Source organism: Lotus japonicus, chromosome 4, assembly GCF_012489685.1.
Source record: "Lotus japonicus ecotype B-129 chromosome 4, LjGifu_v1.2".
Classification (NCBI taxonomy): domain Eukaryota; kingdom Viridiplantae; phylum Streptophyta; class Magnoliopsida; order Fabales; family Fabaceae; genus Lotus; species Lotus japonicus.
The window spans coordinates 74986495-75045579 of NC_080044.1; the positions used below are offsets into that span (position 1 = coordinate 74986495).

Here is a 59085-nt window from a genome sequence, read left to right on the forward strand (position 1 = left end):
ACTTTTGGAAAACAATAAAGCAAAAGGTGAGACTCAAAGGTGAGAAAGATAAAAGCAATACTTTACTATCAGCTCATGTAAAGTACGAAAAAAAAAAAAACAGTTTCGCAAGTTAACCCCCGAATCCCTTGAGAATGTAGATGTTCAAGGCTTAAATAATTGTACCATGTGCATGACACAGTACAGTAGTGTTAGATAAAAAAAAATTGAGAAAAAGAAAAAGGTCCAATAAACGTGGGATGATGGGTTTGGTACTACATTAGTGGGACTACATTATGACCAAAAGCATTTCAAGAAATCAGCATTGATAGCTACAGTACAATTTGACAAATAAAATGATTATAGATGTATATAGAATCAATCAAACCTTGATTGTTTTCCTCTTGTAAAAAAAATAAATCACAACTTGATTGTGTAAGATTCTGATTCTGATTCTGATAGCTGATTTTGACCCCTCAAGTAAAAGTAGTATACTAAGAAAAGTGCACTTGACATAAAAATTACTTTTGCTTGCTTTTCATTTGATTGGCCATTAAAAATAAAAGTGCACTTGACAAAAGAAAAGGACACTTAACTTCTCAGGTCTCTCATTTTCAAAAAGATACATTATGCACATACTGAGAGTACAGAAGCCTTATAAAATGGGAGAATTTGTACCAACTTTGTGTGTTTTTAAGAATTTGGGAAGCCACTGAATCTTTCCTCTGATTAGATAATGGATAACAATTCAAGAAACTGGAGATGTGCAGAAAAGGGCCAATTGCTTGCTATTTGTGCTCTTCTTTTACTGCAAAACTTTCTGGTCTTCTCTCAGAAATTTGCAGAAACAACAAGCTCAGTGAGTGTAACTTAGTTTGTGGTTCAGCTTTAATATACATGTCTATTCATGTGAATAATATTTGTCATTTGAGCACAGTCAAATATTAAAAGAATGCTTCCAGGTGCATATTGTATACATGGGAGATAAGATGTACCATAATCCAGAAAGTACTAAAAAGTATCACCACCAAATGTTATCTTCACTCCTAGGAAGGTATGCTTTCCAATCATATTGATTTTGCAATAGAGCTGATATTGTAAGAACCAAGGAAATAACAATAGATGTGAATGTCTTCTTTTGTTCTAAAGCAAAGAAGCTGCAAAGAGTTCCATTCTTTATAGCTATAAGCATGGATTTTCAGGGTTTGCTGCAAGATTGACAAAATCTCAAGCAGAGGAAATAGAAAGTATGATCCTTGCTTTAATTAAGCTTGTTATTCTACCCTTTTCAGCACCTTTTAAAACCTATCTACAATGTGACAGAGTGTCCCGGGGTTGTTTCTGTGATTCCAAACCGCATTCACCGACTCCATACAACCAGAAGCTGGGACTTCATAGGGATTCATCATTCCTCCTCAAAAACTGTTTTCACTGGAAGCAACTTAGGTGAAGGAACCATCATAGGTGTTATAGACACAGGTAACAATTATCCTCTTACAAATATACAAGCAAACTTCGCCTATGTTTCCATAGTTGGTTCTAAGCCCGGATAAAGGGAAAAGGTTGTGTTAGGCTTTCAGCAGCCAACGTAAAATTGGTCGATATTTTTAATATGTGGATCAAACACGACAGGTGTGTAGTAATCCACAAGTCAATCTAACTTAGTAGGATAAGGCTGCTTGTTGTTGTTTTTAGTTTCTTACAAATATCCAAGCTAGTACTTGAAAATGGCAATGTAGCCTATGATAAACATGATTCTTGAAGGGATATGGCCAGAGTCTTCAAGTTTCAATGATGAAGCAATGGGAGAAATCCCATCAAGGTGGAAAGGAGCTTGTCAAGTGGGAGAGAACTTCAACTCCACCAACTGCAACAAGAAGATAATAGGTGCCAGATGGTTCTTGAAAGGAATGCATGATCATACTAAGAAGCTCATCCATGGAAATGGCACTAGTGAATATCTTTCAGCTCGCGATGCTATTGGCCATGGAACACATACAGCTTCAACAGCCGCAGGGTATTTTGTAGGGGATGCAAATTACAGAGGACTTGCATCTGGTTTAGCCAGAGGAGGAGCACCTTTGGCTCACTTAGCTATCTACAAGGTTTGTTGGGACATTTCTGTTGGATCTTGCAGTGATGCTGATATCCTGAAAGCATTTGACATGGCTATACATGATGGGGTGGATGTCTTAACTGTTTCTCTTGGGGTTGGCATTCCTGTGTTTTCCTATGTTGATCAAAGAGACACAATAGCAATTGGTTCCTTCCATGCAACTGCAAAAGGAATCACAGTTGTCTGTTCAGCTGGGAATTCTGGCCCCATGTCTCAGACCGTTACAAACACTGCACCTTGGATCCTTGCAGTTGCAGCTACCACAATAGACAGGGTCTTCACAGCAGCCATTACACTTGGAAATAACCTAACTGTGTGGGTATGCTACAACTATTTTCATATCAAGTATAGGAGAATCTTGGTATAGGAGAAACTAATTTCTCTAGTGGGATTAGTAAATATGTATGATATGTAATTTTGATATTATATCTCTGCAACTAAAGATAATATTAACAAAATTGGAATATAGGGAAACTTCGACAAATTTCCATATATTTCATAATATCAGATATATGGATTTGGCTCCTCTAAAGTGAGGTAGTTATAGAGGAAAGGAAGTCATCACATTGTGTTATACATATGCAAATATATGATCATAGTCACAACCGTTGATTTCCTAATCAATGTCTGTGATGACTTACTTTACCCTCTAAAGTGAATTTCTAACTTTATAGGAGCCAAATCCCATATATATTTTCAATTTCAAGCTTGTGAAAAATGCTATCAGCTCAGCTAACACAAGATGTAAATATTAATATAATGTAGGGACAATCCATTGATGCTGTAAAACATAACCTTGGAACTGTTGGCCTAACATACTCCGAAAGAGTTGCTCTTGACCCATCTGATTATTTAGCGTGAGTCCTCTTTTCCGTCTTCAATCTCAATTTTCCCAATTATGTTCATACAAATTTTGCACATTTTATATCAACTGGCCATGTCTTCCTTTTAAGCAAGGATTGTCAGTCTGGAAGTCTGAATGAAACATTGGCAGCAGGCAAAATTGTTCTATGCTTTTCAGTATCAAATCAACAGGATATTGTTTCGGCATCACTTGCTGTGAAGGAAGCTGGAGGAGTTGGACTCATCTATGCACAATATCATGATGATGGACTCAATCAATGTGGTTTGATTCCATGTATCAAGGTAGATTATGAAGTGGGGACACAATTATTAACTTATATTAGAAGATCAAGGTGAGGAAACATGCATAGATTGAAAACATTGGCTTTTGGAAGTTCATTTTGAGTTAAAATTAGTAATAATCTTAAGCTCATGTAGCAGGTTTCCAACTGCAAGTCTAAGTTTTCCAAAGACTGTGATTGGAAAATGGGTATCTCCGCGAGTTGCATCTTTCTCATCTAGAGGACCTAGTAGCATGTCCCCGACGGTGCTTAAGGTATAGCCTAACCTTATAATGCACATTGCTTTTACTCGGTTTTCAAATATATGATTTAATCATTTACTTGTACTCTGTGGATGATTAATGGAGGCAGCCTGACATAGCTGCACCAGGTGTGGACATTTTGGCTGCATTTCCACCAGAGGGCACTTCAAAGAGCAGTGGATTTGCATTCTTATCTGGAACTTCAATGTCTTGTCCCCATGTAGCAGGAATAGCAGCTCTCATCAAATCCAAACACCCAACTTGGTCACCTGCTGCCATAAGATCAGCTTTGGTAACAACAGGTGAGTGCATTTTGGTGAACCATGTGATTCTAAAACCAGAATCGATTCCGGGGAGAAACTCGATACCAGAATTGATTCGTTGAAAAATAAGTTGATTCAAACATGTTAATCTTTATGTTGTATTTATTGAAAGTAACTAGTTTGTATGCATATCATTGAAAAATGCAGCCTCCCAAACTGGAACTGATGGAGGCTTAATATCTGAAGAGGGTTCCACACCGAAGTCAGCAGATCCATTTGATATTGGGGGAGGGCATGTGAATCCCAACAAAGCAATGGATCCAGGACTCATATATAATATCACCACTGAGGATTATATCCAATTCCTATGTTCCATGGGTCACAATAGTGCATCCATTAGCAAAGTGACCAAGACCACCACAAGTTGTAAGAAAGAAGAACACCAAGCACTGAACCTTAACATTCCTTCCATATCAGTTCCAAACCTGAAGAGGGCTACAACAGTGATGAGAACAGTGACAAACGTGGGAAACATAACTGCATTGTACAAAGCTCTAGTGAAGGCTCCTTATGGCATAAAAGTGAGAGTTGAACCTCAAATTTTGTGTTTCAATTCAGAAATCAGAGTGCTTACCTTCAATGTCAGTTTCAATTCAACTCAAAAATTGCATAGTGGTTACAGATTTGGGAGCCTAACATGGACAGATGGCAAGCATTTTGTGAGGACCCCAATAGTTGTGAGGACATTACAATTTGAATTATAAGTGGATGTCAACTAACTACAAAAGTTCTTGCATGAACTAAATATATATTCTTTTAGGAAAGATGACAACCTATTCAAGGCATGAAACATTTACAAGGTTTCGAGATTGAAAATGTTTCTTGAGATTGAAACGAGCAATTTATTTAATTTAGCTTTTCAATAAAATGGTTGCTTGACACTAATTACATATCGTAATGTAAGAATAAAAAATAAAAGATCATTAATGCACACAATTGCATACACAATGACTCAAATCCTGACGACTATGTTTAAGCTAGAAACCCGTGTTAGCTGATCTATACAGTGCTCATATGCTTTAGCGTCTTCTCTATCTTGCTTCATATATGACACCAAATTTGAGATTCATGCACTTAGGATAGTCTAATTTAATGCAACTGGTGGAGTGTCACACCGTGCATTCACTAGTGAGCTTTAACGGAATTTTTAGACAAATTTTCGTAGGCAATCTTTAAAAAAGAAAATTATGTTCTGGTTAATTTAAGATTCAATTTGAGGGTTTTTATTTATTTTTTTCCTCTGTAGAAGGTTTGCTTTTGTGAAATATTATGGCAGCAACAAGATTATTAAATGTCTATTTGACAATGACAAGATTTCAACATTCCGTTCATTCCCTTATTAATCTTCCAAATAAAAGGTAAGGGAATCCTACCAAGCAAATCAAGAGAGCAAACTTTGCTTATCAAAAAAAAAAAAAAAAAGAGAGAGCAAACTTTAGATAATACAAAATTTATGAATGCTTGCAGCATAAGACACCTATGATGGCGCACCAAGATATGAGGCAAGTCGTAAAATGTCACTAAATATTCCACCAGCTGTGACTTGAGCACCGGCTCCAGGACCACGAACTATCAGAGGCTGATCCTTGTACCTTCTTGTAGTAAATGCAATAATGTTATCTGATCCAGACAATTGAGCAAATGGATGATCTTTCTTGTATCTTCGCAGCTCTACAACTCCCTTTTTACTGGTCACGTCCACCACTCCGACGTATCTCAACACCTTCCAAGTTCAAACATAACAAGCTCAAAGTTGTGTATAAGAAATTAAAAGGAGAGGGAAGACAGAGAAAGAAGCCATCATGAAATATACAACAATTAACAGTATTATTGTAGTGTACATAGCAAAAGATACAGACAAGAGCAGCCAATCGCTACCCTTTTTACTTTAATCATGGTCTATGGATAGGAGAGTGTGTTAAAAAGAGTGTGTTTAAAAGAGTGTGTTGATAGACACATACTAAGCCATGCTACTTTGTCTACCAAATATTTTCCCCCAACTCTCCTTTAGAGCACTCTAAGGCAAAGGTTCAACCTTATTTTCCTTGGCTTGTAAGTTGTAGCCTTAAATTTTGAATTCAATAAAAGAATGTGTATCACATGGTATGATGAAATTTATAACTATCAATCATAATGTGAATGAATCATATGCATGGATGAAGTCGTTAATGCAAATTTTCTTTTAGTTACTTTAACAGGGAATAAAAACTGTCTTAAAGAGTTACTCACTTCCCCAGCGTTCTCAGCTTCTTCTAGTTTCTTTGCAAACATCTGGTCGAATTCCGGTAGCCGTTGCATAAATTCCTGAGCTGATGCACAAGCCTGCACAAAATCACCAAACATCCATGTCAAGTAAAATGCTACACACTAAAACTAAGAACTGCATAGTTAAAAAAAATCGTTCTTACTTGTAGTGGTTCGGGCACTAGGCTTTCAACAGGTATATTAGATAGTTCTAGCTTTAAACCAGATTCCCTAGCAAGAATTATCACCTGCAGAACCACAGAGCTTCAGGATGTTGAGGATTACATGAAGCATAAAAATGCTATCATGAACCAAAATAGACACAGTGATTAAAGCCTACACATTCCAACTATCTATCATGAAATTATGCAACATGCCTACTGCCTTACCATACTATTTCCCCAGTCAAATATTCTCTTGCTCACTATTCCTATTTATTGTCTAGGGATTGACTACTATGATTAAAGCAATAGCAGAAACACTCTTATTCACTTTAGAAACAAGCTCAGTTTGGAGAACTCTCGTCCATAACTATTTGTTTGACTTTACAAGGTTAGTGTGCAAGTTCAAGGTTTAATATGTTTTAAATCTTTTAATGGTATTAGTATTTCAAAATTTTAAAAATATCATATTTGAGCTTGAATTCAGATACTCGATAGGTTGATATGTAGATGCAGATCATATTTAATTTCAAGCCAGCAACTAATTTCAAGCTTCAAAGTGTTTAGCCAAGTGAATGTCAAAGAGCCAAATACTTTGATCTTTTAAATTACAGTCCTAATCACAAACCCGTTACAAAATTTAAACTCAGAAATCCCCAAAGTACAACTACAACATTAGACAATAAAATGTTCAGTACTGTATATTGTACCTTTCTAGCAACATCTGTTCCAGATAGATCATCCCTTGGATCCGGCTCAGTATAACCCGCTTCCTTTGCTTCCTGAACTACCTCACTAAAAGCCCGGCCATCTTTGAAGTTATTAAAGATGTAACTCAAAGTCCCACTGCAGAGCCACAGGAAACACCTTATGGTAACAGACATAGATAATTCTTGAAATGTTTTAAAAACAATTCTATTCAAAATGGATAATTTGCTAGAGCAGACAATGACATTGAGTGCGCAAGAGGATCTGGGGCAAGCCATTGGATTAAGACAAAGAAAGAGAAATAAGAATTCAAAGCAAACCTGAAGATGCCTTCAATTTGCAATATTCTGTCTCCAGTTTCAAGGAGGCCACGTAAAGTGCTGACAATGGGCAGACCAGCTCCAACAGTTGCTTCATAAAAGTAGTGCGTATAGGATTGCCTCTGAAGAGCTCTTAACTTCAAATACTGGATTTAGAAAGGCAAGTTGAGACAAAGCCTCAAATTAGTAGTGACTACAAATCAACAACAATTGCTAGCAGCAGCTGCCAGAGATTAAAGAAAGGAAGCACTGGCAAAGTAGCAAATGATCATCAGCTCAATTGCTAGTGCTATTCACTGTTCCAGTTTACGTTAACAATATACTTTGAAGGCAGACTCTAGTAGGATCTAAGTAAATCAATGAAACATCACTCAGCATAACTGTAACAATAACAATTTCCAAAATGCCAAAATATAATGAAAGATGCATAGGAGAACATGTTGAAGACAAGTTGACATCCAAATTTAAGTGAGACAAGTTATAAGCGTAAATACTCGCTTTTACTCTCAAATTAATTATTTGAAGTCCTAATTTCTCAGCGTGAGACCCTGATAGAACACTTGTGCCACTAACCCATATGATTGATGCAAAAACAGCGCAACATAGGATAAGTCCTCATTCCACTAGCCCCTAGGATAAGTTTTTTCCTTTTATTTTGTGACAAAGACAGACAATGGATGGGGGGTACAAATGATGAATAAAAGAGTAAAAGTTGCCTGTCCAGATTACCTTTCTTTGATAATGTAATGATGGGGTTTATCTTTTCAAGCAAAATTAAAATCAAATTTTTTTTCTTTCCTTTAACTGATTTGTTTTTCAAATAAAAACACAGAAAACCTAAAGTTAATGAATGGGAATTTCCATTTACCAGCAGATTATATGATGAAAAATAGGTTTGGGATTTCAAAAACCTACAGCACTAGTTACAGGAGTAAAGTAAAAAACAACCAAAAACATTATATCCAACAAAAAGACAAATATGGATTGCATTACCTGATCAAGTGGTCCTGAATTTGCCTTTTTATTGGGGGTAACTACATGTATTCCTTTGCGCAACCAATCATAGTAATGGCCAGCAATGACCGAATCAGCTGTGCAGTCCACTATTGCTGTGTTAGGTATAAAATGATTTCCATGCACATGTTGAACAAATTTTTCCAAATTAGCAACTTCTCCGCTTTCATCTCGAAGTTCTCTCCATCTAGCTAAGTCAATGCCCCTGCATAGAGCAACTGGAGTATATAATAAATGAACAAGAACCAACTTTCTAAAGACTGTGGAATGTGGATAGCCAATGTCATAACTAACAAATCACACGATGCATTCTATGGGTGTAGCTCCATGATCATGTATTGGCCAAAGGATTACTCTTGTCAATAGATGAATTTCATAATTCTTAGTGAGAGAGCCATCAAACCAAAGTAAAAGTCCTGAAATCATCGATACCAAGAACCATGGCTCCCCAAAAGTAATTAGGTAAAAGAATAATCAGGTTTCTATGGCCAACTAAAAGAAAGAAGAAATGGGTCCACCTCAACAATGGATAAAACCTCTTCAAGAAGAATAAAAAGAAAACTGGATAATAGAAACATGTGTGTAGCATTTCACATCTTCATTTTTTGTCAAACTACGCTTATCCATAAGGCTTGGAGAATAAAATGTCAATTAAGTTCACAGGATCTAGCAGGTAAAATGTTATGGCTATTTTCCTTATATGCTCTATGGTGTCTTTTTCTTTTTTTCCAGAAAAAAGAACGATTAGATATTTTAAAGGGGAAACATTCCAATCAACTTACGTCGGGCAAGAATTGTACTCATTCTATCTCTTTAGTTCTTTTCATGGTTTCAGTTTCTTTTAGGAATTTTCCTCATTCGACGAGTGAAAGGATTGAAAAGATATTTGTTGTTGATTTTTTTTGTTTTCTTTTGCCATCATTTGATTTTCTTTCAGGAAATTCGCTTCTACCTTGTTGTTCCTTATAATATTATTCTTTTATCTAACTAAAATAAATGATAATATAATAAGCAATAGTACTTCTCAAAAAGAAAAAAAGAGAGTAAAGTTAAAATAGTTCAGAGTTATTTGACTTACCAATCACTAAGAAGCATTGACTTTGAACCAAGTATGCCCATTACACGTAAATCAATGTTAAATTCTTCTTTCAGAATTGAGGCCTGCATTGAAAGAGTTGTTGCATGAACTTGCCACATATTTCACTATGCTTAGCATGCCATTGCCAGCAGCAGATTTAAGCATGGGACTGTAAAATGCTCATCATTGATCCCGTGTGTGTGTGTATAGGGGCATATCAAGTGAGATAACTTATAATGAGAGGTGAGAACATTAAATTTTGACCGTATGGATAGTCCAGATTAAAAGTTATTTAATGGTAACATGGCTTTATGTTTAATCTTGACTATTCATAGTTCGATTTAATGGTGAATACTTACTCCTCTCATCTCTCACAATAAATTCTCTCACTAGATATGTAAAGTGAGAATTGAAGATACTTGTGAGTGCCAAAGTTAAACATCTAAACATCTCAAGGATAATACCAGTGGAAGTAAGAATGAAACAGTATAATATGTATAACAAGGAAAATAAGAGAAAAAAATAAGCAGCAGCTTGTGGAAGCTGACTCCCTGCCCAAGCCCTAGGCCAATTCCCATTGTTCCAGTTTTTTTCTCTCTCCATTCCCCAAACCCCTCTTCAAAACCAACTCCATTCTCCACATTCCTCACGGCCCCACTTAATTTCAACATTCCTCATGTCCCTCTTTTCCTCCTTGTAGACTATACCTTTCCGTATCTTGGGGCCATTACTTAAATGCTCTAACATTGGACCCTTGACTTCAACCACTGTCTGGTATGGGGCTATAGGGTGGTCTCATCATACAACTTCAGAACTTGCATTTCAAAAACAATTTCGAGAAGGATTTAACTGTGATTCACTAATTGTAAAAAATTTCACATTAGCAGTGAACAATGTGGTGCCAACTATTTAAAAATCAGTTAAAAGCTTTTACTGGAAGTGAAAACCCTCATTTCCTACAATGATGTGCACCTTCTTTTGCTATGGTAGTAGAAATAAGGTTTGAACTTATGACCATTTAATATAAGCAATCCATGGCTGGAGCCCCTCACAACTAGCAAAATCCTAGTAATTTGCACGTAGTCAAACATTTTTCACTTGCCTTTTCAAAAAAACTGTATTTTTAGTTGTAAAACAGAAAGTTGCAACTACTGCAATGCAATTTCAAAAATAAAGAAAATCATCTGTTATTAAAAATTGTACATTAGAAAAACATGTAATTAATTTCACAAAAAGGACAGTAAAAGGAACAACAAAATATAAGTACAGGATATAACCAAAAGAAGCAAAATTATCTATGGAAACTGTACCTGATCTCTTAGCTGGTCAAGTAGTGTGCTCCCAATTAAACCAGGTCCAATAATGCCCATTGCTATGGTGGTTCTTGAGAGATAAAATCTGGAATGCACAGCCCGTAAAGCTTTTACACAATCCTCTCGTTTAAGAACAACAGTAATATTGTACTCAGAACAACCTTGCGCTATAGCACGGACATTTATATTGGCCTGTTTATAATAACAAGTTTGATCATAAACAAGTGAAAAGAAATAACAAAATATGCCAAAAACTCTAACAAACTCAGTATCTTGTCATAACTCATAACAATATGATAAGCATAATTTTCTAACCTTGGCCAATGCATTGAAAAGGGTGGCACTCACTCCAGGAGTGCTAGCCATTTTCTGACCAACAGCAGCCAGAATGCTACAATTTGGGATAATCGCAACCTGAGAGGCACCACATAATTTAGAATGTTATAAAGGTAACAAAAAATATATATTAAGCTTAAAATTTCAATTGCATATACTAATTTAGACAGAAGAAATGAAATGATTCAGTTAAGTCTTAACAATAAAACTGAAACTTGCATTCGATTGAAGTAGAATTGGATTTAGCACCTGAGAAAGACGACCGTTATCCAAAGCATGACGAAATCTAGATTGCAATGCCTCAGCAACAGCTTTTACTTCCTTCTCAGGCACAGCAAAGCATATAGAATGCTCACTACTAGCCTGCATAAATGCTGTTAATGATGACTACAATTTCTTATATATCTATGTGGACAACTAGAAAAGGTGGAGATTATAAGTGCACCTGAGATATCATTATAACATTAGCTCCAACATCTTTTACAGCACCAAAAATAGCACTGGCTGTACCTGGAACACCAGCCATTCCAGTTCTGCACAAAGAAAACAGCAAGAAAGAAAAGTGCATTGGCATCTATAATTTGAATGATTAACGTAGGTTAGAGAATATCTTAAATTAAATTGAAACCATCAAGCAGCAAGAATGTGAACTATTCTTCGTCTAAAGTGACTGCAAGCTATGACTCACCCCTCAACATTGATGAGAGCCAAGTTATCAATAGTTGCAAATCCTTTGACAAAATTTTTCACGTTCATCATATCTTCATTATCATTAACAGAAGGATGGCAGATCTTTGTTCCAGGAGCAGAGAGGTTGAAGATATTCCTTATTAAGATTGGTATGCCATATTGCATCACAGGAATTATTGTGCGAGGATGTAAAACATTTGCACCAAAATAAGACTGCACAAGAGGAAGTTTCAAAGTTAATCTCCTTAATTTTTGTGAGCACAAGGGGCGTAGAGGCTTTCCAGAGTCCAACTCACCATTTCCCATGCCTCTTGATAAGACAACGTCTTCAAAATCACAGCCTCACTAACTGCAAAAGATATCATTGTTGGTACTGAATCAATACTTCATGTTAAGCAATTAAAATACACAACAAAAGGAGCAGAGGTAGATCTTCATCTTGGTTGTATAAAAAAAATTCTCATAATCCACTCGCTGTTTAACTAACACATAAATAATGAGCGGCACAAACCTTTTCTAGGATCTGCACTATACACACCATCAACGTCTGTCCAAATTGTGACCTGACGAGCCCTAAATAGAGCACCCATAATTGCAGCTGAGAAGTCACTTCCATCTCTCTTCAGCGTAGTTGGAATTTTTTGAGGTGTGCTTGCAATGAATCCAGTGGCAATGATGACCTTGCATGGATTCAAAGAGAACCATGTTTCAAGTCTTTTCTCAGATTCCAAATAGTCAGGATCAACTTGATTAGAACTAGTAGGATTCACAATGAGGACATCCCTAGTATCCATCCACTTGCAATCAGCCCCATTCTACAGAATCAAAAGAGAAGCATGATGCAATCAGCTCAATACAGATAAATAAAGGGAGAAGAGCAGATCTTTTTAAGTAAAACAACAGACCTTCCTAATAACTAGAGATAACATCTGGGCAGACCATAATTCCCCGTGTCCTACGACAAAATCTGTAAAGGACTCTGTTGCATGACCAGCTGCAAGATATTAAGAATGTTAGTCTGGCTGAAGGCGTTATTTCTTAACGAATAAATTCATTTTAGGAAACAATGTAGGCACCATTTTCAAAATGTACGGCTTTTACTTTAGATAATATAACAACTGTTTTAATCAAGACTCGGTGATAGCTAGAAGGAGTTAGTTTTAATTCAGATATAAAAGTAAGACAAACAGTCAAGGAATCAGCTGCATCTGCACAACTAATAGCCAGAGTATTGGATAAAAATATGACTATTCATTTTGAATGCTTCTGGCTTAACTATGAGAAGTAGTACCTCCATATTTTTATAGGACAACTATTATTGTATGTCATTCAGGTTAAAGTAAAAGGGCAAAGCTCTCGAGTAATCTAACATATAAACTACTATCTCTAATTATAAATTAAGATATAAATAATACCCACATCATATCGCTTCAAGTTTAGTCCAATGACACTCACCCCCTTCATTATAAAAAATAAAAAAAACACTAACCTCCCTACTATGGAACTTTGTTGTACTTTTGTGATTTGGCTAAAGTCTTTATGATTTACTTTTACTGCATAAGCTTACAATGCTAGTTTGAATTTCTCATATAGTGTTAGATTTAAGTTACATCATGAACTTATAATGACGCTATCAATTTAAAGTCAGATACAATTCACATACAAGCTCATATTTGGAGTTACTGCTTATTTTTTATTTCCTTCAGGGAAATTATGAGATTCTATTTATTGATATATAAAAAGCACAACATTGTGGGATAGAAGGGAAGTTAATGCTTTTAAGATAATATAGGGAGTGCAAGTGTCATTGGAGTAAACTTTAGGGCAACAATACAACTAGTTAGTTCACCACCACAAGCAGGATGAAAGCACCAAGGTGCTAATGTAAGACAGGTTTATCTTCAACCCTAGTACTTCATCGAAGACCACCTCCTATCTTCCCAAATCACAAACTCGTGTCCTAAGAAGCAGTTGTACAAAATGGTTCCCAGTAAACAACATGCTCAGCAAATGTAACTTCACTACTTCTGCTCCTTCTCTCCCTTGTATATCTCTATATCTCGGTCACCAACATAATGAAAATAAAAGCATTTGGACATCAACATTTTGACTGAGGATTCATAATCAACTAATTCTTTGATATGAGCATCATGGACCAAAATGATACGTTATTACACAATGGTGACCAAAACATAAGCTAATGATTTGCACTATAAAAAACTTACTAAGAGTATTTAAAAATACAATATAAAACCATCATGTGTCTTCATCCAATGTGATAGTTGATCAATGAATAATGACAAAATATGATATTTCACAGAGATTACTGAGAATACAAAGGACTGAAAGGAGAGAGAGAGAGAGAGAGATGCTTTTCTTATTGATGATTGAATCACAAACAAAGAACAACAGAAAGAATTCGCCATTTTTACAGTAGAACAAATGCTCTGTTCCCAAATGATGACAAATCAGAACACCCCTTTTTCCTAAATAATAATAATTTAACCATCCAAGCATAGTATTCTCTAGCTAACTGCTTTCAGCCCTATTATAATGAAATATACATATACACCAACACAATTACAATGTGCATAAGACACCAAAAAGTGAAAACCATCCATGCCAACTTAATAAGAAACAAGGACAACATGAAAATAACATCCAAGATACTAACGAGGATATCTAAAAGATATAGAAATAACTTCAATAAGAAAATAAGATAAACAAATACAAAAAAACAAAAGATTTAGGATCCAAAATTTAATAAAAAAAGGAACAGAGTATTGAATGCGGATAAAAAGCTGATGTAACTATAACCTATATATATTGCGCGAAGCATCGCCTTCAGGTTACTGATGTCATGATGCAATTGAGACAAGAAAGTAGCAAGTCCATCCCCATCAAGTAAGTCATGTGCAGTCAAACTATGCTTCTCCAAAACCGCGTCCAACGAAGATACATAAGACTCGTCACGCGATTGCGCCTTGTTGATAAGCTCATACATCATATCAGTCACCTTAGACATTGCAGAGACAACCACCAACTTCCTCTCCGAATCATCCTCAAGAACTATGTCCCCAACATTCTTTATTCTCTGGGAGCTTCCCATACATGTCCCACCAAACTTGTGAACAGACCAAGTTTCTCCCTTTTGGAGCTGCTGCTCCTCCACCAACACACTCGGTGAAACATCTGCCATTGCATAAAATTGCATAAAACCAAAAACGAAAATTTCACTACATACAAAAAAAATAATGAAATTAAATAAAATAAAAAAACAAAATTTCTCGCATGGTTATAATCTGATTGGTTAACCGTCGGTGCATAGAAATTAAACTCATTTGCCTTCTTCAAAATACCAAGCATAAAACTAAGTAGCAAGTAAGTAACCTGTTAATGAAGCAGATATCTTGGTGCTTGGTGATTGATTTCCCCTTGGTAATAAAGAAAGAGCCTTTCTGAGAACGCAGAAGAAAAATTAAAAATTGCGACCGACCCAGTTGAGTTTATGGAGAGAGCATAGCTATGTTGACTGCAAAAACCTAAATTGATGGGAAAAAAAAAAAGAAGGAAATGGAACGTACCGGAGTGAATGGGAGCGGTGAGAGGGGAGGAAAGGGAGGCATTGAGATTGAGAGATCTTGGTAATGTCGGGAGTGTTGTTGGAAGGTGAAATGGTAGAGAAGTGATAGAGTGATGATGCAGATAACGACGCCATGGCCGCAGAGCAGAGAGAGAGAGAGAAAGAGAGAGTGAGAGTGAGACTGAGAGCAGTGTGTGTGAGTGATTTTGTGTTGATTTATATAGTAGCCGCCGTGGACCCCAAATCGCAGTGGTTTAGCTGAATTTTTGCTAAACAATTAGCTCGTGCATTGTATTTTCTAAAGTAATGGTAAGAAATCTTAACTTATCATGTCTTATAGACTTATACAATACATATATTCGGTGGCGACTATGGTGTCACCCATAAAAGGGGTGCACTGGTGTCCCCTAAAAAAAAACTTTCAGAAAAAGGGGGACATTGTATGTATACCAATTTTAGACTATAGATATATTCATTAATTAAATATTTAAACGGTTTATATTAAATTTGTCTATTTACTAAAGTGCCCTGCCATTCGTAAAAAAAAAAAATCCCACTTCTTGGTTTTGATTGGCCTCATCCAAATCCTTCTTCCTGGTGGAGAGCTTGTGTTGTGCCGGCAACCGAACTTCTCCAGCCTCTCAGCCATCTTCAAACCCCATCCTCTCCCTGAAACCTCTAAAACAGCCAAAATCCCACGAACTCACCAGACACGCCACCACAGTCCCTTTCTTCCTCCACCTCCAACATCACTATCTTCTTCCCTCTCACCACCACCAAATCTGCCATACCCGAACCACCATGACACCACCCTCAGCCACCACCAAACTAATTCCTTCTTCCTCCTACTAGATCAATCTTCATCTTCTCCATCTCTGGGTTACTCTTTGTTCATCACATTAAGCTCGCGCCTCCGTCAAACTGATATGGGTTGAGCACAAAGAATCCAGATCTGGGTTCGATCTGCGAAAATGAAGAGATTCGATCCGTGAAGAAGACATTTCCTCGCTGTTTTGGCCCTGTCCCGAGCTGCCGCCGCTGGAAACCGCATCGCCATGGGTTTTTTTTCTGACCTCAGCCGCCGCGTCGCATTTCAGAGGCACCCTCCGTCGCCGTGCCCCCCCTCCTGATAAGGGTTTTGGGGTTTTAGTTCTAAGTTTTTCTTTATGGATTTTGGGGTTTGAATTTTCCAATTTCTTTCTGGACTTTGGGGTTTCAATGTATTTCATGTTATTTCTTCTGGTTTTTGCTTAATGGAGCAAGTACATTCATGGATATAAAATTTGATTTGTAAAATTTGTCTATTGAGAACCAAGGAAACTTTGGATCTGAAGTAAAATGGAAGGTTGAGTGGTATTGGTTCACGGTGATGCTAAGTTTGGGTTCACAGTGGTTGTAGGGGGAAGATGATATTTCTATGAAGAAGCTGGTGGCGTGGTTTGGGGTCAATGTGAAGAAGACAAAAAAAATTGCAAAATGCTCAAGGGGTATATTTGTAATCTCATATCAAAAAATTTGGAGGACACCGTGTCCCCATTTTTATGGGTGATACCATAGCCTTCACGCATATAGTCATATACAATACTACTATACAATAGTAATACTATTTCCGATAAAAGGGATAACTCTAATAAGTGTCATCCTTCTCATTTTAAATTTGTCTTCATAAATTTTCTCTCTTATACTATAATTACTAGGTAGATTATGTCATATTTATACTTTCTGATTTTCTACTAATTTAAATATTAAAAAATTTCATATTTTTTAAAATAATTAATATATTAATGTTGTATTTAATGGTTATTAATGACATTAGAATAATTAACAAAAGTTAATCGTGATTTTTTTCAAAATTAACTATTGTATTAAGTTTAAATTTAATGATTTTTAATAACATTAGAATAATTAATAAAAGACAATTGTGATTTCTCTACCATTAAAATATATACTAACAAAGTATTTTTGTAATGGTTTAGTTATTGTTTATATAATAACATAAATAAAAAATGAATGTAATATCTTACGTTCAAAATGATATCAAATATATCATTAAAAAGATTGATATCAAATAGTTTTAAATGTTTGATTTGGAAATTAACTCAAAAATTTTGTATTTTATGTTTTCGTATACACATTTAAAAAATTAAAATGGTTTTAATATATTGATTCAAAGCATAACAAGTTAGAAAAAAATGGAATTCAAATGTAACTAGAATTAGAAAAAAAAACTTAAATATGTGATATACGTATTAAAAAAAACGAGAGAGCAAATATGAAAAATGTTTGATGTGTGTCGACAAAGTATTCTTATTTTATCTGTGCATAGCGTGAGATCAATATTAGTTCTTACTAAATAGCAATTCTCTTTATTGAGATTAAAAAGTTTTTTATTGAGATATAGATATTTGAAAACTGATGGTATGACTCATTATGAGAATAAATTTTGAATTAGAGTGAACCAGAATAAGGACTCTACTTTATTAGATAGCAGTGCGAGTTTTCTTTTGCAATTTCAAATTTACATAATGTATAATTTGTATATTACACTTATAAATATAATGTGTAATCGATTTTGGTACATATAATACAGTATATTTTAGAAATTAATTTACATTATAAATATAAATTTTAGTTATAAAAGTAAGATTTTCTAAACGAGCTTTTATTTTAAATATATATATATATATATATATATATATATATCGGCGAGCATTACAAATTTAGAGTGATTTGTTTCATATTTAAATTTAAAATATATAATTATTTTAGTTGTTTTAGAGCGCCCTCCACACAAACGAGGCGCGTAGCTACTCAAAATTGACATAAGTCCCCATGCCTGCTAGGAAACGATGTCTACTAGGTGGTTGGTAGGACTGTTCATGGTTCGGTTCTTTGCTTGAACCGAACCGAACCGAACCTGAACCAAAATTTTGGTTCGAGAGAACCGAACCGAAATAGTATGGTTCGAACCGAACCGAACCAGTTACAAATTTTGGTTAACCAGTTCGGTAAAATATGCATATTTATAGATGGTTCGAACCGAACCGAACCGATATACTATGGTTCGAACCGAACCGAACCTGAATTGGTAGTTGATATTTTGGTTCGGTTACCGAACCGGTTTTTCAATTTAGGTTCGAGTTCGGTTCGGTTCTTAAAGGTTCGGTTCTTAAACGGTTCGGTTTTCGGTTCGGTTCTTGGTTAGCTTCGGTTCTCAGAGAACCATGAACAGTCCTAGTGGTTGGGTAGTTGGTTCAACATCTCCAACTTCATGTTCTGGTGGTGTGGCTATTGGCTCAACTTACTCCTCCTCATGCTATGGTGATGGCTTAGCATGCGACTCCTCATGCGCCATGCGGGACATCCTGTTGTCTATGCTAAGATGTTGTAGGTGGTATGTGATCTCCCTCTTTGACCACCCGCTTGGGATGATCCACCTTTAGTTCTAGCTATTTAAGTAACGTAACTTTATAAACGAGTCAAATAATAATTAAAACAATGAGAAACCTAACTATAAAGTATAAAGCAAACAAAGTAATTACATTTAACCATTACCGAGACGAGACTTAGAACCCGAAATACTCCTTTACAATATCGAATTCTAAAATCTGGAACAAAAATTCAAATAATTATTGGTTTTTCAAACCCATAACACTACAACATACTTTCCAATATGTGTTCTATAACCCTAAAAACAAAACTTGTGTGCCCCTAATGCTTTTCGGGTTCTAAAACTTGGAACTAATCAATCTAACCATTTAACTACCAAATTCTAAGACTTGGTACGTATGAAATCCCTATGACTACGCCACCTTAGAGCAACTCCAACGCTGGTTTCTTAGCCCAGCTGGAGTTGCTAAGGAACCAAGTTAGAGTTTCTTATGCATTGGAGCTTGGTTTCTTAATGGTTTCTTAATTCATGAACAGTGTCCACGGTTCCTTCTGTAAGGAACTTTGCTTTTTGGTTTCTTAATTAAAATACAATATTTCTCTCATATATTCACCAACAGCTTTCAGAGCGAAATTAACAGAAAGGATGAAATTGAAGATTTGAGGTTCAACAGATTCAACAGAGACATACACACAGAGCATCAAGAAAAAAAATTTATTGAAAAAAAATCAAACTTTACATTCAAAAATCAAATAAAAAAAATTTGCAGCTCTCCGATTCAGTTGTGGAAGCTCTGATCTTAAAGGAAGCTCTTTGCATGTGTGAAAAGGAAGCTCCTTTGCAAGCTTCAAGGCTTTGAGCATATGAAACAGGGGTTGTTGGGGGCGTACCGTGGCTGTATGGTGGCGGTAGTGGTTGTTTGGTGGCGGTGGTGGTTGTTTGGTGACCGGTTTGGGCTTTAGAGGCGTGAAACACCAGAGAGAGGGAGAAGAAGTGAGGGAGAGAGGCAGAGGAAGAAGCTTCTGGATGCAGGTGAGGGAGAAGAGAGGAAGAAGAAGAGAGAAGAGGGAGGAGGGATGCGGCTAGGGTTTGATGAATGGGGGAGAGAGAGAAAAAGTTGAATATATAGGTGGTGACCGGCTGAACAGGTCATCCAACCGTTAATGACCGGTCTAGACCGGTTATGACTTGGTTTGGACTTGGTTTGACCGGCCTGGCCGGTTTTTTCTCTTTGGACTTTTTTTTTGAAATCAACTTTGGATTACTTTGATAAGCCCAATTTTATTTGAACTTTCAGCTCAAACATTAATATTTAATTATAGTATTAAGGAAATTAAAAGAAAATAATTAAATTTAATTATATTATTGATTTAATATTAAATTTTAAATCTAAATTGAATGAAAATAAATATTATAAATTAATGTTGTATGGTGGGACACAGTGGGACCCTTGAAATAGTAATTTAAGAATCCATGGGTTGGAGCAAAATCTACTTCAGTTTCTTAGGAGTTTCTTAAGTCTGATGTGGCAGTACGGGCCCACAAAAATAGTGCTGAATAGTGTGTTAAGAAACCAAATAAGAATTTTGGGGTTGGAGTTGCTCTTAGTTTCTATCTGCCACGTTTCACCAACCAAAGCGGTGGTTAGTTACGGACACTTCGAGAATTCGACATTTACAACATGGAGCCCCATCCTCTCTGTCCTCTTATCAAGCATGGTCCCTGCACAATACATTGCTATGCAGAGTCTTCACTCTTCACCATTTTTGCGCTTCTCTTTGTTTTTCCCATCATCAAACCATGACCATTCCTACCATCACCTATAACCATGCTTTGACCTTCTCTCATCCTCATCAAGCATCACCCCTGTTCCTCACACGCTGCAAATCCACTAGGATCACAGTTTCCCGCAGCAAATATGGCGGTGGAGGTGGTGGCTCAGCCTTGTCTTATCATTTTCGCGTGCTTTGCCAATCCAAGGTGATTCTTAGCTACCCTTTTGCGCTAGCAATTTGATTTCATTAGCAATTGTTTAGAGAAGTAAATTTCGATTTCGGTTCTGAATTTCCATTTGGATATTGACCTGATCCAAGAAAATCGCATTGTTTCCATGAATTGTTAAGCATGCTTTCACATACAAAAAATGGAAGAACCATTAGCCAATGTCTCTCCTGTAATGTTCACACTTCACATAGCAGATGCATCTAGAAGGTGCTAACTGCTAAGCATAGACAGATCTATGTTAGGAGACATGCAAATATCATTAGAAAAAAAAATTGAGTTGTAAAAGTACGTGGTTTTTAATGGCCCATTTGGTAAAAAATGTCATCACTTATGTCTTCTTTGGTAAAATCTCTAATAGTATATGTTAAATTTTTTTATTACAAATTTACATGTATATATTGTTATTTTACTGTTATAATGTTGTTGGGGATGTAGACAGAGACCGTACAGATAAGAAAGTGCTCCCCTTTTCTAGAAAGTTCATTACTTTCCGCTGGTAATGGTGGTGTGGCCTCAGATGAGTGGAGAACAGTTCCTGATATTTGGAGATCTTCTGCAGAGAAGTATGGTGATAAAATAGCATTAGTAGATCCATATCATGATCCTCCTTCAACTATGACCTATAAACAGGTCCTTTTCCTCTCTGGTATTTTGTGCCTTTTTGGGAATTTGTTATAGTAATCATACATGCTGATAAATTTGTTCCTGAAAGTTATTTCTCCTTTTCTCTTGTATTTTGGGCACATGTAATGTACTAGTAATACTCAATTTCACACCTATTAATAAACCACTGATACTGAATTTTCTGAAAAAACTTTTTGTTTCTTTTATCAATTTCAGTTGGAGCAGGCAATTCTGGACTTTGCAGAAGGCTTAAGAGTTATTGGGGTAAAACCAGATGAGAAGCTTGCACTTTTTGGGGAAAATTCTTGTCGTTGGCTTGTGACAGATCAAGGTGCGACAAGTGTATTACTATTCATTTATTATAGGAAGGTCACTTGCACTTGCACTTGCACACATCTTGCAAGGACAGATTTTACAAGCAGGCTAGTAAATGTTGAAAAAAATACTTCACCTATTACAAAAAAAATTCCGCTTAATTTATTTTTCTTTTATTTCAAATTTTTTAATAATTTTAGACATTTAAATCTTGTTTAATTTTTTAACTATATCGTCATTTAATTATTATGGATAATTACTCAAAAATAATTTTAGCTTACTAATATTATAATTATAATTTTCACTTATCACATTACTTTTACCTATTTTTTTATGTTTTATCAATCCTATTTCTCATTCTCTCTCTTTGCATACTCTTTAATTTACTCTCTACTTCTCTTGTGTCTATCTGACATTTTCTTAATCATTTTTTAATTGATAAAGTAAACTAAAAAAATTACAAAGATAAGATCATTAACACATAAGTATAAGACTTAATTTAATTAATTTTTTTATAAATAACATTGAAATGATTTTTTTTCAATGACCCAATTTAATTTCTCCTATAAAAAGTTAGAGACTTAAAACATATTTAAACCATAAACTTATAAAAGTTTTTTTTTAGTTAAACTTATAAAAGTTAATCTCACTGTCCTTGAACGAACGAACTGTTTATTTTTTAGGAAGCTAAATATATTGCAAATCGGGGTAAAAAGGTTCGAGCCCCCCACGCAGAAAGCAACAAACAGAGAAAAAAAAAACAGTAGCCAAAGTACAAAGATACAGAAACAAAATCAAAGTAGAGGAAAAACAAGAAAAACAGAATAACAGAACAAAGGAACAGGGAGGTAGGCAGCAACGAAGCAAAGTCAAGAATATAATATATCGAAGACAAAACAACTTGGGAACAAGACTGTCAAACAAAAACACACAAAACAGTCATCCAAAGATAGCATACTGAAAAGACTATTATGCTAATCTCCATATCCACATTCACATTTCACTTATATGGAAGAGAAAACAACTTGGGAACAAGGCAGCCAAACAAAAACACACAAAACAACCATAAAAAAATAACATATACAGAAAGGATTATTCTGTTAATTTCTCTGTCCGCCTTCACATTTCACCTTGAATTTCTCCCGGATTTTCCTTTAAAAGGCATGCAAGCAATTTCTCCCGGTTTCCTTTTAAAAGGCATGCAACAACAACACTTCCTCCATCTTCACATTTCTCAAACTCACTCAAAAGAACCCCAAATCTCTAGACTCTTCTTCCACCTTCACACTTCTCAAACTCACCCAAAACCACCCCAAATGTCCATATTCTTCCATATGGCTCTTCCATTTGTTCTCATTGTCTTTTTTCTGTTTTTTCTCTGCATTAAACATTGTTGGTTATGTCGAGCTGTCCAGAGAATGTAAAGCAGTTAAGTGTGAATCTTAATCCAACCCAATACAGTACCCCTTTGGACCTCTGACCAACCAACCCATTGTGGTCATCCGTCGTTTCACTTGAACTGTCAACAAGACTTAGTGACTATGGACATCAAGTCTCAGAAATTCGCGGTCCTTAACATATCTCAGGACTCTCGAGCTTTTACGATTGCTCCGTTTGTGATCGGAGCACCTGTAAAAGCTCGAGAGTCCTGAGATATATTAAGGACCGCGAATTTCTGAGACTTGATCTCCATAGTCACTAAGTCTTGTTGGCAGTTCAAGTGAAATGACGGATGACCACAATGGGTTGGTTGGTCAGAGGTCCAAAGGGGTACTGTATTAGGTTGGATTAAGATTCACACTGAACTGCTTTACATTCTCTGGACAGCTCGACATAACCAACAATGTTTAATGCAGAAAGAAAAAAAGACATAAAAAGACAATGAGAATAAATGGAAGAGCCATATGGAAGAGTCTGGAGATTTGGTGTGGTTTTGGGTGAGTTTGAGAAATGTCAAGGCAGAGAAAGAGTCTGGAGATTTGGGCTGGTTTTGGGTGAGTTTGAGAAATGTCAAGGTGGAGGAAGAGTCTGGAGATTTGGGCTGGTTTTGGGTGAGTTTGAGAAATGTGTAGATGAAGGAAGTGTTGTTGTTGCATATCTTTTAAAAGGAAATCCGGGAGAAATTCATGTTGAAATGTGAAGGTGGACAAGGAGATTAACAAAATGGTCCTTTCTATATATGTTATTTTTGGATAACTGTTTTGTGTGTTTTTGTTTGGTTGTCTTGTTCTCAAGTTGTTTTCTCTTCAATATTGGTGAAATGTGAAGGTGGACAGAGAGATTACCAGAATGATCCTTTCTGTATGCTATCTTTGGATGAGGGTGGGTGGGTTGCGATTGGGGGGTTGCGGGTGGGTGGGGTGGGGTGGGTTGCAAAGGTTCCAAAAGTTGAAGGCAAGCCATATCCAGAAATTGTTGGCCCAATCCCCAAAACGAGATTCTTGGCCACCACCACCACCGACGGCTTGGCCACCGCCAGTACTGCTGGATTTCTTCTTCCATGGTTTCTCGAGCAGCTATTGTGGGGATTGGGATTTTTTGTTCACTGGAAATTGATTGTGTTTCTGGGTTTCTGTTATGATGTTGAAGATCAAGGGATTTTTTTAAAGTGAAGACTAAGGGAAAATAAATTTAGTGTTTTGGTATTTTATTTTGTTTATTATTCTTAATTTTATGATGAAGATGGATAAGAAAATGAAAATGAGATTAATGTAAAAAAATTTAGATCAAGAACACTCATGATGTTGAAGAAGATGAATTATGGATTTATAATTGGGGTTGATTTGGTTTTTAATTTAATTTAATTTTGTTAATTTGATTTAATTTTGTTAATTTAATTTAATTTTAGGATGTGTAATTTTTTTATTTTCTTTAAATCCACATAAGCCTACTACTAACATTGTCAGCATGCCTATTTATCACTCGTCGGAGCTCCGGGCTCCGGCGAGGACTTGCTCCAAACGAATTGCAAACGAGGAGACCCAAATTTGCAAATTTTCCGGGGAGGGACTTACTTCAGACGGCGAGACAAAGTCAGGGACTAATATGATGATTAACCCTTTCTTTTATTCTTGTTCTCTGTGTGGGGGCTCAGACATTTTTACCCCTATTTGTAATATATTTAGCCTTCTAAAAAAACAGTTTGTTCAAGGACAATGAGATTAACTTTTATAAGTTTAACTTAAAAAAAAAGCTTTTATAATTTTTTGGCTTAAATACGTTTTAAGTCTCTAACAAAAATTAAATTGAGTCCCTGAAAAAAAAAATCATTTCGATGTCATTTCTAAAAAAAAATGTAATCAAATTAAGTCCTTGTGTGTTAATGATCTTATCTTTTTAAAAATTTTAATTTACTTTTTCAATTAAAAAATGCCAGATATACACAAAATGTTAGTTTTTTGACGGAAAATCAAAACTGCTGTCTTTTGGTAAAGTTGGGGACCAAAAGTACGATTTTTTTAGTTTGAGGACTCATTTTGCACAATAATGTTAAGTGAGGGACCAAAAATGCTTTTAAGCCTATTTTTATATATAGGCATATATGCCGAACTTAGTGCTGATTTACATATGCTCATGAGTTGCAAAAACCTCAGTTAGCTTGCTTTATTTGTGAGCCGTACTGCATGTAACATTTCATGTTTAAACATTTCAGAATCACTTTTTCCACATAAAACCACTAGAAGTAGTTTCTTTCATAGTCATAATCACTTCCAGTGGCGGATCCAGGACCCCGGGGTCAGGGGGTTCAAAATCTGGTGGAACAAAAATCTGGTGTTATCAGAGCTTTTTCTTCCCTCAAAGATTAAATAGACAAGCCTATTAGTCCATCCTGCAAATTCATTATAGCCTCTTAGAGTTGCACAAGCACAAGGCATGATGAAGCTCATGAAATACTCGGTAATATAAAATACCAAAAAGCAAACTAGAACAAAAGGGTCAACCCAGGGAAGCTTTCAGCTTAATTTGATGCTTAGCATATCATGATTTGTCAACATGAAAGTGTAGATAACATTTCAATACAAGAATTTATGAAAGTGCTCCCATTTACTAGGTATTGCATTCATAAATTTCACCAGATGATAATTCAAGTTTCCTTTGTTTAACTATACATCATTTACCAAAGAGCAGAGCCACAAACTGTTTCATGGTTCAGCAGAGATTTTCATAACAAGAAAGACCAATTCACCCACTAATACAGTTTAAAAAACAAAATCAAAGAACCCCACATGAAAAACAGCCCCAAAAGGGGTTTAATTTAATTACTAGGAATTGAAAAATTAGAATCTGATGATAAATTGGTGAAATTTCCTCCTAATTCAATGGGGAGAAAACAAAACAGAAAAAGCATTGTTCAAATTCCAACCCCCAAAAAATCAGTATAGATTCACTCAGGTACCAGACAGTTGAAATTAACAGTGGTTGGAGATTCACACTACAGTTGAGCAAAGCAAGAACGTATAACTTATAAGCAACAACCTTAAAAATTACAAACCTTAAAAAAAGGAAAAACAAAGAACACTCGAGAATGAGAAAACAGAAAACAGAAACAAAGAAAAGCAAAGGAATGAGCAATTACCCGCGTTCAGCAGAGCAAATAGTGTTGAGTTGACTGGTGATGGGAAAGAGGGAGTTGGGTTCTGATCATCTGATGGATGAATTCATTTCCCTTCACATTCCAAATTTCCAATCTCAAACCAAGACAACAAGCTTATTTCCCAGTCTAATTTCACTTCAATTTCATATACACAAACTAAATTCAGCAAAAGGAAAAACAAGACAACAAGCTTATAACTCAATTCCTACATCAGGACAACAAGCTTATGCTAAATAAACTAAACTCAATTCCCTTCATATATGATATACACAATTCCTAACTAACTAAACTCAAACTCAATTCCTAACTTTCAGATTGCTTCAACAGCAGCACAATGATTTGATAAAAAGTGTTGGAGTTTTTCAATTTGGGGTTTTCAATTTGGGGGTTTAGGTTTTCAATTTGGGGTTTTTCAATTTGGGGTTTTCAATTTCTAACTAACCTTCAAGCTTCAAGTCTTCAACAGCAGCAGAGAGAGAGAGTGGTGGTGCGTTGGGCGGCCGCCGGTGGGCGGTGGTGGTGGACTGGTGGCGTTGGTGGGCTGTGACTGCCGCCTGGTGGGTTGCAGCGTTGAGAGAGAGAGAGAAAAGAGTGAACACTGAAACAGTCGAACCGTGAATCAATGAGTGGTGCCGTGGTGGTGGCTGGGGCCTGGTGTAGTGGTGGTACCGTGGTGGTGGGCTGGTGGCCGGTGGTGGTCTGGAACTCTGGATCGTGAAGGTGAGAGTTGAGACCGTGAGAGAGTGAGTGCGTGAGGAAGAGAGAGAGAGAGAGGAGTGAGGAATGAGTGACTGAGTGTTGACTGGGACCTGGGTGCAATTTTCAAATTTCAGGGGGTTCAAAAACAAATCACTCTAGGGGGGTAAGTAGGAAATTTTTTTTTCAGGGGGTTCAGTTGAACCCCCTCAGTTCAACGTGGGTCCGCCCCTGATCACTTCTCCCCCCAATGAGAAAGTCTACTGGGTTTCCAAGCACACACTTAATTCTTAAAAGAGATATCATGGTGTCAGATATTTTAACATTTGGCATATATGCTTGGGTTTTTTCTTATCTGAAATGAATGATTTACTTTAAATAGTAAAAGGAGGTGTTATAGTCACTAATTTTTAGTACATACATCTAATATGTCGTGAAGGTAATTTAAATTTCAACAGTTGATATTTCAATATGTAATTATAATAACACTTCACTTTACCTGGAAAGGAAAATATATCACTTCAGAGTAGCAAAAACATGAAGATAGTAGTTTTATTAAGCAAATCTATCCTGTATTTGTAGTCTAGGTATGATGGCAAGTGGAGCAATCAATGTGGTAAGAGGCTCAAGGTCATCGGTTGAAGAACTATTGCAAATATACAACCACTCTGAAAGGTGTTTAAAAACTTCAATCCAAACAACTTGTATCTTGTGTGAATTTAACTTCATTCCTTAGACTTCATTAGATTGATGTTTACTTTATTTAATATTTCTCTGCATTTAATTTAAATTTTATATGGGTCACTGCAATCATTCTAGACCAACTTTTGACAATTTATGTGGGATTTGTTAGCTCATGTTTTGTTCAAATTTTTTTCCTCATGATGGTATGTTTTTTATACACACTCTAGTACACACACATATATAGACAGACATATTTGCTTATATTCTGTTATTTCATAATCATGACCACGGTGTCAGATTGTAAGGTTTTATTACTTATGTATGTGTAAAGTTGTTCCTGCGTGTAAAATTATTCTAATAATGAAGATACATCAATGATATTAAAATGAAATAACAACTGGAGAAGGTATAAATTGGTTCAGCTAAAAAATATCCTCTGTACCGGATATAGTGGTATAGGGAAGAATCACCTCCCTTTGTGTTAAAAAGAATATAAAATAATACTCAACCTAAAGAATTTGATGGTGCTAGTTACAGTAATATATCAGTCTTTTAGAATTGCAACAAAGTTTTTCTGTTTGTAGAATGCGGCAGAGATCTTCCCATATCTATTTTCTGTGACTAAGGTGTGTGTTTTAATTGCTATAACAGTTCTCAACAAGAGGAACCTGAGCAACACACTCTACAATTTATTTATTTTTTGAAATATCAACAGACTTGCCTTGTAAATTTTGTTACTTTTTTTAAAATGTATTGATTTTGTTAAAAGAAAAATCAATCAGTGTGCTAAAAAAAAGTATGTTCACGAGAGACTTTGCTAGCATTTCTTTCCTTAACAAACTGTCCAAATTATGATACTTATTGTTTTTACATTTTATTTTAAGTAAAATGCTTAATCTTCATTGGTGACTCATAGAGTTAGCTGATTTCTGCTGCTGTTATTCAGTGTTGCACTGGCTGTGGATAGCCCTGAATTGTTCAATCGGATTGCAAAGAGATTCTATTCAAAGACTAGCATGAGATTTATTATTCTGCTTTGGGGAGAAAAATCAGGCCTGATTGGTGAAGAAAACAAGGTGGTGCCTGTCTTTAGTTTCATGGAAGTCATAGATTTGGGGCGAGAGAGTCGCAGGGCATTTTCTGATTCTCATGATGCTAGTATGTCAACTAACTCTTTATCTAGAAATCTCAGGTTATCCACTTAGGAATGCCTTTTTCGATTCTTTATTGAGAAATTATGGCATGTGTGGTTTAAATTGTGACATCGGACATCATCATACTAGGTAGTATTATGGAAAATTACGGATAAATATGGTTGATGTTACCACAGTTACAGTCGTGATACAGTTGCAAAAGTTATAAAAAAAATGATGTTAAGGCTGTATTTGTGGTTGTAACTTCAATTTAAAGTCACGGTAGCATGAGAGGATTTAATAATATATGGTACCCCTACAAAAAAAACTAGTGAAATGGTTACCAAATAAAACCTGGACATAAATTGATATTAGTTGCAATCTTTTGCTATGTTCTATTTTGATATAAGAAGAACTTATGTTAATGGAAGTAGAGATCAGAAATGATAATATATCCTCCCACCACAGCAAACTGAAGGAAACAAAATGGAATATCAAGCCAAAAGTTTCATATATTAAAAATGTCAGTTTGTTCATATGATAGTCCTTTGAGTTTAACTCATGTTTTGACCTCTAGATTTGAAACAATCAGATTCCTTATTGGGTATGAGGAAGTTATCTGTATTTGTTTCATAAATCTTTTTGCAATCTGTTTTCTTCACAAAAAAAAATTTATTATTTTTTTGCTCAATGATGTTGTTTTATATATATAATTATTTTTATGAAGGAGATGAAATATTCCTCTTAATCATCAAAAGAAGCAACCAGTACTCAGGTTCTTTGCTATTTTTATATTCATTTCAGAGAAGCAGAATGTTTATGAAGCAATAAACTCAGATGACATTGCTACTCTTATCTACACAAGTGGAACCACTGGAAATCCAAAAGGTGTTATGCTTACCCATCGGAATCTTCTGCATCAGGTTTCATTACAAATCTTTTATAAAATTTATTATGACAATCTTACTTCCAGAACTAGGACTGTCTTGATTATGGCTATTCTTTTTTTTTAACCTGCTGAATGTGGAAGAGATGTTTTAGCTTTAATTTTTTGGGGTATGAGGGCCAATCATTCAAGTGGTGCCAAAGGAAAGTCATGGTTGTAGCTTTTATCCTGTTAGAAATTGTAAATGCTTCCTTGCAATCACTAGAATCATAGAAGACAAAAGAAACCATGAAAGATCTGTGGGGTGGACAATGAGGGATGTAACTATGTGAGGTGTAGAAGAAATTTGGGTTCTTCACAGGAAAAGCCTCCTGTTAATGAGATAGATCACGGGTAATTCAGTATATCCCCAGAGGCTTTTGGAGAATTCATGTCAAGTTATAAAAAGAGCTAGAAACATTCAACAAGTGCAAATTCCTTTGTTTGGGTGATCCCATTTTGAACTGAGTGATCCACACGAATACTCTAATAGAAAATTTCGCATTCAACTAAGTACTCTTGGCAATGTGGGTGTAAGGGAACAGATATCCCCTTGAAAATTTAGGCCTACCACTTAGTCACCTTTTATCTCTCTCTCTCTCTCTCACACACACACACACACACACTCACACAGGCACACCTCATTCTTGAACTTTTGAAGCTTTGAGTTTCAATTGATTTCAGCAGAAGATGATTCTTGGTTTTATCCTCTCGTTGATGCTGTATCATTTGTTGACCAATTTCTAGATAAGAAACTTATGGGACACTGTACCTGCTGAAGCTGGGGATAGATTTCTAAGTATGCTGCCACCTTGGCATGCATACGAAAGAGCTTGTGAGTATTTCATTTTCACACGCGGCATTGAGCAAGTATACACAACCGTGAGAAACCTGAAGGTATTTTACTTTGATCATATGCTTGAGACGTGTAAAGGTGGCTTCTTTCACAGTTATAATGTGGCCTCAATGTTAGGGGTTGAAAAACGAAAAAAGAAGAAGAAGAAGAAGAAGCTTAAGGGCTGGTTTAAAATGATCAATAATATACAGATTACTGTTTCAGTTCAACAATTTATAATGAAGATGATGGTGATTAAGATGATAATGTGATAATACAGATAATGCATTGCTGCTTGTGCTAAATTGGTTATTTTGTTATTTAAATGCACATGTATTAACATCTTCTCTCTGTTTTTTTTTTGTTTACCTTCTAGGATGATTTGAAAAGTTATCAACCAGAATACATGGTTTCTGTTCCTTTAGTTTTTGAAACATTATACAGGTAACTACTCTTCCAGGTATTGTCTGAATTTCCATTCCAGTGTTGATTTATCACTTGTTAAGAAAAAGATGCATTTTTTGTATTTGGAGAATCTGTGTTTTTATTTCTATGATGGTGCTGCAATCCCAATAGGATAAATCATACTTAGAAGGACTGTGTTTCTCAGGAACATAAATTTCATTGGTTTACTTGTTTTAGATATTGTTAGATATCTTGTAAATAGGTAGGATATCTTATAGATATGATATTTTTTCTTTATTGTCATTAGGTAACACAATTTCATGTAAATATGGGAACTAGGATATTATATCTTTATTGTGCCTTTATGGTGCCTATTATATATAATGGACTCCGCTGTGTAATTGAAACACATGGATTTAGTCTAATATTATCTCTCGGTTTCTCCTAATTCAACAACTTGATTGTTTCCTATGCAGTGGGATCCAGAAGCAGATATCTGCTAGCCCCCTTGTCAGAAAGCTTGTTGCCCAAACATTCATAAGGGTCAGCTTAGCATACATGGAGTATAAGCGTATTTATGAGGTCTGGTCATCAGTTTTTTAATATGATCTATGAAGTGTTTACATGATTCATAGCTCCCCTTTAATTTTGGACAAAATGCTGTCCATTCTGTTTTTCCTTGCTTTATGAACAATCTCTCCTAGTAAGTTCTTATTTTATCCAAAATAAAAGTAAAAAGGAAAACATCATTAATTCATGATGATTTAGCGATGATTTAGCAATGTTACCATTGAGTTGTCCTAAAGTCCACAGGTTTTTAGGTAATTCTTAACCATATAGTTTATCTCTCCTCAGTCAATCAAAACTTCTGATACAAATTGCTTGAATTTTTTTTTTTTTTGATAAACAAATTGCTTGAATAGTTTGCTGAGATTTTTCTTTTTCTTTTTCTGAAATTCCTTCAAATTTAATATTTATGATGCTAATGTGGAAGGTCCATCATTAAATGATTTCATTGCTTCATCTAAATCTTTTACATTATCCTAGCTCAAGTGTTGCATTATAGCTCCTCAGTCCTCACTTTGGTAGCTAAGCAGTGCTAGTTAATTGTATAATTAATTGTTATTATATTAATTAAAAATGTGTTTCTATATAAGCACCACTTTTCTACTTAATTTGTTTAAACAAATATACAAATACTGTAACACAATCTCATCAAAGATATTGCTTAAATGCTTTTACTAAATTTCAAATATGTTTGTAGGGTAAATGTCTAACAAAGAATAAGAAGCAACCTTCTTATGTCTATTCATTCTTGGACTGGTTATGGGCCAGAATTGTTGCCACAATATTATTTCCAATTCATATTCTGGCAAAGAAACTCGTCTACAGTAAAATCCATTCAGCTATTGGGATATCGAAGGTCTTGTATCTTTCCTTTTTCTTGCCTTCAAATACTTATATTGTTTGGTTGTCTTTATTTACACTGGCACATTTTTTGAAGTACAATACCATCTCTTACTTTGAAGAAGTTTTAGGAAAATAATGAAAAACAAACTCTGATTACCCTATATAAGAAGTGTCTTTATCAGTCTTTCAACTAAGGTCTAGTGTTCTTCCCCTTTCTCTTTCTGGTACCTCATGGATGATTGACTATGATGGCGGAGGTCTTTCTGTGCTGCTATGACCCTTTAGTTAAATGAATACAGTACAATGCTCAAGCAAGTAGAACATGCAATTCAAGAAAGCATGGTTTCTAATTGATACAATACCATATGCATCAACTCTTATATATTATTTCCCCCAATTTTTTGTTGTATTGCGGTTGTTATGTTCATTCTTTTGCCCTTCTTGGGATTGACCCTTGGTCCTTCTTCCTTGGTTGCCTTGTATATAATGTTCATCTAAATTCTAAACTATGCACCATATTGTGTCATCATTCAAGATTTTTGAAATTGAGGTTTAACAAGAGAAACTTTCTGACACTCTAAAGGCTGGAATAAGTGGCGGCGGTAGTTTGCCTTCGCAAGTTGATACTTTTTTTGAGGTATGATACACCAATGTGTAACTTGAATTTTTTTTATTTTTTGAAATCTATTTCACATTGGTGCTTTTATGATGTACAGGCAATTGGGGTGAAGGTACAGAATGGATATGGTTTGACAGAAACTTCACCAGTAATTGCTGCTAGAAGACCTGGATGCAATGTAAGCAATATATCATTTGCTTTGAAAACTCGCAACCTGCATATATCAATATATGCGTGTAAGTGTGCTGTGTACACTTTGTTGATTATAAAAATCTTCATATGCCATATCTGGTTATGATAAGTCTTTCTTTGATTTCATTTGCTTGTTTTTCCTGTTTTAACAATATTCCCTGCTTAATCTGTTAATAGCACATGTTCCAAACTTGGTACATGTCTCTATCTAGAACACAATATTCATAATAATTGCATGCTTTGTGTTTTTTAATTAGTTTGTAAGTTGAGTTCGCACAGTAGTGCATTTATCTAAAAATGTTACAGATGCAATCTTTTGAAGGTTATTGGGTCTGTTGGGCATCCAATTCAGCACACAGAATTCAAAGTAGTAGATTCTGAAACTGATGAAGAGCTTCCCCCTGGTTCAAAGGGGATTTTGAAGGTCAGGGGCCCGCAAGTGATGAAAGGATACTTCAAGGTAATTCTTTTATGAAATATGCAGTTAAGCCAACTCTAATTGGCTTTTATGAAGATTCTAACACCTTTCCCATGATATTCAAACCTATGTCATAAGTAGATAAATCAAAAAGTAAATCTCACATGCACATCATATAGTTTTATTGATGTTTTCTTGAATCAAGTTGTGATAGTTATGTGTACTCTTGTATTAGAATCCTTTAGCTACAAACCATGCATTAGATAGGGATGGTTGGCTCAATACTGGTGATATAGGATGGATTGTTCCCCACCATTCAATTGGGCGGAGCCGTAACGCTAGTGGTGTGATTGTTGTGGATGGCCGTGCTAAAGACACCATTGTGCTTACAACAGGTACAACAGAAATTTCAGCTGTGTAATATGTTTTTGAAACTAAATAGTTATATCTCTACTCTCTCTGTTTGTGTATGTGAATTTCCTGAAACTTCAATCCATTAGTTATATGAAATAAAGGACACTGTTAATGAAGTAGCCTGCTGATTAACTGAACAGGTTCAAGGATTCAAAATTTCTATGTTTTAACTACTTGAAGAAAAACTCTTCATATTGTAGACTAATAAAATCACTTAATCCTATTTTTTTCCTTACATTTTATGACCCTCTCCGAACCAACAATGGTGAAAGCTTTATGCACTAGTGCTCATGGCTGTCATTTTTCCTTTCTATATTTGCATGTTTTTTGTTAATAATAATGTTTAGTTAATTTCATTTTAGCAAACTATAAAGGATGTTAGTTAATTCTGCTTCATAAGGTGCCTCAATTTTGCATTACTACGGATGTATTTGAGTCAGTATGTTTGTACTGCACTTGGCTGCACTATATAAAGCACACTTCGATGATGTTCTACATGACTTTTGATTCAATTTAACAAGTTTACAAATTACAATGCTGAATAAATAAACAAATATAGAAATAAGTCATAAACAAGAAGTTCTGGAACATGAACGAATGAGATGTGCTTCAATTTGTTCAGTAATGAAATTCTAAAATTTTGTTCAACTTTGATTATATATCTTTCATAAAAACATTAAAAACCTAAAGTCAATCTTGTTCATGGAATATCCACAGATTACATTGGTTTGATCGTAACCTTAGAAATGAAAGAAATTTAAAGAAACTGAACAAAGTGGCTTGTAGGCAGAAAAAGTTTCTAATAAACTCAATTGAATATTTTATAACGGATTTGGCTCCTCTAAAGTGATAGGTATCACTTTAGAGGAGCCAGAACCCTGGTTGGGATTTACTTCTTGTACCTGCACAACTTGTTTGGAATTTTGGATGTCCTGTCTTGGTTTTCATAGGTTCACTGGGTGGCTTGGGGTTAATTTTCATTTGTTGAACCATAATTTCTTACTTTTCTCTCTTCAAGATCACTAGTCTTCTATTACCCTTATTCAAGTAAATACTAACCACTTGTTTTAATAAGGGAAGGTGAAAATGTTGAACCGACTGTGCTTGAAGAAGCCGCCATGAGGAGTAGCATAATTCAACAAATAGTTGTTGTTGGCCAGGTGAATTATAGATTTCTTTCAAATTTTGATAGCTCAAGTTATATATAACAACTGGATGTTAGTGTAATATGTTAATAAACTTGGTTATTCGTAACATATAGGATAAGCGGCGTCTGGGAGCTATAATTGTTCCTAACAAAGAAGAAGTTTTGAAGGTAGCAAGGGAGTTGTCAATCATAGATTCCAGCAGTCCAGATGTTGTCAGTGAGGAAATAGTGAGGAGCCTAATATATAAAGAATTGCAGATCTGGTAAGACTTGTTTCTCTTCTGTTTCTTGTAATTATTGTCAGGAACAGTTGATGCTTTTCCAGATATGATCTGTGTGGTATATTAGGTGTTTTCTGGTTTTAGTAAGGGACAGTGTTTGTGTTTGAGTATAACTGTTAATTAGCTTTTCTTGATGTTTATAAGAATGAAAGAGATTAAATTAACTTACTTTGTAGTCATTTGTCTTAACTTTTGAAGATAGTACTAGTGCCTATCATAGATCTGTCTATTGGAAACCACTCATATCTGCAAACTTCACACTCCAAATGTCCATCTCTGGGCCTGAGCCGGTGTGTTGAGAAGTCTCACATTGACTAGAGATATGATATAATAAGTCCTGTATGGGAGGACAATTCTCGGAACTGAGTTAACTCTTAGGGTAGAGTTAAGTCTAGCCTGACTTCTAAGAATGAAAGTGATTAAATTAACTTGCTTTATAGCCAGTGTGTCTTAAGAATGATAATAAGATTCATGTTCAAAGGTGTGAGGAGAAAAACAATCAAATATATCCTTAAATCTCTCCCTTCTGAATTCTTACTTTAGAGTGTTCCTGAAAGTCCTTATGTGTGATGATGTGCCTTATGAAAGAGGATGAAGTTACATATGTGAACTTCCCATGTTTGGAAGTTCAAAAATCCCCTTACGCCCTTTTGGTGTTCACTAACCAGATTTTCTTACCTTTTTTCTTCTTGCAGGTTGTCAGAGTCTCCATTTCAAATTGGACCAATCCTTCTTGTAAATGAACCCTTCACGGTTAGATTTGGAATTCAAAGCAATCTTATCTTTTGTTATTCACATCACATAATTGACATATTTGGTTAATTATTTTCTTCAATGATAGATTGATAATGGCCTAATGACACCCACCATGAAAATTCGAAGGGATAGAGTTGTGGTTCAATACAAGGAGCAAATTGACAATCTATACAAGTGAACCCCCACTAATTTATAAAGTCTATAAATAAATAGGCCCTTTAATATATATATAATATGTAATTTTATGACACATGTAATTTTTATTTTTCAGCTTTTAATAATATTTGACTTGAATTCTACAATTTGAAAAGAAATAAGTGCATGTTTTGAATGTCATAGCAAAATCGCGTATCAACAACCATTGTTTTAAACATATAAGTTACTCATGTTAGCTTTTGCAACTGATACGCGTTTCTAAATGTTACAAATGCTTAATAAAACATGCCATAACAGGATAGATTGAGTTCCAAAGTTAACCCCTAAAGGTAGTGAAGTCGCAAAGTTGGAATAGAAGTAGGTGTTTACAAAAATTACTCAATGAAACAAAAATATGAACTTTAAAGCATTGAAGCTCTTTGACAAAGAAAAGAACATTGAAGATCAAGTCATTTAAGTTCTCTAATTACTAAAGGAAGAAAGTTTCTAATTTGATGAGGTTGGTATCGGAGTGTAGCCATAACTTTAGAGTGGACCCGGCTTGGTGGAGTCATAACTCTACCTTTGTGTTGGTCCTATGGGTAACTTAGCCACTGTGCAAATCGGTCGAACCGCACACCAGAACAATAATATCATTTATTTTTTAAAGTGATCAAGTTTCCAAATTATAGTTATAGTGATGAATGACTTTTCAAATATGTGGAAAAAATTAGATTAGGGACAGAAGCTATATAAATATAAGTGTAGCCGTGTAGGAAGATGAAAAGAGTTATATTGGTATCTTCCTCCTAAGTTCTAACATTCACTATTTAATAGTGTTTCAATCAGAGTGTAAAGAAATTCAAATCTTCAATTCTTTTTTCCATGCATGTATTTCATATAAGACAATCATATTCATGTAAAAAATATTTATATGATAGTGAGGTTAACTCTTCCATTATTTTTTTTATTCACAAGACTCAAATTGATATTATACTTAAGATGAATCATGTTCACTTCAACTCGAACTCGTTGGTTAAATGTTATATTCTAGTAATGAATCAAGTGTGTTGTAAGGCTCATTGTAATGTCCCAAATACTTGAGATGTATGATTATATCGACAAACCTTTACTTCTGTTTTCTACTTTGAGCACCACCGAACCTGAAAAGTAAAATACTTATTGACAAAGTAAATCATTAGTCTTCACAAAAAAGAAAGAAAAAAAATCATCTTAGCACATGGAAAATAAGACAAATACCATGCTGTCCAAAAAGTTAGGTGAAGTGCGTTCCATCAGATTACCACTAATGCAGCCTCCACTTTCAACTTTTCCAAAAGTTGGTGTAATATATTATTCTCTATATAGTGCTTCCGAGTAGAATGTTTCACATCCAATACACAGAACAGAAGAATGGCCTCAAAGTCCACCCTGAGCTTCTTCTACTTTCTGCTCTTTAGCTTTATGCATTTCAGCAGCACCGTGTTCTCATGGACAAATCATGCAAGCACATGCAATGGTTCCATAGCTGAATGCAATCAGGAAGATGAGCTGTTGATGGAGTCAGAAATAAGCAGGAGGTTTCTGGAGGAGAGAAGGTACATTTCTCCAGGAGCTTTGAAGAGAGACAAGCCAGTTTGTAATGGTGGTGCCAGTGGTGAAGCTTATAGTAAGTCTGGAGGGTGTCTTCCTCCCCCTTCAAATCCTTATAACAGAGGCTGCTCCAAGTATTATAGATGTAGGTCTGATTCTTGATTGGATCTTCTTGCAAATATCTCTATAAGGTTGCTGATGAATCATGCAGTTATATAATGTTTCTGTTGTCCATTGAAATCGAAAAGGCTTCTTGAATTTGAAATTGTACGAAACTTTCTAAGATATTCTGCAACAATTGTTCATTTGCATGGAAGAGCTTATTTGAGCTTATCATATACTATAAGCGCTTATGCAAATGTTTGAGAGAGCTTATGTAAATAGCTTATGGCTAGCTATAAGTTGTTTCAGCTTACAATCATAAATTGTTCAAATTAGCTTATGAATAATAGCTCATGCTTACCTATAACCTATTTTCAGCTTATTTGAATAACATTTTCAAATCAGCTTATAAATAAGTGCTTATGCGACATAAACGTAAACGCTTAATTAAGCCGTTAAGCTACACACCCCAAGAGTTCTTATTCTGTTGTTATGGCACTTAATTAATACTGCGTATCACTCAGAACAAGGATCAATTACCATGATTGTATCACATAAATAATACAGAACACAAGGTTTGTGATCTTCCCATTTAGATGGTTCATACATTTAAAATAAGTTCAATTTAAAGGGGCCATAGTAAAGATGGAGAGCAAATGTGTATTTTCTGTTATTTCATTATTGAAAAAGAAGACAGAAAATTACCTGTAAATAACATAACTAATTCTGAACATCAATCAGGAGGCAAGCACGTAAGTACATTTTCCAACATCATTTTAAAACTATCCCTTTCTAATGTATTTATAAAGGCTTGGAATGGAAAAAAATGGAAACTTATAAAAGTTTCTAACACTGCCAACCACAAAAGCAAATACTAAATTCTAGTCCTCGCAAAATGGTGCTTAAAAAATGGAACTTCGAGGATACATTACAATAAATGACTACTAATTTTTTCCCCTTGTCATTCTTAATTTACACTCTGCATGAACTGCCTGCAATCTACAGCATACATGCTTAAGCCATGACGAACTAATCTACTTCCTGTTAGAGAGAGAGAACATATGCATACACAGGATAGGAGAAATACGATAGGAGAAATCTAATCTGGTATTTCTCCATCGAATGGAAAAAGACAATATCTAGATACATAATTTCGCAAACTTCAAATTCATCGAGATTCCCAATCCTTCAATTTTTTGCTTCCTTTAGGTTTCGCTATAGGTGCGTTCATTGCTGCCATTTTGTCATTATACTTTGCACGAAGTGGATCATTGTAAGTCCATCTGTATTACAAATAAACATTATTGACAACATTAGAGCATAATATTACAACAGTTAGTATAAAATGCTCCTTGCAGTACTATAAAAAAAACCTTGTTTCTCTGGGAAAATGATGATCTAGGGGTTAATAGTTGCATGGTACGCAAAATGAATTCCTCTCATCAATGCATTAACAAATCCAAAAATTCATGGTAAGGGAGATAGATCTGACCCCAGGAAAGTACGCAGAGGCATAAAGACCTCAGAAAGACATTTTACTTTAATAACAACAGCCACAGTATGGATCATAGAATATCCTACAATCCAGCTTAAACAAAAATCTAGAATTTGAAACATAAATACATCATACATGGCGATGGTGCAGCAGTTTCTGTGACAATGCAGCGAAAACTCTACCTAAACATGCTAAAGCCTATAACATCAAATATGATTATCAACATGTAATAAAATGACTGTAAGCCTATCAACCTAGAATGAGAATGCATGATAAAACCTCGGTGAAAGAAAGAAAAAGAAAAAAAGGACGCATAGACCCTTTTCGCTGTTAAATCATAAGCATATTTCACAAGTTACATCAATATCCAGAACAAACAGATTCAGCGTCGATAATAAAACTAGCATTTCAGATGGTCTAAAGAGTAAAGACACAATCAGAGAGAACTCAATTAATATTAATATATAAATGTAAAATAATATGCTTTAACTATTATGTTATACTCTCTTAACTTCGCAAGCAAATGACAAAACAAGGAAAAACATACAAAACTCATCTTTCAAAGAAAATGCATTATAAAGACACATAATAGCTACTTACGGTCTAGCTATAAATGACTCAATTACATCATGACATGCAAGAACAAGATCACTTCTTATGGTCTAGTTAAATTCACTTAAGAAGTATTAGTAAAGATCACTTCTTACAGTCTAGCTAAGGTCACTAAAGTGTTAATCATTAGGAGGAAGACAGACACAGAAAATACAGATATCAGGGTGAAGTCAAGAAACTAGGGAAGTTGTAGACACCAAATCAGGTACACATTTTTACAAAATGAACACCAGCGAAGTAAAATCTATACAAGGCATAATTCAGAAAATTCATATAAAACATATCTTTTAACTATATTTCTTCCAACCAAAACCGTCATTAGCCTCAATGTCACACATAATCAAATTTCTTTAAGAAAAGTCATCTTTCATAAGAAGTACTATGTCACACTCTTATGATGACTAATCAGCATACAAAATTTCTATATCATAAGAGAAAAATAATTCATGAATCAACATTTCAGTTTAGACCGAAGCTTCTCAATATCATACCAAGAATGTAAAGGTAAGGGTGTATCAGTGCCATTGCAGATGCACTGCAGAAGTAAATGTGAAGATTGAAGATATAAATAATAATATGTTTTGGAGGGAAGAACAAAATGGGAATATCAATTAATAGAACAAATAATCCACCATTATTTTTTAAATAGAATATCAGATATAAGAGAAAGTGAACTTACGGGTTGTTCCAATCAGTAGTGTCTTCATTGACAAGATGGGTCCATTTAGTTCTTCCACTGCGACCAAAGTGCTTTACTTGCATAACCTTAGGTAATATTGACTTGTCCATTTTATCTTCTCCAGTTGGAGCTGAGAAATCACGTGAGAAAATATTGTCACTTCTGACAGTGGCAGCTGGGTCGTCGGGATCTGACTGGAAGAAAGCACCCTTGTGATAGTATTTTAGCATAAATCTCCATTTCTGTTTTGATGATTGGGTTTGCTTTGGATTCTTCCTTTCCCATTCTCTCCTCTCTTCCTCCGTCATGTTCCTTAATTTCTCAATCTCTTCTTTCTCTCTCAACATTGCCTCTCGTTCCTCCCTATCCCTCTTGATCCTACCAATCTCTCTCACTTTCCAGGCTTCATACTCCTCTGCCTCATTGAGCTCATCATCAGTATCCACATCAGCGATGTTCGCCTCCAATTCCAAATTTTTCTGGATCTCTAAATCCTCCCGGATCTTCTCGACAACAATCTGCTTTGTCTCAATTCTCCTTTCCTCCAATCTCTTTTGTTTGCTTCCTCAAGAGCCTGCTCTTCAGCCTCAAGTCGCTCACGCTCAGCAATGGTATCTGATCTCTCTCCTACTTGGGAACAAACACAGGCTTCACCATAGCCACTCCCGTGTACTCCTCATCAGAATCAGTCTCATACTCAGATTCCTCTTCCTCCTCCTCCTCTTCCTCCTCTTCTTCCTCTTCTTCCGCAGGAAAGGCTTCTTCCTGCTCCCTTTGAAGCAATTTCTCTTTAATCTGCCTCCTTCTTTCCGCCAAAGCTTCCTCATCATCCTCTTCAAAATCCAACCTTTCCTGCCTCCTAGCCTCCTCTTCAATAGTGGAAACAATTTCAGCTTGCCGAATGCGGCGATGATCAGCCCTGACTTCCTCGCGGTTATCAATCCTACTCTCCGCCAACCTACGAAGCCTACGATCATCCTTTCTAACAATAGTCCTATCTTCTTCACGACGAGGAAACGCTTCCTCCAATGCAGCTTCCCTGGTGGGTCTGATATCACCAGCAGCCTACTCATTCTCATCATCAGCCCATTCGGGAACTTTACCCGGCCAATACCGCTTCACCTTTGTTTGGCCAATCATACCTCTGAGTTTATCCCTTATAGCTATTATTGTATCACTAACACCTGCCGTCACCGACATTGTTCTTCCGCAATAAAAAAACCTAGTTTCTGATTCTCTTCCTCCTCCAAACCCTAATTTGAAATATGCATGGTAATAACTAGTAATAGGTAAAAGATTCACAGAAGAAACGAATAATTTCAGCTGAAAACGAAAAGCATTGCGAAAAAATATAACAATGCAGAAGAAATAGGAATGAACAGAGATCAAAAGCGATGTTGAGAACGTTGATGGTTAACTTTTGGTATACGTGAAGCAATTTTCAAGAGGATTTCGATTCAAAACAGTGCTGAAACTTCAATTGATGAAACGAGAAAACGAAACAGAGTAAGTGGAGTTCCGGTGACTTACAGTGGCAGAGACCAACAACTACGGCGGCCGGAACCCTCTCTCGGCGGCAGCGTCACCTTCGCCGAGTTGATTCTGCTCTGTGAATCTCTCGTATGGAAGAGAAGTTGATGAAAACTTGCCTTTGTTATTAGGCTTAATCCAGTTTTTGGTCCCCATCTTTTGTCATAAATATGGCTTTAGTCCCTCGCCGGAGCAAAGGTGGGGCTAGGTCCCCAGTTTTTGGCAAAATAGTTGGCTTTGGTCCCTCCGGCCGGTTGGGTCAACGCCGGAGCTCCGCCGGCTGACGTGGCCGGTGCCACGTCAATTAATGAGGCCAGCTGGATTTTTTTTTCCTTTTTTCATTAAATTTAAATAAAATTAAAACTTACTAATTATCTTACTAATTATTTACTAATTATCCTTCACTCAATTAACTAGCTTCTTAATTATAACACATTAAATTACCTAGAAACTGAATTAACACAGTCAATTTTGCCCGGGAGAAAGAAGGAAGAACGAAGGAAGAAACAAGGGAGAAAGAAGGAAGAACGAAGGAAGAAACAAGGGAGAAAGAAGGAAGAACCCAGAATCGAAGAACGAAGGCGACTACGAAGCTTGCAAGGTTAGTACTTCGGTCGATCTCCCTTCTTGTACTGGTTTGCTTTCGTAAATCGCGTTCGACTACTTGGTTCATGGGTGTTGAGTTGATTTAGGGTTTTGGATGTTGAGTTGATTTAGGGTTTTGGGTACTACTTTGTTAGTTACTATCAGTGTTGAGTTGATTTACGGTTTTCCATTCCCAAATCTGGGTATTGTTATGTGGTCGATTTAGGGTTCAAACTGATTATATGATTCCTTCAATGTCTTGTGTAGGATGACGTTCACGGTGGTTATCTACCATCAGGGGATTTTTTTTCATGATCCTCACCTGCATTACAGAGAGGGACGTGTTAATGTTCATTCTGGCATTGATGTTGACATGTGGTGCTTCTTTGATTGTCGTGATCTTGTGAGGGACCTGGGCTACACTGTAGGCAAGTTCAAGTTGTGGTGGAGGAAAGAAGAGGATATTGTCAATCACAAGATTAGGCCATTGTCTAATGATCTGCATGCCATGAATCTTGGGAAGTATGCTGAGAAAAGGCAGGTTAATGTGGAGGTGTTTGTTGAGCACGATGAAGAAGAGTTGCCAATAGGTTTGAATTGCACCCCATTGACAGTGATACCACCACCACCACCACCAGTCACATCCAAGCCTCCATCAAAGAATACTCTAACCACCAAGGCTCCTCAAACCAAATCTGCCATAGCAAAACCCTCTAAGCCCAAAACCATCCCACCTAAACCCTCCAAAGACAATGCTGGGTCAAGTGCACCATCTAAAGCACCATCCAAAACTGCCCCATCCAAAGCACCAATCAAAACTATCCCACCCAAAGCACCAACCAAAACTATCCCACCCAAAGCTTCCACAAAAACTGTCCCACCCAAAGCACCATCCAAAACTGCCCAACCTAAAGCTTCCATCAAATCTGTCCCAACCAAATCACCAACCAAAACTATCCCACCCAAAGCTCCCACGAAAACTGTCCCACCCAAAGCACCATCCAAATCTGTCCCACCCAAAGCACCAACCAAAACCGCCCCACCCAAAGCACCAACAAAAAATGCCCCACCCAAAGCTCCCACCAAATCTGTCCCAACCAAATCACCAACCAAAACTATCCCACCCAAAGCACTCCCAAAAACTGCCCCACCTGAAAAATACATTCCTTCCAAGAGGCCTGCTTCACAGTCTTTGAGGAGGTCCAATAGGGTAATGTTTATGGGGGGGTCTTCCAAAAGGCAAAGGGGTCTCCCTGAAATGTTGATCCTCTCCAGTGATGAGGAGGAACAAGAACAAGCGAAGAGGTCTAGGGCTGTGCTCAATGATGATGAGATGAGTTTCACTGATGAAACTTCTGGATGTGACACTGATGAGGTGCATTTTTCTGAAAGTGAGGAAGAGAGGGCTTATGATTTGAATGATGGGTTTGACAACTCCATAATTGGAGAGGCAGAGGGACAATTAAATGAGCAGCTGAAGAGAATGAGGTCTGGAAAAAGTGTTGCAGTTGAACATGACAATGAAGATGGCAATGAACCTGAACAACAACATGGGCATGAACATGGCAGTGAACCTGAACACCAACATGGCCCTTACATGGACAATTGGGACTATGAGGGAGTTGAGGGTTTTCACAATGACCATTACATGGAAAAGGAATGGGATTCTGAGAGTCTGGACAGTGTTTCTAGTGGTTATGAGTCAGAAACTGATTGTGAAGCTCAAGGCAATGAAGGTAAGCAGAAAAAAAGAAGAAGACCGAGAAGGCCCAAGAAAAAGCACCCCCAGTATCATGAGGAAGACATGAAAGCTGAATTCAAGTTTAAACTTGGCATGGAATTTACCTCAATTCAACAATTCAGACAAGCTCTGAGGGACCATTCAGTGCGTAATGGGAGGGAGTTGAAGTTTCTGAAAAATGATGATGTTAGAGTGAGGGCCATTTGCAGGAGAAGATGTGGGTTCTTGATATTCTTGAGCAAGGTTGGTGGCAAGCACACATATAGTATCAAGACTTTGATTCCTGAACATACCTGTTCTAGGGTGTACAACAACAGGAGTGCCACATCTGATTTTGTTGCCAGCAAGCTAAAGGAAAAGGTCTCTATTGTAAGGAAATACAGGTTGAGTGAAGTTGTTGATGAGATGAGGATCCATTACAGTACTGGGATCACAACATGGAGGGCATGGAGGGCAAGACAAAAGGCTTTGGCCATAGTTGAGGGGGATGCTGCCAGCCAATACACCACTTTGTTCAGGTTTAGTGCTGAATTGAAGAGAGCCTCACCTGGAAATTCCTACAAATTCCATTGTCTTCCTCCAACTGCTCAGATTAGTCAACCCAGGTTCAACAGATACTATATCTGTTTAGAGGGATGCAAAAGAGGATTTGTTGCTGGTTGCAGGCCTTTCATAGGTCTTGATGGGTGTCATCTCAAGACACAGTATGGTGGGATACTATTGTGTGCTGTTGGCAGAGACCCCAACGACCAATACTTCCCAATAGCTTTTGCAGTTGTGGAGTCAGAGTGTAAAGAAAGCTGGAAATGGTTCCTGGAACTCCTATTGGCAGACATTGGAGGGCTGAGAAGATGGATATTTATCTCTGACCAGCAGAAGGTAAGCTCATGACTGGTTGTTATTGTTTGGCTATCTTGTCTTACTGAATTATAAACATTCAACTTACCCTTGACCTATCTTGTAATGTTTTGTTCTCCTATTCAGGGTCTACTTTCAGTGTTTGATGAGCTCATGCCAGGAGTGGAACACAGATTCTGTCTAAGACATTTGTATGCAAATTTCAAAAAGAAATTTGGGGGTGGAGTGGTTATAAGAGATCTCATGATGCAGGCAGCTAAGGCCACTTATGTACACCTGTTTGAGGAAAAGATGAGAGAACTGAAGGAAGTGAATGAAGAAGCTCATGACTGGTTGATGACTCATCCCAAGAAATCATGGTGCAAGCATGCTTTTACTTTGTATCCAAAATGTGATGTCCTCATGAATAATCTTTCAGAGGCCTTCAATGCTACCATACTGCTTGCTAGGGACAAACCAATTCTCACAATGATTGACTGGATCAGGAGCTATCTGATGGGTAGGTTTGCTGCATTGAATGAGAAATTTCAGAGATATAACCATCCTTTCATGCCCAAGCCATTGAAAAGGTTAGCCTGGGAGACTAAAAGCAGCAATAATTGGGTACCACAAGCATGTGGACATGCCAAGTATGAGGTTAAGTCTGTATTAGATGGAGATCAGTTCATTGTTGACCTAAGGCAGAGATCATGCACATGTAATTGGTGGGATCTAGTGGGCATCCCTTGTAGACATGCTGTGGCAGCTATTTCATTCAATGGTGGTCATGCTGAATCCTATATCGATTCTTACTACGGAAGAGATGCATACCAGGCAACCTATGCCCATGGCATCACCCCAATCAATGGCAAGAGAATGTGGCCATACACTCCAGATGCACCAATTCTGCCTCCCTTGTACAAAAGGAAGCCTGGAAGGCCCAAAAAGCTTAGGAGGAGGGATCCACATGAGGATGACACTGATGAAGGATCTAGGCCTAATTCTAGACACAGATGTGGAAGATGTGGAACCATAGGCCACAACATAAGAACTTGCACAAACCCACCTACATCTCAGCCCACTGAAGATGTTCCTGAAACTGAGCCTACTGAAGCAGCACAACCTCCTCAGCAACCTACTGAAGCAGCACAACCTCCTCAGCAACCCACTGAAGCAACACAACCTCCTCAGCCACCAACTGTAGCAGCACAAAATCCTGTAGTAAGTTTATAAGATCTGAATTATCATGAAATCTCTATAAATTCTCAAAACTTATACCACCTTTTATTTCAATACAGGGGAATATAAATGTGCAGGAAGTTCAAGGTGATGGTGGACAGAGGGCAAAAACTGTGGAGGAGGCAAATCAAGATCCATCTACTTGAGAGGGACAATAATTGACCTAATTGAAGAAGACTTTAACTGTGGAGGAGACTTTAACTTTTTGTTTGCTTCAAAGGGAATCTTTCCTTTGAGTATGATGTAATAGTTTATTAGAGATGCACATGGAACATGGATACATGATGTCTGTTCTGTTTTTTAATGCCTGTAATGTTTGAAATATGGACCACTAATGCCCACTTGGCCTATTTAAGATCTGTAGTGGATGGACCACTATCATTTTGTAGTACTATTTAAATCTGTGGCTCTGCCCTTTCTGACTATGTTATAAAGCTTATGTTAATGTCTTCACCTTCCTCTTCTTCATTAATTGCTCCATATTGATTCATGTATACTGGCAGGGACTTATTCCAATTGATTCATGTATACTGTCTGGCAGGGACTTATTCCAATTGAGTTTTGCAGGGACTAAGACCAAACCATTTTTTTGTATTAAAGGACTGTAACCAATTCTATAAACCCTTCATAGGGACGACATCCAAAATAAAGATGTGGAACAAGGGACGCGATCCAAAATAAAGCTATGTAACAAGGATGAGATCCAACATATTAATTTCATTCACTGGTACAAAATGTAAGGTTTAGATTACTGCTACACTCCACTACGGTTACATCCACCACAATCCATTACACACGAAGCCATACAACCACTACAAACAACAGAATACATGTCAAAATTGCCAAGTTATTCTTCTGAATTTCTCATTTAAGGTTCCATTGCAGATTGACAATCTTCAACTGGCTATCCTCCAATTTGGTCTTCATGTCCTCCAATTTGGTCAAAGTGTCCTCCCACTTCCTCTTCGTAGCCTCCAATTCCATCTGTCTTTCTGCCAATCTCCTTTTCATATCCTCCAATTCTTCAAATGTTTTCACCCCTTCAATTACATTTTGTCTCTCTGCACCATCTAAGCCAGACTCATCATCCCATAGAAAAAAGCCACAGTCATTTGGTCTCTGAGATAAAATCGAATAAAAGCACTTTACTCATTAGGCTCAAAAATTAAAAAGAACAATGATAATTTCAGTAACAACATAACAAAGACATAAATGGCTTACCAAGAAATGTCTGCATCTCCAGAAATTTCTATTCGGGTTAATATCAGTGTGGGAAGTCAAATACACTACCAGGTCTCCGCAATTACACCTCCCACGTCGTATTATTGTGCGTCGAACAGCAATGGAAGAAGAAGATTTTGAACCAGATCGAGATTCCCTTGACGTTTGAGACATTTGCACAATTGGCCAGAGAATGAGGAAGGACGAGAGATGAAGAACAGAGATGAGGAACAAAGATGAAGAACAGAGATGAGGAACAAAGATGAAGAACAGATATGAAGAACAGAGATGAATATGAACTCAGAAACCCTAATTCTTCTTTAGCATGAAGAAGACGAAGAAGTAGAAGCTTTGGGTGCTTTGAGGGTGTCGTCTGCTTTGAGTCCATCTTCTTCTATTTAATTTGTATTTTTTTATTAAAATATGTAAATAATTAGTAAGATAATTAGTAAGTTTTAATTTTATTTAAATTTAATGAAAAAAGGAAAAAAAAATCCAGCTGGCCTCATTAATTGACGTGGCACCGGCCACGTCAGCCGGCGGAGCTCCGGCGTTGACCCAACCGGCCGGAGGGACCAAAGCCAACTATTTTGCCAAAAACTGGGGACCTAGCCCCACCTTTGCTCCGGCGAGGGACTAAAGCCATATTTATGACAAAAGATGGGGACCAAAAACTGGATTAAGCCTTGTTATTATGCTTTTATTTATATAATCGTTGGAGAGTTTTATTTTTTAATGAAAAAAAGGTTTTAATTTTATATTTTGTGTATTATGTAGAAAATGTTGTTAACGGTAAAGTGTAATTTAAGATAAAAAGACAATATTTTAACGATAACACTGTTTTTTTTTATGTTGTTGCTCAATGAAAACTTCACCTTACATACTTTCTTAATGTGGGCGGTGGTTAACTTTGGTTAGGGTTTTTGGTTTGCTAGAAATAATGGTGGAGAAATAAAGCGGTGGGTGGGAGGAGTGAGAGGAAGGGGAATAATGAAGAAAAATGTCAGGAGAATCGAGATTGATGAAAGAAATTTAAAAAAGTTAAAACTAATACGAAAAATTAGGATTGTTAATGTGAGTTAACCTGCCCCGCTTTCAATCCGTAAAAGAGGGTGTGGTGGGCGTGGTTGACTCATTTTTTGAAATGTATGCTCCTTAAATATCACAATTGCTATTTGCTCCTAGAAGTCTCATTTAAAATAATATAATTAATATTGGATAATGAAATTACAACTGTACTAGTGTTTTTACCCGTGCGCTGCACGACGAATTTTTTTGTGATATTATTGATACATCAATTATTTCTTTGATTATAGAAAATTTGAAATACTAAAAAAGTAAGTACAAACACAATAAGGTTGAATCAATTTTGTACTTGGTTCTTTGAGAACATAAGGATCTTGAGATATAAAAATAAAATTTTGATTTGAATGTTGTACTTCATAATTGATGACAGCACCTATAATATTCCATAACTTCATGCAGTACAAAAAATATCAGAACAGAAAGTAATGGTACAATTTAATTTCAGATTCAAAACTTGACATCATATTCCTATGCAACTTCAAGCCACCAATGCAGAGTTCGGCTATCCCTATCAGGCCTTTCAACTTTGATATTGACACTGAAAAACTTGAAAATAGAGAGGAGTTAGAACATAAGACTCCAAAATATTAACAGTTTGGTTTTCTTGTACAAAATATTAAGCTTCCCTTAAATGGAAACAACCCATTTTTTAATATAAAGTGTATGAAATGAAACCAAAGAGATTTTTTACAGTAATCATGTAATAATACCTAATAAACACAAAGCAACAAATTTCATATTTGCTTTTCAGCTCCTTCATCCAATTCATGAGTTCCTGCAACAATATCCAAAAAAGTAGATAATAAGAAAGAGTTGAATAGTAGCCTATAATCAATTCGTATCTAAAATAGTTAACATAATTTTGAACTAACCAATCATATGTTCTGAAAAACTTCTTCATAAACTACATTTCGAGTGCAATTTGAAACTAAACCTTTGTCATCCCCAATGAGAATCTTCAACCCTTTTCTAGACTTTACCCTTGATAGAGCTACATATAGCCGCCCGTGTGTGAAGACAGGTCTAGGGAGATATAATCCAACATGGGATAACGATTGCCCTTGACTCTTATTGATAGTCATTGCAAAACACACAGTTATAGGGAACTGCCTTCGTTGAAATTTAAATGGAAGGCCAGTGTCGGAAGGAGTTAGACTTAATCTAGGAATATAAACAGGTTTACCTGATTTAAATCCTGATAAAGTTGTGGCAACAATTATATAAGGCGTCAAGTGAGTAACCAACAATCTGGTCCCATTACACAATCCAGAACTTGGATCCATATTACAGATGAGCATGATAGGGACCCCAACTTTTAGAACAATCCGGTGGTTTGGAATACCAGAGCATTTAACATCATTCAAAAATTCTGAAGTAAACCATTCAGCATCAATATCAGAATCTTCATCAGATCTACATGGAGTATCGTAGCTCAAATACTCTGTTTCCTCCCCAGGAATCATAGATAGCATGAAGTTGTTGACCTCTTCTACACTTTCTAGAGTAGGTGCAAGGAGTGCTCTTTGTTCCCAATATTCATGTTTTTCCAAATTAGCAACAATATTGGGATATGCAAAATTCACCAATTCAAGTAATGGTTTTTCACTCTCCTTTATTAACAAATCAGAGGGAATCTCTATCATTGAATCATCATCATCATCATCATCAATAGACTTAACTGTACCATCCCCAACTTGAAGGAGCCAATCTGCGAATTCTTTGATTTCCTGAGCTGAAGAAGAGGAAGCAGCATGTTGTAATCTCATGTTAGTAGTTAACTTCATAACTTTACAGTACTTCCATAAGTATGATGAATTCACAGTAGAAGAAACAATGTCTGATCTACTTCCTTTCAATACAACTGGAAGAATTTGTCTGAAGTCTCCGCCCAAAACCACAACTTTTCCACCAAAAGGAATATCATGGCCAAAGGTTCCTTGAGTCTTCATAATGTCATTAAGAGTTCTGTCTAAAGCTTCAAAACAGTGTTTATTCAACATTGGGGCTTCATCCCAAATGATAAGACTTGCTTTTTGAAGTAATTCAGCTTTATGAGAACCTTGCCGAACATTACATGTGGATAATTCATGAATTGAAATAGGAATAGCAAATCTTGAGTGAGCAGTTCTCCCTCCAGGTAATAATAGGGAAGCAATCCCACTTGACGCAACATTCAGAAGGATTTTTCCTTTAGACCGCAGCGCAGCAGACAGAGTATTCCATACAAAAGTTTTCCCAGATCCCCCAAATCCATATAGGAAAAAAAAAACCCCATTATTGGAAGCCACAGCGGTTAATACCTACGAAATATCTCAGTATATTAGAAAACTCAAAAACAACAAATTATTTAAAAAATGTCATTTTAGATAAGACTTTGAATATAAGAAAAAAATAAACATTTAATTGATGGCTAATGATAAGAACCTTTGTATAAACTTGTTTTTGCTCAGAAGTTAGACATTTAACCAATTCTTGATGTGTCTTGTTCATTTCCTCCTTCTTGTAATTAAGTTCGTCTGCAACAAATTGGTTTTCGAACCGAAATGTCTCACTAAAAGATGGATAAGGCAAGCTAGGCCATTCTTTAAGAGACCTTCCATTGCCTTGTAACACCTTCTCTAACTCAATTAGACATAGATTCATCAAATCTGCATCATTTATTTGAAGACCTACAAAAAATGATTTGAGTGCACAACATTATATTCTTTAAAGGAGGATTTTGAATAACATCATTTAAATGAATTCAAAGTGACTGTATTATAATTCAAAACTATGAAATCAAATACCTGGCATTCTAAGCAACTTTCTTCTTTCATATAGAATCCCATCACTTAAAATCCTCCATGTTTTATCCCATACTTCTCTTGGCTTACTTATTGCGTTTGAGGATAACAATGTAGCAAATAAATCCCTCATATAGACTCCTGAACCAAACTCACTTATGTGAATAATACCATCAATATACTCTCTCTCATCTTCCATTAGACCCATGGCATCGCATGCATCTTGAATTGTTGGATAAGTAACCCCTTTCACAGTTCTCAAGCTTTTAAAACTGTCACACCCTCTTTGCTTGGTTAATAATATCCTCATATAGTACACTTCTCCCATTCCTGGAGCAATGTATTGAAGACGACCAAGGGAGAACCCTTTCTTCCTACGCTGCCATACTTGGGACCCTTTGTTAAAAACAAACATAGAAGGATATTCCGCATAAGTCAAACTTCTACCCTCAGGGTAGATCTTATTAGCTTTCATCCATGCTAAGAATTGGGTATCCTTAGTTGAACATTTGTCAACTACTCCTTCCAAGTCGTCGTCATCGTTGAACAAAACGCATTGTTGACCCGAAAGATGAAATGTTAAGTGCTTTACAGGCGGCCATCTATCATGGATATCAAATTTGAATGTCCTCCATGCAGCCTCACAAGGAGTTAGATACCTGAAATAATTTTTTAGTTAATTTTCGTGAGATCAAATTATACGAAAAAAAGAAAAGGTAAAAGAATACTAACCTGCAATCATAAAACTGTTTAATTTCATCTTGGTCTGACTCTCCATCTTTTGCTTTGGAAATTTGGACGTTCACTCGATCACTACCTTTATTTATATATTTGAATAGGTATTTAATTTCATTTGATTTATTGCAATACTCAACATTTATATGACCCTGGTAGCGCATTAAAAGCCGTGGATTGTAAGGGACAACAAACCCATTGTCAAGCGGAACTCCTTTCTTCATGACGTAAATCCCTGTTTTCCTTCTCTTGTAAATAGGGAAGCCATTGTCATCAACTGAAGTACAATTCTGATACTTTTTTGGGAAATGTTTTGAACACTTCCCCTCAACCATGCAAACAGATTTGGGATCGATAACCCCACACGGGCCGTGAATCATGTATGACGAAACTGCCTTGTAGAGTTTTGGGTATAATTGCGGGTCAGGAAGCTCAGCTGAAATAAATTTGTCAATTTCTTGACCAGAGTTCAATTTGAATTGGGGTTTCAACCATAACAGAATGTGGGCGTGTGGCAACCCACGTTTTTGGAATTCTACAGTGTACATACCTTCAATTCAAATTAAATTCAAGATTAATCTAAACGCTGTCGGATCATATTCAGAAATAATTATTGAAATTGACTTAAAAAACATAGGCTTAATACATCAGAAGGCCCCTGGAATTGTAAAGGGAATCAGTTTCAGGGCCTGTAAAATTTTCGCATCAAATTGGGTCCCTAAGAATTTTTTTTTAATTTAATTAAGGCCAAATCTCAATTTTGTCCTAGTCATCAGTGACACCTGGCTTTTATAAGTTTTTTTTTTAATTAAAAAAATAATTTTTAATTCCAAGTCAACAAAATAATCAGAAAAAAAATTTAAAAAACTTAATAAAAACCTAATCTAATAATCCTAAACTAAACAACCTAATAATCTAATAAACCTAATTTAAAAATCTAATCATCAACACCATATCACCAACCCAGAAACCCACCGCAACCCACGCCACCCTCACCCCCAACCGGAAACCCACCCCCACCAATCGCAACCCACCCCACCCTCACCCCCAACCCCACCCAGAAACTGAGCCCACAAAGAGAAGATGAAGAAGAGGAAGAGGAGAGGGAGAGGAACAACCTTGCGATCAGATCTAGGCAAGAAGAAGCACCACCAAAACCCAGCACCCAGCTCACCTTGTCATCATCTTCAACATCTCACCCAGAAACTCACCCACCTCGTAACCCACCCCACCCTCACCTGCAACCCACGACAGAAACCACCCCCACCCAGAACCCATCACAACCCACCCCACCCCACCCGCAACCCAGATGGAGGACAAGAGATAGAAGAGGGAAATGGCGCCATCATCTGAGTCTGTTCCGCTCTACCTCATACCACCACCACCACCCCCACCGATTCCCCTTTCGTTTGCTGCTATTATTTTGGTTGTGGGATCCATGAATTTGACAAAATGCAGAAACAAGAGTTTCCTCTCTCTCTCTCTCTCTCTCTCTCTCTCTCTCTCTCTCTCTCTCTCTGTTTCTCTCTGATTCTGATTCAGATTTCAAAGACGGTGAGAGGGGCTTCGCTTCGTGCTTCTCAGTGGAAAATGAAAGTGGGGTGTGGGTTGCTAGTAGTAGCTCTCAGTGGACGATGGCTGAATGGGAGGGGTGGAGAACGACCCAAAACTTGTCTCTTTCGATTTTGTGGTGGTGGAGAAGGAGGAGGTGTTGATAATGGTGGAGAGGGAGGGATCATAAGGGTTGAAGCTGCGGGTTGGTGGAGGGTTAGGGTTGAGGGTGGTGTCGGGTTGAGTTTCCTGGTGGGGTGGGGGTTGGGTTTTTTTTTTTGTTAATTTATGATTTGGAATAAAAAATTTAAGTTTTCAAAATTTTCAATTAAAAAAAATTAGAAATGCCACGTGGAAAAGCTGAGTAGGCTAAAGTTCGAGCCACATCATCTGCTGGACCACTTTGTCCTTAATTGAATTAAAAAAAAAAATTTAGGGACCCAATTTGATGCGAAAATTTTTCAGGCCCTGGAATTGATTCCCTTTACAATTCCAGGGGCCTTCTGATGTATTAAGCCAAAAACATATGAAGAAAATGAATAATTTACATACCTGCATCAACAGCTCCAAATATTTTTCCTTTCCTTAAATCAGACATCAAATTATCAAGTTTCATCTTGAACACTCTAACACAAATGTCAGGCCTATCTTCTGCTTTCAATTTCCTACAACGAACAAACCTCTGAATCTCCCCCCATTGGGAATTACACGTGGCAGTAATAAAAAGATCAGGGTATCCATATTTTTTGCATATTGACATTGCATCCTGACAATTGTTAAACATGTAATGGCGACCACCGGTAAAGGAAGGAGGCAATATAATGCGCTTTTCTACTGATGACGGGTCTGTCTCCCCCTTATCAATTGCCTCTGCAACGCCATTTAAATAATCTGCTCTAATCACTTTTTGATTGAAACGAATATAAGAAAACCTATTCGCTTCAATCATGGTATATGAGTCTACCACAAATTGTTGGAACAACCTCTTGGCAAAAACTATGTTTCCATACTCATGATTTCTTTCTTGAACACGAAAAGCAATGAATTGCCTCAAAGAAACTTTCCATCTCTTGTAGCTACCCATGTTTCTGAACATCTCACTGATAGGGATATCTTCCCGAAAGCCATCTTCTCCATAAGGAAATAAAATAGGATACTGCAATGGAATGAAAGCTGTATGGGTTTCATGAATATTTGTGAGGAATCCGTCGTCCATTTTAACAACAACATCTCTCCCAAAGTCTGAGTCGCCAATGTCCCCAACAATCAACGCTGCAACCTCATCTGTTGAGGGCATATTATAGGTTCTTGGATCTTTCCCTCTAGCTTTGAAAAGACGGATGGATAATTGAGCAGAATCATTAGAGTTCAAGTGTTCGCGAACCTGCCTAAAGATTTTGGCCAGAACATTGTTATTGTCAATCATTTGTTTCAAGTCTTCTACTAAAGAAAGATCAAGACCTTGCCCTTTTCCATTCGAACTACAAAAGAAATGAATAAATTATCATTAGTATATAAAAAAATCATAGCCTTATTCTATGAATAAATAGCAATTAATTAATATACTACCTCACATTCTGGACTCTATTTGCATTCTCATTTTGAGTGTCATAAATGTATAGTTGAGCAAATTTTGGAGGTTGCCCTTGACGGGGGATAAGAGAACCGATTCGGTGATAGTTTTGGCCACTCAAGACAAATTGAGGGGGTCCCCCCCCATCACTAATGGATGTTAGAACCTTTCCTCCCATAGACGTAAATGCAAACATGTTGTTATACGCTCGTATGTTCTCCTTGAAATTCTGAGCTCTAGGATCTTTGTCAGTGAGTAAATCAAGAAGTAGAGATGGAGGTTTAGGGAGAAAAGGTAAATCAACTTTTCCCTTTAGACAACACAATGAAAAAGCCGTTGATCCAGTGGAATCAATCTTGCCAGATTTCTCATTAGGCCACATGAAGGCACCGCAATAGAAACAAACACTGGTAGGATCTCCGAAATCAAGCACTTCTGCAATAACAACAAAAAATTGAAATTACAGAATGAGCAATATTGGGTAGAAAAAAATTACATATCAATAATTAAGTTTAAGAAGCTGTGAATAATCTATTACCTGAATTTTCAGCTATATGAAGCAAGGCTGCTATATTAGCTGGAATTTCATGAACAACTTCTTGGATGTCCTCATCGTGATCATCATCTGAATTGCCATTAGCTAGCATTCATGGAAAACGTTAAACCCTCATTTCATAACCAATAAATTATACCCAAAATTATTAGATAAGATAAAATTTTATAAAACCTGATTCAGCGTCTTCAGAATCACTACTTAATGCTCCTGGTTCACATAAAGACACATTAGATGGTTCTGCTTCAACTTCCACATCATTGGATTTCCTTACATATTTAGACCTTAATGATTTCAGTGCTGCTCTGATATCTTCGCTGTTACTGTAACCTTCAAATAGTTTGGATTTCCTTCTAGACTTTACCCTTGAAGATTTATCAATATTTCCATTACTTGTATTTAAGCATGACAGAGACAATTGTTTGGATGACGAAGCAATTTCCCCCGCGTCAGATGGCTTTCTTTTGTTACGGGCATTTGAATTCCGAATACCAATAGCTTCTTTATAACTTGACGGAGATGGACTCTCCCCTGAAATTAAATTTAGAGAGCTGTTTCCATTCAAGGAGAATGATCCTCCAACAGCTATACAAACAGATATAGATTAATTAACAAAATAAACTTTGAAGCAGATGGAAGTTAATTTTTGAATATAAACATAGAAAAATATCAAACATGAAATAAAATAGTTAGTTGTTTTAACGGAAATAACATAAATTCCAATTACCTGCATTTCCAGCAATTTCTTGGCCTTTAGATGAATGATTTCTATCAGCTGCGTTTTTTTTTCCTTTCATTTTTAGTAGGAATTGATTTACCAAGGTTAGTTGCTTGATGGGTTGCTGGAAAATAAGAATAAGTCCATTGAAAGACATTTTAACAAAAGACCTGAAAAAATATATAGGTGTTTAAAGTTTTGAACACAAACCGAAAGGATTGGATGGATTGTTTGCAGGACATATTTGAACAGAAGACATTCCTGAGAAATCCAAGTTGAATACTTTTGGTGTTTGCATTCTTGGGGAGTGTCCATAAGATTCAAAAGGAGCTTTTGAAACAGAAGAAGCTGAATGCAAGCAACAAATATTAATCTACTTATAGAATGTATCAAACAATTTCCAATGAATGAGAAAAAAATAATAATAAATTTAACAAAACTATTAGCATAGAAAGTCTTACAGTGGATTTCCTTCCAACTTGATTTTTGAGAATTCTGCAGAGTTGACGTTAAACATGACGGAACGAATTGACTTGAGGATGAAGCAATTAATCCGGAATTTACGAGGGGATTCGGGGAATTGAACTCAGAATTTCCTGACAGTAAATTACTTCGAATGGCATCTAAATCTTCAAGGGAAAAACGACTCACTGAATTCAAAATAGCTTGATCAATTGGCTTTCTCTTATTCCCCTTATTTGAAAACCGTCTATCCATAGCTTCTTTATAAGTTATTGAAGGATAATTGGCGAACGAAATATTACATGTTCTGTTGGTTTCATTCAATGAGAAGGACACTCCAGCAGCTACAAAAAAAAATAGCAGAATCAATTATTTAAGAATAGAAGAATAAACTCAAAAAAAAAATTACAAATTTAATACCTTCTGGGGTTACTGAATTCTGTTTGCCTGTATATGAATCTCCTCTATCAGCACCAATTGTTTTCCTTCTCTTTTGAGAAAGTTGAGTAGGAACATTATTCTCAAGGTTAACAGTCTGATGTTTTCCTGTAGATAAAGATATATGAGTATAACAACCATTAATGACAAAAAGAGAAGCAAAAAAAGGAATCAAAAAGGGGGAACACATACCAGGGGTTTTGGATGGGGTTGTTGTAGAACATCCTTGACCATTAAACAATACAGAGTTAGCCAAATTTGATAAATTGGCTAAAGGCGTTCTTGTGGATTGACCAGAATACTCAGTAGGAGAAGCTGATTCACGGGAAGCTGGAACAAACAAAAAATAGTGTTAAACTCATGGTCTTCAAGACGATATTCAACCTGTAATGAGCTTCAAATTATTACGCTCATTACAAAAATGAAGAAAATAATACTTACAATGATTTTCCTTCGAACTTGAACCCTTCTTATTTAACATTATCACTCTCCTCCTATCTCTAGCTTTTGTTGAATTAGTCCCCGGAGTTAAGGATGAAGAATCCATTGAAGGATAACTGAGAGGAATAAGACCCTGACACAGGAAGAAGATTACAAAACTACCATAGTGCATAGACAGCTTTCATGTGAGCCTCTATCTGGAATGAAATTAGAATAGAATGAGAAGACAGTGAGAAATATGTGTGGCAAGGTATTCAAAGGTTTCAGAGAAGAAAGGGAGGCAAAACAACGCGCTAAAAAACAATGGTTCATATATCAACAGACTTTATTTGGTCCAATATTTCCTATATATAAGGGATATTGAAAGATTTGATAAAGAGATTAAATGTTAAAATAAAAGGATTTGTTAGTTATTTTAAATTATTATAATTTTGACGAAAAAAACTTAATTTAATTGGGGAAAAAATAATAACAACTTATATTACAAAAATCTGATTTGATTTGTTACTATCTAAAGTTTAAAAGATTACTTTTATTATATTTCAAATTCATGGATAGAAGAACATGAAAAGTTTTATGCTTAGAGGAGAGGAAACAATTTATATCCGGATACCAATGCTTGTTTTTTTCAAGGTTATAAAGCAAGATAATGTATCAAGGAAAAAAAACGAATATTAATTGATCAATAAAAAGGAATCCGTTTTTTTATAAACTGCACAAAGTAGAACTTGAAAGTTTGTTACATTATTGACAGGTATTTAGTTTACAAAAGAGTGTATAAATTAATTTTGTTTGCCACCATTGATCTACTTTTCTTCGACTTTAGGGAATTTCAAGGGGTTAAGAAGAAGCAATATGTTTTTAATCATTCTGGATATAGA

General features: G+C 36.2%; 6 protein-coding genes, 1 long non-coding RNA gene and 1 pseudogene across 9 annotated transcripts; 3 read left to right on the plus strand and 5 right to left on the minus strand.

The window, feature by feature from the left end:
• Positions 1-614: 614 nt before the first annotated feature.
• Positions 615-4762, plus strand: LOC130713813 (subtilisin-like protease SBT3.9). Of its 2 annotated transcripts, none has more exons than XM_057563621.1 (10): positions 615-838; positions 942-1033; positions 1129-1226; positions 1303-1458; positions 1744-2414; positions 2861-2952; positions 3049-3291; positions 3377-3494; positions 3592-3784; positions 3953-4762. In XM_057563621.1, exons 1-10 carry the CDS (start codon positions 716-718, stop codon positions 4507-4509), a joined length of 2343 nt encoding a protein of 780 aa, XP_057419604.1. In that variant the 5' UTR covers positions 615-715; the 3' UTR covers positions 4510-4762. The 2 variants fall into 2 exon arrangements, with proteins under 2 accessions (XP_057419604.1, XP_057419605.1); XM_057563622.1 differs by having other exon boundaries at positions 616-838; positions 3380-3494.
• Positions 4763-5072: 310 nt separating this feature from the next.
• Positions 5073-15582, minus strand: LOC130713812 (bifunctional aspartokinase/homoserine dehydrogenase, chloroplastic-like). Its single transcript, XM_057563620.1, has 18 exons — positions 15254-15582; positions 15060-15127; positions 14487-14861; positions 12575-12663; positions 12181-12484; positions 11966-12018; positions 11668-11882; positions 11425-11512; positions 11229-11342; positions 10959-11057; positions 10641-10835; positions 9331-9413; positions 8232-8457; positions 7239-7384; positions 6921-7056; positions 6214-6297; positions 6035-6127; positions 5073-5528 (listed from the first exon to the last, which is right to left on the minus strand). The coding sequence occupies exons 1-18, from the start codon at positions 15385-15387 to the stop codon at positions 5283-5285; spliced, it is 2748 nt and encodes a 915-aa protein (XP_057419603.1). The 5' UTR covers positions 15388-15582; the 3' UTR covers positions 5073-5282.
• Positions 15583-20353: 4771 nt separating this feature from the next.
• Positions 20354-36431, plus strand: LOC130715003 (probable acyl-activating enzyme 16, chloroplastic). 2 transcript variants are annotated; one of them, XM_057564989.1, is made up of 18 exons: positions 20354-20623; positions 21083-21277; positions 21488-21602; positions 27464-27551; positions 28507-28718; positions 29498-29616; positions 30366-30515; positions 30830-30897; positions 31335-31440; positions 32123-32281; positions 32852-32905; positions 32985-33065; positions 33402-33539; positions 33733-33892; positions 34992-35071; positions 35173-35321; positions 36035-36092; positions 36181-36431. In XM_057564989.1, the coding sequence occupies exons 1-18, from the start codon at positions 20444-20446 to the stop codon at positions 36271-36273; spliced, it is 2205 nt and encodes a 734-aa protein (XP_057420972.1). In that variant the 5' UTR covers positions 20354-20443; the 3' UTR covers positions 36274-36431. The 2 variants fall into 2 exon arrangements, with proteins under 2 accessions (XP_057420972.1, XP_057420973.1); XM_057564990.1 differs by lacking the exons at positions 20354-20623; positions 21083-21277 and having other exon boundaries at positions 27459-27551.
• LOC130715006 (uncharacterized) lies at positions 25076-27129 on the minus strand. The gene is made up of 3 exons (XR_009011537.1): positions 26623-27129; positions 26163-26315; positions 25076-25415 (listed from the first exon to the last, which is right to left on the minus strand). It is a non-coding gene; the product is annotated as an uncharacterized LOC130715006 (long non-coding RNA).
• Positions 36432-37273: 842 nt separating the features above from the next.
• LOC130715005 (protein RALF-like 32) lies at positions 37274-38292 on the plus strand. Its single transcript, XM_057564992.1, has one exon. The coding sequence runs from the start codon at positions 37644-37646 to the stop codon at positions 37983-37985; it is 342 nt and encodes a 113-aa protein (XP_057420975.1). The 5' UTR covers positions 37274-37643; the 3' UTR covers positions 37986-38292.
• A 104-nt stretch (positions 38293-38396) lies between these two features.
• Positions 38397-42377, minus strand: LOC130715004 (uncharacterized; annotated as a pseudogene).
• A 4934-nt stretch (positions 42378-47311) lies between these two features.
• On the minus strand, positions 47312-48298 carry LOC130714119 (uncharacterized protein At4g04775-like). The gene is made up of 2 exons (XM_057564007.1): positions 47865-48298; positions 47312-47762 (listed from the first exon to the last, which is right to left on the minus strand). Exons 1-2 carry the CDS (start codon positions 48036-48038, stop codon positions 47508-47510), a joined length of 429 nt encoding a protein of 142 aa, XP_057419990.1. The 5' UTR covers positions 48039-48298; the 3' UTR covers positions 47312-47507.
• A 1527-nt stretch (positions 48299-49825) lies between these two features.
• LOC130713362 (uncharacterized) lies at positions 49826-56000 on the minus strand. Its single transcript, XM_057563134.1, has 6 exons — positions 55589-56000; positions 54572-55500; positions 52466-52682; positions 51737-52392; positions 51375-51619; positions 49826-51250 (listed from the first exon to the last, which is right to left on the minus strand). Exons 1-6 carry the CDS (start codon positions 55972-55974, stop codon positions 49826-49828), a joined length of 3858 nt encoding a protein of 1285 aa, XP_057419117.1. The 5' UTR covers positions 55975-56000.
• Positions 56001-59085: the final 3085 nt, after the last annotated feature.

Coding starts and splice junctions, on each gene's coding strand:
- LOC130713813 (XM_057563621.1), top strand. CDS start 716: ATGGATAACAATTCAAGAAACTGGAGATGTGCAGAAAAGGGCCAATTG. Junction 839..941: donor TTGCAGAAACAACAAGCTCA/GTGAGTGTAACT, acceptor GAATGCTTCCAG/GTGCATATTGTATACATGGG. Junction 2,953..3,048: donor GACCCATCTGATTATTTAGC/GTGAGTCCTCTT, acceptor CTTCCTTTTAAG/CAAGGATTGTCAGTCTGGAA.
- LOC130713812 (XM_057563620.1), bottom strand. CDS start 15,387: ATGGCGTCGTTATCTGCATCATCACTCTATCACTTCTCTACCATTTCA. Junction 12,485..12,574: donor TATCTCTAGTTATTAGGAAG/GTCTGTTGTTTT, acceptor TTGATTCTGTAG/AATGGGGCTGATTGCAAGTG. Junction 11,883..11,965: donor ATCAAGAGGCATGGGAAATG/GTGAGTTGGACT, acceptor CCTCTTGTGCAG/TCTTATTTTGGTGCAAATGT.
- LOC130715003 (XM_057564989.1), top strand. CDS start 20,444: ATGACCATTCCTACCATCACCTATAACCATGCTTTGACCTTCTCTCAT. Junction 21,278..21,487: donor CAACTATGACCTATAAACAG/GTCCTTTTCCTC, acceptor TATCAATTTCAG/TTGGAGCAGGCAATTCTGGA. Junction 30,516..30,829: donor CAACCGTGAGAAACCTGAAG/GTATTTTACTTT, acceptor TTTACCTTCTAG/GATGATTTGAAAAGTTATCA.
- LOC130715005 (XM_057564992.1), top strand. CDS start 37,644: ATGGCCTCAAAGTCCACCCTGAGCTTCTTCTACTTTCTGCTCTTTAGC.
- LOC130714119 (XM_057564007.1), bottom strand. CDS start 48,038: ATGTCTCAAACGTCAAGGGAATCTCGATCTGGTTCAAAATCTTCTTCT. Junction 47,763..47,864: donor GGAGATGCAGACATTTCTTG/GTAAGCCATTTA, acceptor ATTTTATCTCAG/AGACCAAATGACTGTGGCTT.
- LOC130713362 (XM_057563134.1), bottom strand. CDS start 55,974: ATGTGGCCTAATGAGAAATCTGGCAAGATTGATTCCACTGGATCAACG. Junction 52,683..54,571: donor ATTTGGAGCTGTTGATGCAG/GTATGTAAATTA, acceptor TCATGAAGAAAG/GAGTTCCGCTTGACAATGGG. Junction 52,393..52,465: donor AAACAGTTTTATGATTGCAG/GTTAGTATTCTT, acceptor AAATTATTTCAG/GTATCTAACTCCTTGTGAGG.